Here is a 72,089-nt window from a genome sequence, read left to right as displayed (position 1 = left end):
CTCAGAATCTATCTATAAATCTACAATTTATAGCGCCAAGAAAAACAGTACCTTTACAGAATCAGATACCTAAAACAATTCGTTTCTATATTCCAACAGCTGTATTATGACTTCTACATGTCAAACCTTAAATTTCATAGAAATGGGATGAAGAATAGTTCACAGCACTCTAAAACTACCTGAAATCTGAGAATAAGACTATGGCTGCCCTCCTTCTCTTATTATTCACACTAAAGATATATGTGTACCCTCAGTTACTGGAAAATAATATAATTGATTGGTACAATTAACTTAGAACATGCTTAAAGTCAACGAAAAATTATCCCAAGGCTTGAAACTATTTTGACATTCTCCCAGTATATTTAATTGGTATAGAAAAGCCAATTATTTACTAAAAGCTACTGTTAAACTTTGAATTACTTTTCATTCCTATATATCTTTTCAGCATCATTTAGACTGTGTACTGTGGAACTTTCTTTCCTGTTTTATTTTAGCAATAGGCACAAGACCCAAGGCTATCTCTGGGGCTTGCCAAGACCCAGATGCGAAGCCTTGGAACACTCTAGTAGCAGTATCTGTCCTTTTGGTGAGCTCTGTGGGCACTTGTGCACTCAGCTTGGTACTGCCTCTGAGGATGTTATACGGTCAGTCTACTGGTATTTGGGCTGGGTGCTCTCTGAGGAAACATTTGCCTTTCTGCTCACTTTGAATATGTAGCAGATAACATTAGAGCTATTAATTATGTAGAAAAATAATGTTTTCTACACAAAAGCATTTGTTTTAAAATCTTAATTGTTTAATTGCTAGTGTCTCATTCCAACCTAGTTTCCAGCTGTTTGTGAATTTTTTCAGGAGTCAAGAGAGACACTGACTATTTCAGTCCTGGAAAAATTTTGAACAACTGCACCAAATTCATGGAAAGTGGCCAGATTTGCATTCAGGAGTGGCTCTTACAATTTATGATAGTTGAAAATAATTATTGATACCTCCAAGATGCTTCCTCAAAAGTGTTTCCTAATTTACTGTGTTCAGAGTATTTTCTAAATGAAAACCATACTCTGACCCACTATGATAATTGGTTTCCTGTCATTAGATGACCAAAGATCTGTTTTAATGTCTTTTTCAATCAAGAGATTGAAATCCGTGTTCAAATAATACCAGTGATTTATTTAAAGTTATTATCAATTTAGCATAAAGAGTAATCCCAACTGTTTTCCTTTTTGAGTATGCAAGATTAGTCAGAAACAAGAAAAAATGCAATTAAATTAACATATTGCCTCCAACAATTTTTAATTTTTCAAGTGAAAAGATAAAAATGCATTTATGAATATTTTGCCTAGTATATGGAAAATAAGATCTAATACCACATCAAAACACATGGACTTCTTCAGATAAATCTTTATCCTATTATTTTAGAAATTGCTAGATTTTAGCTCCTTAATAAACATTTTATCATGAGTTTATGAAAATGTTCATTTTCATTGATAATGAAGTATTCAAATTTTCACACTTCTTTAAAAGTATATTTTCCATAAAAGTTTAAAATCAGAAATTTGATCCATTTATTTTGGGTTTTTTTTTTAACATCTTTATTGGAGTATAATTGCTTTACAATGGTGTGTTGTTTCTGCTTTATAACAAAATGAATCGGTTATACATATACATATGTCCCCATATCTCTTCCCTCTTGCATCTCCCTCCCTCCCACCTTCCCTATCCCACCCCTCTACGTGGTCACAAAGCACTGAGCTGATCTCCCTGTGCTATGCGGCTGCTTCCCACTAGCTATCATTTTTAGTCTTTTTTAAAGAGAACATTATTTATATAATCTTTGAGTTAAAGTACTAAATGAGTGATTAACATTTTCTACCATAATTTGAAATTGTGCACATATAAATGTCTTTTTTCTGCAGTGAAATCAGAAGAACTTCCTATTAGATATCAGTTGAATATTTATCCACCTTTCAAAAGAAGTAGGAAAAATCCCTGCTACAAAGACCATTTAAATGTGGTTTCTCTAATATCTAAATGATTAATAAGATTGAGGATCAATTTGATAGAATGTGGATAGACAGTTCCCAGGTAAGCCCAGTGCAATGAAAATTGTTGATTGGGTAGCAAAATGGTAGCCATTGATCATTTGAAGGCATTAGGTTTTGGTATCTCTGTTTTATTATAAAGGGGATAATTTCTTTTTAACTGTGGACTTTGGAAACAACCCAGATTAGCCCAAGTGATTTGGGTTAATGTATCCTGTTTTGCAAAACTATCAATTTGAATAAAACTATAACTAATTACCGTATGAACCAGACAACTAAGAGAGGTCTTTTGGTTTGCATTTGGCACCAGGCTCAGACTCAACAATGATACAAAAACTACTGAACCACATTTAACTTTGCTCCTTTCTCTTCAAACCTATACTTTATTTCACTTCTTAAATATGTGCTCTCATCTGTTTCTTGTTCCTATGTACAGGGTCTAAAATCTTCCAGCCAAGGCATCTTTCCGTTAGAGAGAGGACCCAACACATAGTGATATCACTGGTCACAACTTTTGTCACTGGCTTCAGTGAGCAGTATGACACCGGGGCTAGATTAGCTTTGGTCTACTTGTTCTTTCTGACTGATGCTAATGGTCACTCTGTTCTCCATGTAGTCTGAACGAACTGGGAAAAACTTTTTTTCTGTTCCTATAGGGAACAAAACAGATTTTTCTATAGGGAAAAAAAAATCTTTGGGCTGGAAATCAGCAACCCAGATGTGGGCAGGACAGTAATCTGTCTCTGCTTTGGCTCTTTCACAGATAATCCCTTAGGTCAGGGGTCCCCAATCCCCGGGCCGTGGACCAGTACCAGTCCACAGCCTGTTAGGAACCAGGCTGCACAGCAGGAGGTGAGTGGGTGGTGGGCGAGCAAAGCTTCATCTGCCGCTCCCCATTGCTCCCCATCACTCGCATTACCGCCTGAACCATCCCCCAGCCCCAGTCCATGGAAAAATTGTCTTCCATGAAACTGGTCCCTGGTGCCAAAAAGGTTGGGGACTGCTGACTTAGGCCCATATTTTCCTCCTGCTTGAGAGCAGAGATGGCCCCAGCACAGCAGTCTCCAGCCAGAGCCTGAGACTGACGCAGTAAGCTGCAGCGTGGGTGGGTGTGAGTAGGAGGAAGGATCAGGGTGGTAGAGATGTGGACAGGAGGGTTGCCTAACTGGAACAGTGGCTACACTTTGAGAAACAGGGCACGGAAAAGTTGCAAGCTTTACATAGGGCGGAAATATTCAGGCCTTGAAATTCTGCAAGTAAGATTGGTATTAAGAAGCAATTATAATTTTGTGTACAGAGAAGTGACATTCATGCAACTTCAAGCTGCTTGGAAGTTTCCAGTTTTGTCTTCCTTATATTTTCCTTTTCCTGTACTCTTCTTTATCCCTTTTCTCTTTTTGTTCTTCTCTTAAAAAGCTCTCATCAGGTGACATAAGCAAAAGTGCCAGAGTGAGAACTTCTGAAAATTCTCTCCTTCATAAAAAGCAATGAGAAAACTGGCAAAAATGGTCAGAATCAATTTCTTGAAATTTTGAAAATTAACCAAAGAAGTTCAGCAATTCAGAAACTGTTCAGTTGAGAAAGATAGTTGAGCCATGCTAAGAACAGTAAGGTTTGTGGCATTTTAACTTGCCCTCTTCTCATCTGCACTTCCCAGCTCAGTGGTAGCCTTGAAAACTAACAGCACATAATCATAGTGAAAACCAGCAGTCTGGCAGCCATTGGAAGGAGCAGAATATAGTTGGAACTCCTTAAAAGTTCTGTTCCCAGAGAACCGGCATTATTTGACTTATCTAATGGTTCTCTAGAACACTCTACTTGCAAGGTTGTCTTTATCTGAACGTACTCAGAGCTCCTTCAGTGTGAAAAGTCTTTTCTTTGGGGCTTTTGTAGAAAACAATTACAGAAAATTGTTAACATTGTAGCTGCCTGAGTCATGGATAGCATTTGGAGCAAACAACAGACTAATCAAAAAGCTTAAAAGGAAAACTTGGGAAATAAGGTGTCCATAAGGGCTTTGGTAAACTCTGAGATATTCCTGGTAATCTAGAAAGCTGTCCAGGGCTGTGTGTCTTCTCAGGAAAGCCCTCCAAAGGCCTTAGGTTCTCACCCTTGGCTGGTGTTGAGGTTCTGCACAAGCTGGAAGGGAAGGCTAAGGCAGTGTTCTCAACTAACTGCCTGGCACAATGATGGAGGCATATCCTAACATGCACTCAGAGCCCTTTGTCAAAGATAAGGAGACTCATTGGTTCTAGGCATTGGAGGAAATCTCTTCCTAATTATAAGCTGACAACAAACCTAACTGAGCAGAGATTTCAATGGCCAGAAATGACAAAGAATACAGACTTTATGGAATTAGTGCAGAAAAGTCACCAAACAACAACAAACAGCAGTAGCAACAAACCCTGGGGAGGGGGAGATTCTGATTTCCATAGTTCCCACATTACATTATTTAAAAATGTCAATTTTTCAACAAGAATTTATTAAACATGCAAAGAAATAAGAAATTTGGCCTATAACATGAAAAAAAGCAATCAATAGAAAATGTCCCTTAGGAAGCTCAGATATTGGACAGATTAAACAAAGACTTCAAATCATCTATTTTAAATATATTCAAAGAAGAAAAATAAACCAAGTTTAAAGAACAAAAGGAAGGTATGGGAATGATGTCTTGTTTTGAAGGGTAGTTTTACTGGATAGAGGATTCTTTGCTGGCATTCTTTTGCTTTCAGCATTTTGAATATGTCATCCCTCAGCTTTCTGGCTTTCATGCTTTCTGATAGAAATCAGCTGTTAATCATATTGAGGATTCCTTGTCTGAGAGGAGTTGCATCTCTCTTGCTGTCTTAAAGAATCCCTATTTGTTTTTGTCTTTCCAAAAATGTGATGTGTTGAGGTGTGGTTGTCCTTGATTTTATCCTACTTGGGGTTTGTTGAGCTCCTGGGATGTATAGATTAATGTTTTTCATTAGATTTGGGTACATTTCCCATCATTAGCTCTTCAAATATTCTTTTTGCCTCTTTCTCTCCTCTTCTGCTGGAACTTTGTCTAGGCATATGTTATTTAATATGCTTGATGATATTTTACAGGTCTTTGGGATTATGTTCGTTTTTATTTGTTTTTCTTTTCTTCAGACTGGTTAATCTCAATTGACCTATCTTCAAGTTTACTTATTCTTCTGCCTGCTCAAACCTGTTATTGAGCCCTTTTAGTGAATTTTCCATTTAGTTATTGTGCGTTTTGATGCCTCTGTGTGTGTGTGTGTGTGTGTGTGTGTGTGTGTATATATATATATATATATACTTTTTAAATAATGTCTATCTCTATATTGGTATTCTCCACTGTACTTAGGGAAAAGATATAGAAAGTGTAAATATATCTGTAACGAGTGAAGATATTGAATTAGTAATAAAAAACATCTCACAAAGAAAAGCCTAAGACCAGATTACTTCACTGATGAAAGCTACCAAACTATTAAAGAAGAATTAACACCAATACATTGCAAGTTCTTCCAAAAAAATAAAGATGAAAGAATACATCAAAACTCATTGTATGAGACCAATAACTGCTATTATACCAAAATTAGACAAAGATAACACAAAGTAACTACAAGCCAATATTCTTTATAAATATAGATCCCAAAAATCATTAACAAAATACTATCAAACTGAATCCAGTAACATAGAAAGAGTATTAAACATCATGTCAAAGTAGAATTTATCCCAGAATGTAAGGTCAGTTTAACACATGAAAATCGATCAATGTAATGTACCATATAAATAGAATAAAAGGCAAAACCATGTGATCATCTCAGTAGACACAGAAAAGTCATTGACAAAATTCAGTACCCTTTACTGATAAAAATACCAAACAAACTAAACATAGGACTTCTTCAGCCTGATAAAGCACACACAGGTGTCCCCCACTTTTCAAAAATTTGCTTTATAACACTTCACTTTTACTAAGGACCTACATTAGTAACTGTTTTCACTAACCAAAAGAAATATGAAGAGGATTTTTCCAGATCCATGCTTTATCTCAGGTTACTTTGTGCATCCCTTAGCAAGATGTATCCTTTGCTAATTGCTTCTTTATTTTACACCATTTGAGCTTACAAAAGGTTTCATAGGAATGCTCTACTTTTGGATAGCAGGGAATCCTGTATACAAAAAAACCCACAACTAACATCATACTTAATGGTGAAAGACTGAAAACTTTCCTACTACGGTCAGAAACAAGATAAGGATGTATGTTCTTACCACTTCTCTTCAACATTGTACTGGAGGTTCTAGCCAGGGCAATTAGGCAAGAATGAGAAATAAAAAACATTCTTTATACTAAGTGAAATAAGTCAGACAGAGAAAGACAAATACCATATGATTTTATTCATATGTGGAATCTAAAAAACAGAAACAGACACATAGACTTATAGATAGAGAACAAACTGGTGGTTGCCAGAGGGGAGGGCGGTGTGGGGACAGACTAAATAAATGAAGGGAATTAAGAGGTACAAGCTTCCAGCTATAAAATAAGTAAGTCATAGGGATATAATGTATACATAGAGAATATAGTCAATAATATTGTAACAACTTTGTATGGCAATGGATGGTAACTGGACTTATTGTGGTGATTATTTTATAATGTATAGTAATGTTAAATCACTATGTCGTACACCTAAAACTAATGTAATATTGTACTTAATAACTTAATACAAACAAGTAAAAGATATCAAATATATATATATATTTTGAATATTTTATTTTTTTATACAGCAGGTTCTTATTAGTTATCCATTTTATACATATTAGTGTATATATGTCAATCCCAATCTCCCATTTCATCCTCCCCCCGCCACCCTGCGCTTTCCCCCTTGGCATCCATATGTTCGTTCTCTACATCTGTGTCTCTATTTCTGCCTCGTAAACTGCTTCATCTGTACCATTTTTCTAGGTTCCACATATACGTGGTAATATACGATACTTGTTTTTCTCTTTCTGACTTACTTCACTCTGTATGACAGTCTCTAGATCCATCCACATCTCTACGAATGACTCAATTTCATTCCTTTTTATGGCTGAGTAATATTCCATTGTATATATGTACCACATCTTCTTTATCCATTCGTCTGTCGATGGACATTTAGGTTGCTTCCATGTCCTGGCTATTGTAAATAGTGCTGCAATGAACATTGGGGTGCATGTGTCTTTTTAAATTATGGTTTCCTCTGGGTATAAGCCCAGTAGTGGGATTGCTGGGTCATATGGTAATTCTATTTTTAGTTTTTTAAGGAACCTCCATACTGTCCTCCATAGTGGCTGTATCAATTTACATTCCCACCAACAGTGCAAGAGGGTTCCCTTTACTCCACACCCTCTCCAGCATTTGTTGTTTGTAGATTTTCTGATGATGCCCATTCTGACTGGGCATATGAGGTGATACCTCATTGTAGTTTTGATTTGCATTTCTCTAATAATTAGTGATGTTGAGCATCCTTTCATATGTTTGTTGGCAATCTGCATGTCTTCTTTGGAGAAATGTCTATTTAGGTCTTCTGCCCATTTTTGGAATGGGTTGTTTGTTTTTTTAATATTGAGCTGCATGAGCTGTTTATATATTTTGGAGATTAATCCTTTGTCCGTTGATTCATTTGCAAATATATTCTCCCACTCTGAGGTCAAATATATTTTTAAAAAAAAATAAAACCCATCCAGATTGGAAAGGAAAAAGCAAAACTCTCTCATTTGCAGATAATATGATCTTGTACATATAAAATACCAAGAAGTCCACTAAAAAAAAAAACTATTAAACTTAATAAACAAGTTGAGCAAGCTTGCAGGATACAAAATCAATACATAAAAATTAATTATATGTCTCTATGCTTACAGTAAACAATCTGAAAATGAAATTGAAAAAAAACAATTCCTTTACAATAGCATCAAAAATAAAATACTTAGAAATAAATGTAACTAAAGAAGAAGTGCAGGGCTTCCCTGGTGGCGCAGTGGTTGAGAGTCCACCTGCTGATGCAGGGGACACGGGTTCGTGCCCCGGTCCGGGAAGATCCCTCATGCCGCGGAGCAGCTAAGCCCGTGAGCCATGGCTGCTGAACCTGCACGTCCGGAGCCTGTGCTCCGCAACAGGAGAGACCACAGCAGTGAGAGGCCTGTGTACTGCAAAAAAAAAAAAAAAAAAAAAAAAAAGAAGTGCAAGACCATCGTTAAGTGAAATTAAAGAAGACTTTCAATGGAAAGATTTCACATGTTCATGGATTGGAATACTCTCCAAATTGAGCTGCAGATTTAATGCAAACCCTGTTAGAATCCCAGCTGTCTTTTTTGCAGAACTTGGCAAGATATTTAGTACTAAAATTCATATCAAAGTACAAGGGATGGAGAATAGTTGAAACAATTTTTTAAAAGAACAACAGAAAGGGAAGTCTCACATGTTCCCCATTCTAAAATTTAGTATAAAATGAAATTAATCTACACTGTGTGGTACTGGAATGAGTTTATAGATAAAGGTATAGATATAGGTCAATGGGATAGAATTGAAAGTCCAGAAATAAAGCATATATTTATGGTCAGTTAATTTTTGAGGAGGATACCACGACAATTCAATGCAGAATAGTCTTTTAACAAAGTGTGCTGAACAACTAGATATCCAGTAGCAAAATAATTGGATTCCTTCTTCATATCATATACAAAAAGTAAGTCAAAATAAGTCATAAACCTAAATATAAAACTATCAGACTCTTAAAAGAAAACATAGGTGTATACTTCATGATGTTGGATAAGCTAATATTTTCTTAGATATGGCACCTAAACAATAAGCAACTACAGAATACATAGATAAATTGAAATTCAACATCGAAAATGTTTCTGCTTCAAAGGACACTATCAAGAAATTGAAAAGACAACACAGACACTGGATGTGGTAATGACTTTTTAAATATAACACCAAAGGCACAAACTGTGAAAAAATAATTGATAAGCTGAACTTCCTTAAAGTTAAAATTTTCTGGTCTGTGAAAGACAGGGTTAAGAGAATAAGAAGGCAAAACCACAGACTGGGAGAAACTATTTGCAAAAGATAAAATATTTGATAAATGTCTGTTATTCAAAATATACAAGGAACTCTTATGATTCAATAATAAGAAAACAAGCAATCCAATTAAAAAATGAGACCAAGACCTTAACAGACACCTCACCAGAGAAGATATAAAGATATCAAATAAGCATATGAAAAGATGTTCCACATTATATAGCATCAGGGAAATGCAAATTAAAACAACAGTGAGAGGGCTTTCCTGGTGGCGCAGCGGTTGAGAGTCCGCCTGCCGATGCAGGGGACGCGGGTTCGTGCCCCGGTCCGGGAAGATCCCACATGCCGCGGGGCGGCTGGGCCCGTGAGCCATGGTCGCTGAGCCTGTGCGTCCAGAGCCTGTGCTCCGCAACGGGAGAGGCCACAACAGTGAGAGGCCCGCATACCGCCAAAAAAAAAAAAAAAAAAAAGATAACCAACAAGGACCTATATATAACACAGGGAATGCTGCTCAATATTCTGTAATAACTTAAATGGGGAAAGAATATGAAAAGGAATAGATACATGTGTATTTATAACTGAATCACTTTGCTGTACACCTGAAACTAACACAACATTGTTAATCAAGTATGCTCCAATATAAAATAAAAATTTAAAAAACACAACTAAACATACTCTTATATAATCCAGCAATTATGCTCCTTGGTATTTACCCAAAGGAGCTGTAAACTTTATGCCCACACAAAAGGCTGCCTACAAATGTTTATATCAGCTTTATCCATGATTGTCATAACCTAGAAGCAACCAAGATGTCCTTCAGTAGGTGAATGGATAAATAAACTGTGGTACATCAGGCAATAGAATATTATTCAACACTAAAAAGAAATGTACCATCAAGCCATGAAAAGACATGGAGGAACCTCAAATGAGTATTGCTAAGTGCAAGAAGTCAAACTGAAAAGAAGTTAATCATACATATTGTATGAGTCCAACTATATGACATTCTGGAAAAGGTAAAACTATGGAGACTGGAAAAAGAGTAGCAGTTGCAGTGGACTGGGGAGAGGGAGGGATAAGCAGAGCATAGAGGATTCTTAGGACAGTGAAACATTTCTGCATGATGTTATAATAGTTGATGCATGGCATTATACCTGCCCCAAACCCATAGAATATACAACACCAGGAGTGAACCATAATAACCATAACTATAGGCCTCGGGTGATTATGATATGTCAGTGAGGTTCATTACTTGTAACTCTGGTGGGAGATGTTAATAGTAGGGGGAGTCTATGCATGTGTGAGGGCAGGGAGCATATGGGAAAAATCTCTACCTTCCTTTCAGTTTTGCTGTGAACTTAAAACTCCTCTTTAAAAAGTCATATATATGACTTTTAAAAAGGCAACACACAGAATGGGAGAAAATTTGCAAATCATCTATCTGATAAGAGTCTAGAATTCAGAATATAAAACTGTTACTACTCAAATATTTTTTAAAAACGAACAAAGGAGAAAGGGGGGCTTCCCTGGTGGCGCAGTGGTTGAGAGTCCGCCTGCTGATGCAGGGGACACGGGTTCGTGCTCCGGTCTGGGAGGATCCCACATGCCGCGGAGCGGCTGGACCCGTGAGCCATGGCCGCTGAGCCTGTGCATCCGGAGCCTGTGCTCTGCAACGGGAGAGGCCGCAACAGTGAGAGGCCCGCGTACCACAAAAAAAAAAAAAAAAGGAGAAAGGATTTTTACAGACATTTCTCCAAAGAAGATATACATGGCCAAGAAGCACATGAAAAGATGTCCAGTGTCATTTGGCATCAGGGAAATCTAAATCAAAACTAAAATAAGATAACCCTTAACACCGAACAGCATGGCAGTAATCAAAAATTGAACGAAAGGATGTGGAGCAATTAGAACACTCATACATCGCTGGTCCGAATGTAAAATGATGCAGCCACTTTGGAGAACAGTTAGGCAGTTAAGTTAAACATAGGGTTACCATTTGACCCAACGTTTCCATTCCTAGGGATATGCCCAAGAGAATGAAAATATATATCTACAGAAAAACCTGTACACAAACGTTCATAGCAACTTTATTTTATAACAGTAAGATAGTAGAAATAACCCAAATATTCATCACTGATGATTTCATAAACAAAATGTGATATGTCTACACAATGGAATATTTTTCAGCCATAAAAATGAACGACATACTGAGTCATGCTACAACAAGGATGAACCTTGAAAGCATTGTGCTAAGGGAAAGAAACCAGACACAAAAGGCCACATGTTATATGAATTGATTTATATGAAATATTTAGAATAGACAAATCTCTAGATACAGAAAATTAATTAGTTGCCAAGGGCTAGAGGGAAAAATGGGAAGTAACTACTGTTGGCTTTGGAATTTCTTAGGGGACTGATGAAAATATTTGGGGATTAGATAGTGACAGTGGGTACACAGTCTTGTTAACATTTGAAAAATATAACTGGTACATTTTAAAATGGTAAATTCTATCATATGTAAATTAGATATTAATAAAAAGAAATTTCTCACCACCTGCCCCCCACTGCCAATGATTATAGTCAAAGTTAACGGTAAAGGATGACTCACACTGTCACGTTCACACTGACAGGGAAGGAACATTTTTAACTTCCTCTTCACCCATATCAAGTCTCTAGTTAGCCTATGAGCAGCGATCCTATTTTACCCTCTCCCAGTCCTCCACACATCAACATTGTATACAACTAAAACCATGTTATTAACACTGCAGATAAGCTAGAAAGAAAATACATTTTAAAAGGGCAATAAAATATGTTGTATGTGAGAAGAAATTATCAGAACCTTCCTTAAAACTAGTCTGATGATATCACTCCTGCTTTGCAAACACCCAAAGGCTCCCTATTACCTTCAGAAAAGAGTCTACGTTCCTTATTCTGACCTGCAAGGCCTTTGCAGTTCTAGCCCAACTTCCTAGGATCAGACAAGCACTTTCTAAACTCTAGTCACATTGAATCTCTCACTGTTTTCTGAACATAATTTAAGAGTTTTCATGATTCAGAACCTTTAAACATAGTTTTACTTCAAACTGGAAAGTAGGATGTCTTTGGTTGATTTGCCCTAGAGTGGTTTTATAGCTTTCTTTTCTTAAAACACAAATTAATGGCTCAGTGGTTACTATTCATAACTCAACCAGTGAACTGTAGGTCTACTTCCTTTGATAAACATGATCTGTCAGACATAATACCATCATTCTAAATACTGTGTTAAGAAAAATTATCCAAAATTTAGGAATAAGACAAAGTAGAACTTCTTTCAATGTTATACTGGAGCACTGTTCATCTAGGGGAATGCATCTTTGTTTATGTGACTATTAACTGCTGATTAAGGCCCAGACTCTGTGTTTCATGTTAATTATAGATTTTTATTTGGTAGAGATACAAATGAATTCTTCCTCGTAGAAGAGTTAACCACAAATGTTATGGTTTTACTGACTATAGAATATTACGTTGTTTTGTAGCTGACTCAGCAATCTTATTCTGGTTTTCTTTCCTCATTTCCTATAGATACTCATGTCCTCAAATACTCTTTGAACCAGTGTTATCATCTTCCTGGTTTCCTTATTAGTGAGTTAAGTACACGCACTTATTCTACACTTGTAGAAGAAGTATGTTATTTCCTTTTATATTTCACAGTTTTACGTTAAGTTACTAATCTAAGTTGTCCGGTTTTCAGAAATCTTTCCAAGACTTGTGTCATAATCAAATTTTTTAAAATAAATTTATTAATTTTATTTATTTATTTTTGGCTGCATCGGGTCTTCGTGGCTGTGTGCAGGCTTTCTCTAGTTGCGGTGAGCCGGGGCTACTCTTCGTTGCGGTGCGTGGGCTTCTCATTGCGGTGGCTTCTCTTATTGCAGAGCATGGGCTCTAGAGCGCAGGCTCAGTAGTTGTGGCTCACGGGCTTAGTTGCTCTGCAGCATGTGGGATCTTCCTGGACCAGGGCTCGAACCCGTGTCCCCTGCATTGGCAGACGGATTCTTAACCACTGTGCCACCAGGGAAGCCGATAATTTTTTTTTAACTCCAAAAGATTTTTTTAAAGAAAAAGTCCATATTTAAAGAAGAAACATGAGCCTTTTACATTTCAAATCAACCTACTTTCTCGTAGCCCAATGCATTAAGTATGGGTGATGAGCAGAGAGCCTTGCAGGCATATACCCCTTCTGCATCTGTTTCTTCAGAGTAATATAAATCCTATGTCCTATTTTCACCCACAGGCAGGTCCTTGAAGAGATATTATTTATGAAGTGGAGAAATAAAGGACTCCAAATGATGTAATAGCAAATCTGATTAATGGAATCCATGTGAAATTCTTGACATTCATTTGCCTTAATTGAATGCCTAATCGTGACTCCCAGATGTTAGACTTTTTTTTCTTTAATGTGGGCATGTCATAGATAAACTTTTTTCTTTCTTTTTCTTTTAGAGATTTAAATTATTATTCATTTTGAGATTCCCATTAAATTGTGCTGTATCCTCAAACCACTGTTTACCCAACAGATGTTAACAGAAATGCTTTTGTATGAAGTTTATTCACTAATATTTAAAAATGCTAAAATAATAGAAGAATAAAAATGCAGCTTGAATTTTGGTATATCCATTTATAATTATTACCCACAAAAGTTTGAAAAAATTAATATGTAGCAAAAAAGAAAAAAACATGCTTAAAAATGGTATATGCAAACTGATGATAGATGACAGACAAGATGTATGTGGGTTTTAAGAAAAATGATAGGGCAGGGTAGACTTACGTTCTTGATATTCTTGTCCTTGGCTTATTACCTTTGGTGCAGTAACTATAGACTTATTCCTGATAACACATTTATTGCTTAAATTCTTCTGTTTTATGAATTACCTGGGTTTTCAACATTTTGCTTTATATCACACTTCTCTAAACACTAATAATATCATACTTTTTAAGTTTTCCTTTGAGTTTTTTAGCTTTGCTTGTTTTTTTTTTGTATTTAAGCATAAAAATCTGAATTGAATAAATACACTTCAGATGGAAAGTTAAAATTCTTTGTGGAAAGTAGTTGCTATTTTTATGCCACAATATAAATAATAAGACAAAGAATAATTCTATTTTAAGTGAATTTGCATGGTTTTGATAAGTTTCAGGGAAATGAATCTTTGGTTCCTGCTTTAATTCAGACAAGAAGCAAAGGATTTTATGAATAAAAGATTTTTCAATATGCTTCATTGCTACAAAGTTTCTTTTATTTCCCTAATGGATTACTTCCCTATTATGAAGAAATGACTCTCTAAAGGACAGTCATTTATTACACCTGAGCCTTCCTGGTCCCACTTGTACCACATGCTGCTTAATAATTTGCCATGATTTAGGAAGGTTGCCATGACCACTCAATTAAACAATGGCTTTGGATGCAGCCTATAGCATGAGGCACATCCTTAGCACACATTGAGAACCGTCTTGTTAATTTGACAGAATCCAGCAACAACCACAGTGTTATGAATATCCCACAGACAACAGACAACCTATCCCGGAAGACTAAAGTAGTCACTAGTTTTCTTTGATACAACTAGGCAGGTGTGGTGTTGCCATAGAGTAGAAATGGAGCCATGGAGAGAAGGAAGTAGACTACGATCTAGGAAACTGGATTTCTAATTCTGGCTCTAATACTCTTTATTTAGCTTTTGACCCTTGGGTAACGGTATTCTGAGCTTCGATTTCCTCCTCAATATAGAATGTGAGCTATAGCTGATAATTTCTTTGACATTTCCCTCATCAATGGCACACTTCTATGTAAGTTATGTTAAAGGTAGAAAATATTTTGCAAAATATTACCAGGATATTTATAAAAGTCTCACTGGCTTATTTGCATGCTGCATCCTGAAACAATGTGATTAAAAATCAAACATTATAAGGCAGGATAACTAATTTAAAACTGTAATTGTCAAAAAATTTTATTTACTTCTGGGCCAGTGATATAGAATTGCCAGACAATATACTTTAACAGTAGTTTTACGGCAAAGCTTCCCGTGGGGAAAACAGACACATGTCCTTATTTCTAGATAATGAAATCTGAAGGATAAAGGAAATATGAATGAGTTATGAAGATAAATTTTACTGAATTCACAATTATGCCTTGGACCCGTCCTGCATTATTAAGGTTTGGAATAATCTCCATCTGGTAAATTTTTTAAACTGTGGAAAATAGGTAGAATGTATTCAATAAGCAGTATAGTTATAGTCCTCGAAATAAATGAATTCACTTGGTACCTAATTAAAACAGATTTAAAACTAACACTTTAACTTTTAGCTTCTTTTTTTTTTTACTCTATCATTTCAGTAATAATCTATTTGTGAAATTCAACATGTAATTTTATTTTTTACCTTCATAGGTCTGCTTAAAGTAAATGAGTATTAATTTACATGGACTATAATGTCTAGGGCAATATGACTGTGTGGTTCTCTTTGCATGATACCTAGTATTAGTAGAGTAGAAATGTGAAACACTTTGCAGTGCTTCCTAGTACAGTGCAAAGGTCATAAATTTGGAGCTGGCATATCTAGTTTCTTTTCAAATCATTTCTGACTGATAACGGACAAGCCAGTTAGAGTTTCTGAGACATTTTCCCCATTTATAGAAATAGGCATAATAATATTATCCAGGATCTTTCCAATGTGTAAACAATAACATAAAACAATGACATTTATTTGCAGGGTAGTATCTGTGCACATTCACTCAAGTAAATTATTTTTCCCATCTTGCTAGATGTTAAGAGCAAGAGACGCACTTGGCGGTTTGATCAGGAATAGGAAAGGAGATGAAGGAGGAGTGGAAGGACAAGGACAGCATTTTACAGGTTTTCAAAATATGACATGTGCAGCTCGTGTCTTTAAAAAAAAGCACTAGTAACGCCTATCCCACATCACCTGTGAGCATTAATGGAGAAAAATGTCTTAAATGCTTTGAGGTTTTCTCTTTATAATTTCTAAAATAGAAATAGCTTGTTTTACTTGATATAAAGGATATCTGCCATTATAATTTTTTTTTTTTTTTGCTGTACGCGGGCCTCTCACCGCTGTGGCCTCTCCCGTTGCAGAGCATAGGCTCCGGACGCACAGGCTCAGCGGCCATGGCTCACGGGCCCAGCTGCTCCGCGGCATGTGGGATCTTCTCAGACCGGGGCACAAACCCGTGTCCCCTGCATCTGCAGGTGGACTCTCAACCACTGCGCCACCAGGGAAGCCCTGCCATTATAATTTTGATGCATATCTTTAAAGACTTTCTGTACCTAAATAAAGAGAAAAAATTCCCCAAAGAATGAGTTTCTATACGTACAATATTTTGAAATGTGATTTTTTCCTAATAATATCAATTGAAGAACTCCTATGTCAAATACAGATTTACCACATATTTTGAATGGTTGAATAGCATTCCATTTTATGGATATATTACAATTTATTTAAGCAATTCCAAATTGTTTGACATTATCTTGCTTATAGGAGTGAAAAATTGGAAGCTATAATCAACTTTGCTGTATGTAAATACTTGTGCACTTGTCTGAGTGCTTCCTCAAGATAAATTAGTCAACAGTTATGCCCTGTATTCAGACTTGACATATGGTGCTGAAAGCCAGTGTATTACTTACCTTTATTGCATTTATAAACTCACCCCCCAAACTTAGTGGCTTGAATAACAATAATCATTTATTATTACCTATGATTTCCATTGGTGAGAAATTCAGACACACTAGGGTTGGCTTGGCTGTACTTTGCGATATCTGGATCTCAGCTGGAAGACTAGAAGTGTAGGGGCTACGGTCATATGAAGATTTGGTCATTCACTCATATTTCTATGTGTCTGGTGGTTGATGTTAAGCACTGGCTGAGTGCCTACCTTCTTCACATGGTGGTGGCTGGGTTTCAGGAGAAATCATCTAGAGAAAGAGAGAGAGAACACTAGGTAAAACCATATTGTATTTTATGCCTTGGAAGTCACACAGTATCACTTCACCACATTCTGTTAGTTGAAGCAGTTACAAAGGTCACTGAGGTTGGGACTTCCCTGGTGGTGCAGTGGTTAAGAATCCACCTGCCAATGCAGGGGATGTGGGGTCGATCCCTGGTCCGGGAAGATCCCACATGTTGTGGAGCAACTAAGCCTGTGCGCCACAACTACTGAGCCTGTGCTCTAGAGCCCGCAAGCCACAGCTACTGAGCCTGCGTGCTGCAACTACTGAAGCCCATGTGCCTAGAGCTGGTGCTCTGCAGCAAGAGAAGCCACCACAATGAGAAGCCCGTGCACCACAATGAAAAGTAGCCCCTGCTCGCCACAACTAGAGAAAGCCCTTGCGCAGCAACGAAGACCCAATGCAGCCAAAAATAAATAAATTAATTTTAAAATAAAGAAAAGGTCACTGAGGTTCAAGGGGAGGGGACATAGACCCCACTGCTCAATGGAGGAGAGTTGATGTTGCATTTATAAGAAAAACGTGACATAGATTATATATTGCTACTGCTCTCTTTGGAAAACAGTATCTGCCCTAGCCAGTATTAGGACTTTTGATATATATTTTGAGTAGTATCTTTGCCTATCCAATAATATGAAAAATAGTATTTCACTATCATTTTAGTTTGTTTTTATGATTAAATATCCCAAACATTGTTTTACAAGTTATTTACCATTCATATTTTTCATGATTTTTTGTTGTTGTTGTTTGACATAACCTTTATGTTTCTATGGATGTATTTAGTTGTTTAATAGTGACTTATAAAACATCTTCATGAATTGGGAGATTCGGATTGACATGTATACACTGATGTGTATAAAATAGATGACTAATAAGAAAAAAAAATCTTCATATACTATATTGAGAAAATAATTCTTTGTCAGTTTCGTTGAAAACATTTTTTCTAGTGTGTCATTTTTTTTATTGCTTTATTGCATTATTCATTCTTTGTAAACTTTTAAATATATTTCTATCTTATATGCCATGCTTAGGTATACCTTCCTTACCCCAGAATTACAAAAACAACTTTTTTACTTGTATTTGTTTGTAAGTTACAACAAAATAAATTCCATATAGATTAATGACAGGATCTAACATTTTTCCAGGTTTTTAGCTATTCATTTTTGTTTGTTGAAATCATCAAAATAGCAACACATTTTTAAAAATAGTAATATCCAAAGAAAAATAGAGAAGAAATCCAATGCTGATTATGTTCTGTTGAATAATCTGTGCCTGTTCTACATATGGAAATGTTACATTTGTCATGTATTAACTCCCATATATGCTTGAGTCTCTGGACTTTTTATTATTGATCTCTATTGTAATTTAATATCACGTTGCTTTAATCATTACAGTTTAAAAAATACATTTTAATATCTGGAAAGCTCCCTTTATCTAATGTAATCCATGAAAAGCTGTTAAAATACTAGGTCTCTAACTCTGCTTCCTCCCTGGTGATACTATTCAGGCTCATGGCTTTAAGCACTTTCTATGATGACAGCTTCCCTTTTCATATCTCCAGTCCAGGCCTCTTCTGTGAATGCCAAAGCCAGTTACTCCCTAGGAAGTTGAACAGGCCCCTTTGTTTCAACAAGTCAGAACTAAACCCTTAAATTTTCTTCTTCTCTGTAGATCTTCCAGGTCTTCTCCATCCCAATAAATAGCATTATACCAGCTACTCAGGTAATGTGAAAGGCAGATTTAGGGTTGTGGTAGCCAATCGTCAGTCATTATATCAGCGTAGAAATGGTTGAATTCTTCTAACATATCCATTAAAATAGGAAATGTGACTTTAGGGGGACAAGTTAAATCTACACTGAATCTGGAGTGTCAAAATTTGTGCCTCATTTAGCAGGTGAACATGGGGTGCTAAAAAGGTGAGTCAAGGACCCTTGGTCCTGCAGAGTATGTTAGGAGTTTATTTTTGTGTTAATAGAAGGGGAGTTGGTGTCTTCAGCCTTTCAGGCCATTGTGGTTTCTTGCTAGTTTCTGAGGACTAAACAGTGTTAATAAGTTTGCCCATAAGCAAGGAATGTACTAATACACTTCTGCATTTCTCATAAAGAATATTTTTTAAATACTTGTATCCTCTTATATGCTTTAAATAATTAAAGTAAATATGTAGTTTGAAAAAGTGAAGGTCAAAATAATCCTGAAGAACATACCAAGTGAAGAATTATAGACTTCAATAGGAAGTAAAGGTTAACATTGAAAATCATACGTTAAAACAAGAGTAAGTTCCATTTTCACTATCATTAGATGAATAATTTAAAATATAGCAACTCTAATAAGAATATAAAATCAGTGGAACAATATAAGATGATTTTGAGGAAAATTAAAAAAACACACATGAAACAAATGATGAATGAATTGTATACATTATTATTTGGTGATAGATAATAATTTTGCATCTGGTGACCATCCTTTTATTATTTAGTAAAAATAGTCATATACAGCAACAAGTTTTATAAATAGTAATATCTACAGAAAACAAGAAGGAGTCTTGTGCTGTTTATCCTCCATTTGTCCTTTAGGTGTATTCTCTGCTCTTTTCCATGGTGATCTAGCCTCCAGTAGGCTGACTTCTACCGACTGCATCATCTTAACTCCCTCACCTTTTTAATTTCTCTTGGGTTCATCCAATGGGAGGGACCAGGTAGGTATCAGAGAGCAGAAGAGAAGGGGAAGGGAGGAGGGGAAGGAAATAGAAAGCCAAAGAGAGAGCCATAGGGAAAGAGCTAGAATGTGTTTTGGTTGTGAACATGTTCCTTTACTTGTAGTTGGTCCATTTCCCACGACTTAGTTCTCATCAGACTCAGTATTACCACCATGCTTTGGCCCCTTCAGGCTTTGAGGTGATAATGGCATTCCAAGGTTGCTGCCCTTGGAGTACTTTACCATTCTTTGTTGGTCCTTAACCCTGCCACACTTCTGAAAATACTCTCTTCACTAAAATCTCTCTAATCATCTCTTTGAGAGAGCCTTCTGTTTCCTCCCTGGACCTTGATTGATGAAAGTTCCAACTTTGGTTCTTCAGCCGTATTCACAAAAGGAAAAAGTGTAGCTTGTGAACCCTACAGTGATCATCCTTACAAAGCTATTATGATCACTTACTACTCTTATATCACTTCAGTCCAACTTAAACTTCTTTTGGGTGACTTTGCATAAGCCAAGTACCAAGCAATAGCAGGATGATAAAAAGAAAGATGAGACAGAATGCCTGTCCCTCAAGAAGCTTGGCTTACTCAGCAGACAATTTATAAACACTTGAAAAATTTTAACAAGATTATGTTATGACAGGATGTGAAAAAGAGACATTAACAGAAAGTAAATATAATTGAAAGCAGAGAAGAAAATGATGATTTGGTCTAGCAGGAAAGGCTTCACTGAGAAGGTGGGACTTTAACCAGACCTGGGAAGATGTAAATATGCTCCTGTATGACTCCACCAGTAAGTGTTTCCTGTCTGTTGCATCACACAGACAGTATTTTTTTTTTCATTTGGATTCCTCTTTCAATATCCTAGAGTCATTATGTACAACCCAAGGTAGTATCTACCCATGCCTACTAGATTGGTTTCTTGCCTGACCTACCCTGTGCCAGAATGTGCTTTGAGTGACATAATGATTCTTTGCTCATCTGTTTGATGCACACTATGCCAACACTGTGTCGGGCACTCAGGAAGGTTTACATGAGGAGAGAATTGCTAGACGATTACATAGGAAGGATTTGCTAAAAGTGACCCCAGAAGACTCCTTAGGGCAAGAAATGGCCCAGCTCTAGAGTCATCAGATCTGTTTTTAATCCAGCTCTTCCATCTGCTAGTCATATGATCTTAAACAAATAAATTTATGTTGTCCCAGTGCCCTTTTCTGTAGAACTGTGGCTTTCATATCTTCTCAAGGGGTTCATGTTGAGTTCTAAATGAAATAATATTTAAAGGGTTTATTACTCGCTCACCTCATCTTAAGTAATTTCTTATAAATGACATCTATTTGTATTCTACGACCTTCCTCTTCCTATTGTTCTTGCTATTCCTAATTATTAGATTATTATTATTTTACAGTGAGTAGTACACACATACCTTGCAAGAAATCTTAAGGTATAATAGCAAAATTACATCCACATTAGAATGTGGTAAAGAGCAAGATTGATGACACTCTCAAAATTGAATTCCTGATGTGGAGATCAAAAAATGTGAGGAAGGAGGTGAGATATACATGAAACAAATAAAGATTTAACCATAGAATCATGTGTTCCTTAGGAGAAAACATGAAATGTTAGAAAAGGAACATCTAAAGATGTAACTTAAAAACTTACTTTAGAGGAAAAAGAAAAATGACCTGACGGTGCTGGTCAAAAGGGGTCACCACATTCTAGGCAAAATCACTGAAAAAAGAGACTCACACCTGGACTAAGTGTGACACAAATTTTAGTCATAAAAGTAAAAAGAAAGCCCAGAAATTTAAAAAACAAGAGACCTACAATGTACTAAAAATGAAGCAGTCCTCAGATTTCTCCTCTACAGTGTATGTCAGAAGAAAATGAGAAAATGAAACATCTACAGATTTGAGGAGGAAATTGTAATCCCAAATATTTATACACAGCCAAATTGTCTTTCATGTATGAGGACAACAGAACTACATTCACAGATGTGTGAACCTTAATCAAAGTTTTACAGAATGTATTGCCCACATACCTGTAAAAAAAAAAATCCTAGAAATGGTATTCCAACCAAGCTAGAGATTGCTGAAAATTAATAGCTCAAGAATGAAAAGCATAGGATATAAAATCACTTACAAATCTTTCTACCCAAGTTTCACCACAAACTTCAGTTTCTATGGTCTGCTTTTCTTTACTTAAAATTTGTCCTGAGAGATCTTTAATTATGATTTTTCACTCATTTCTTTTCACAGAGATATTTTTCATTCTTTTGTACGGCTTTTTTTTTTAATATATAGCTCCATAGTATTCCATTTTATGGATACACCGTAACTTATTAAACCAGTCTGCCATTGATGGACATTGATATTATTTTCAATATTTTTCTATTTCAAAGAATGACAGAACTCTATTTGTAGGATAAATTTCCAGATTTGGTATTACTGGGTCCAAAAGTATATGCATTTGTGGTTTTGATATTCACTATCAAATTGTACCACATAGTATTTGTACAATTTTTTACTTCTATCTTTAATGTATGGGAGTATTCATTTCCCCAAAGTATCATTAATGCAGTGTATTATCATATTTGGATTTTTATCAGTTTTCTAGGTAAAAAATGATACCTCAGTGTAGTTTGAATTTATCTTATTATAAGTGAATTGGAGTACTTTTTCATGTGTGTTAAGAACCATTTTTTCCCTTTACATGGACTGATTGTTCATACCCTTTGTCTATTTTTTTTTTTTTCGGTATGTGGGCCTCTCACTGTTGTGCCCTCTCCCGTTGCGGAGCACAGGCTCCGGATGCGCAGGCTCAGTGGCCATGGCTCACGGGCCCAGCCGCTCCGCGGCATGTGGGATCTTGCCGGACCGGGGCACGAACCCGTGTTCCCTGCATCGGCAGGCGGACTCTCAACCACTGGGCCACCAGGGAAGCCCCCCTTTGTCTATTTTTAATTTCTAGCAGCTCTGTATATATTAGGGAGATTAGTTTTTTGTCTGTGATATGAGTTGCAAATGTTTTCTGGTTTGCCATTTTTCTTTTGACTTTTCCTAAGTTTTAGATATTTAGGTTTTAACATGCATGTGTTTTAATATATATGCAATATACATATTTTATAGCTCGATTATGAGTCATAGTTTAAGTCTTTCCTTCCCTAAGATTTTAAAGGAATTTTCCCATTTTTATTCTATGACTTTTTTTTACATTTATATCTTTCATTTAACCGAAATTTATCTTGGTGTACATGGTGAGGTATGAATCCCATATATTTCTTTTGGTTTATTCAACATTATTTATTAAATAGTTCTTCTTCTACCTACTGATTGCATTGCCATTTGTATCAATTATTAAATCCCAATGTGTATTTTGGTCCGACTAGTGTTCTCTAAGGAATGAGATTCTGTGTAGTTCTTATTTTTTCTTTTAATTTTTTTTATGTTTAAAATTTACTACAACAAACATATGACTTTTATAATTAGGAAAAAATAAATTTTAAGTTTTCTTCTCAAAGCTAGCATATAAAAATATGTGCATTCTATAGAATCTTAATTTTGTTTTTAAAAATAAAGAAACAGCACAAATAAAATACTCTAAAATATTAACAGTGATTCTCTCCTCATAGTTTCACTATGGCTTACTTTTTCCTTCTCTTTTTTCTGTTGCTTTTACAATTTTATGCACTAGTGTATGAAAAATCTCTAAGTTAAAAAATTAAGTTTTTGTGGTAAATGAAATATGTCTTGTGTCACAGAGGAATTTGAGGTTATCTTATGTATTTAAAGTATTATGTGGAAATTAAATGTTACTTTCTGTCACTGACTTTCATTAACATTACTTAGATTTTCAGATCACATTAATTCAACTCCAAATTCCTCTCACATTCATCAAAAAAGCATGTTGACTGCCAAATCCATTCAATCAAATATCTATAAACTTTTTTTTATAAAGTACTAGAAGAAACATTAAAATATATTCCTAAACTTCTGCTTGTAATAATTTCTGAACTAAAATTTTAGTTACAGAAATAGAAACACTAATAGTGCCACTGTACTGATAGCATTGTCATAATTTGTGACTTATATTTGCTTATTATGAGATAACGAACCTCAAAACATCCTCACTTTGACATAGCAGTTTTGTAAATTAGACACTTCAGAATAATTATTTTTCTTTTTATGGAAAAACAAAATTCTGTGACATAATTTTTCGGTGAGTCATATCTTTAAATTTTAGGTTTATATAAAAGGAATACAAATAATTGAGCTTTTATCAATCCTTTTAATCTTTTACATTTGTATCCCCTTGCATAACGGTCTCAAGGGACTTTTTAATTAATAAATAAGCAGTGAGGTTTCAAAACACCAGGCAAATACACAATTTATTACTGAACTTGGAAGAGTTCATTCTTTCTTTTAAACCAAATGACAAAGCAGAACAAGTCCTTAAGTCATGAATTTTAAGTTTTCAAAATTTCATTTATATGCCCTCCCTTTCATTTAATATTTCTTCTCAGAAACAGCACCTACTTAAAAAACGAAGTCAGCTTTAGATTCGTAAATTCTGTATTTATAGAACTCAAATTAATACGGGATTTCCGTAACCTTAGATGACACAGTTATGCAGAATAGCACCCCTACGATTTTTACCTTGTGTCTGACCACAGAAAGAGATGTAAAGTACAGTTATAGTCAGGATTCTCCAACCCAAATGTGCTTGTTAAGTTTGTTTATCCAGTCAAACCACATGCCACACAGCTGCAAACTATTTAGAGAAGGTTTACTAGACACTCCTCTGTCTAGGAATGTTTTCTTTCTTTTCGATTTTCTGCCTCATATCACACTGGGGACTACTTAACGTGACTACATTAAGTGTTTTCTGAACCACTGCTATTTCTAAATAGTTCTGATGTCTTTGGGGGCATACTTCCCTCAAAAGCCAGATTTCCTTGGAAGGGATTCTGGTTCAATTGATTAATTTAGCATATTGAGTATATAGGTTGATACAAACAACCACAATTATTGTTTTGTCTGACAATGGCCTAGGTGCTGGGGCTGAAGCAGGGAATAGGGCACACGGATGGCTATTTTTACGGAGAGTACATCCTGGTGGGGGAGACCTAAAATCAATAAACAACCAAATAATGAAAAGAGAACATTCCAGAAAGAGCTGATGTGCACATAAAGAATAACTGGGTGACAAGGCCTTTTTCAGGTCTATTTTCTAAAGAATCTAGAAGAGCATAATTCACATCAAGAGGCAGCAAATCTCTATCATGTTGCCTTTCCCTCATTGAGACTTTAGAGGGAGAAATAAAGATGGGGAATCCAAAACCAAATCCAAACCAACCCCCGCCCCCCCAAAAATATATATATATGGTTTGCAGGGACAGAGCAAAGAAAAGGTATAGGCAGAACTGCTGGCCCAGAGAGCATGAACACCAAGACCAAGTGGCTGGGGGAACATGTGCCCACAGTTAAGTGTGGGCATCTTGAGCTGCCGTCAGTGTTACAGAGGCTCTAGGCCTGTAGAACTGGAAGTGACCTTTGGTCATTTATTCCAACCTTCCTGTCTTACAAATGGCATGGCTGGCACCTGAAGTGTGATGAGACTCACCCATGTCATGGTTAGAAATTTAGAACCAGAACTAGAAGTTAGCCTTCCTGGTAAATTTAGTTTATATCACTAGCAGTATTTGCTTTCATCTGGATTGTTTGTGATGTGGGTACTAAAAAACATGGTTCCTGAGCTAGAATCAAGAAGTGATAGTGTGAGATTTAGGTAGGCACAAAAGTAGGTATTCAATGAGTTTATTATATGGTAAATAATGTCTCTGTGCATCAGAACATCCTGCAAATTATTAGTGAAACTGGCTCGTGGATCCTCTTCTGTTGGGGTTATGGAGAAACACAAGCCCTCTTCCTTTTCCCCAAAATGATGAACCAAAAGCAGCTTGAAAATTGAAAAGATAAAGGAACTTGTGTTCAAGAGAAGTACTTAAAAAGGCCCAGACTAGGGACCAAAAATAAATAAATTAATTAAAGAGTTAGGATGATTAGCTCTTTAGTTATTTGGAAGGAATTCTAGTGAAGATTAAAAAACACTGTGATCTGGTCTGTGGTTAAATCCCATGACATATAATTTTAGCAATCATCTGGGAGACAGCCAATGGTGGGGTGTAATTATGGAAATGCTGACATAGCAGAACACAGTGGAAACCAAATTAATTTTCAACATGCGTACCCAAGACCTAATAAGAAACTTCCGTGGGTGATGAGAAAATAATTGAGAAATTAAAAAGTGAGAATATGTGAGTAAATATAGAAAATGAACTGAATTCTCCCTCCCATCTCCATGATCTTTCCACTAGCCCTTTGTGCCCTAATCTGAGAGAATAGCAGCGTCTTGGAAATCTTCCCAACAAATCCTCTGAGTGAAGGTAAGAAGCTGGATTAATGTTTCAAGGCACTTTTTAATGCAACCTGCTTCTACTGACATGAGGAGAAAGTTAATTAAAAAGAAGAATACCTAAACTGTATTTTTGAAGTTGTTATTTTAAAAAAAGCATTAAATAACAACTATAACAATAACTATGAATTTACCATGGACTCAATTAGGGGCCCAGGAAAACTATAAAATCTCACATGAAGGTAGAGCTTAGAGGTGGCAGCTGCTTTGAGACCCTTTTAGAAACGGAAGGGGAACAGGAGAAACAGTAGTTCATTTAACATATGGAATTCAGAACTTCACATCACATCTTCTCAAACCAGCCTGCCGTTGGAAGGTACTATTTCTCTTGGCTACAGAGTCTGCTTTTGTTAAAAGCCTATAACTCTTTCATTGTCTGGAGTAAGTGACAGTAAACACTTTGTCAGATAGGAGGTACCATGGTTGGGCTCAGTAAAAAGCAGAAGCAAGAGGTATACGTTTTGTTAGATTTCAGTTCAGTTCCATGTAACAGAAGTTTCAGACAAGAGAAGAGAAAACATAGCTATATCTGAGCAATGGTAAATGGGATTCCCTATTAAGGATGGCTTGATCATGGTATTCTTTATCTTGTTAGTTATCTAATGCTGCATAACAAAGTGCCCCCAAATTTAGCATCTTAAAACAGCAATAAGCATGTATTGTCTCCCACAGTTTCTGTGGGTCAGCAATTCAAGAATGGCTTATATGAGGTGGTTCTGGCCCCAGGTGCCTTATGAGGTGATGGTCAAGGTGTTGGGGCATTCACTGGGCTGTAGGCAAGAGGACCCAGTTCCTTGCTGGCTGTTAGCAGGAGGCCTCAGTTATTCAGCACAGAGGACTCTCCACAGGGCTGCTTTTCATGGCATGGCAGTTGACTCCCCTCAGAATGAATAATCAAAGGTTAAAGTGAAGCCTTAATGACTTTTGCCCTAGCCTTGCAAGTTACACTCCTTCATTTCCACAATAGCCTGTTTTGTTTCATTAGACACCTTCACGTAGGCTAAATTCCCTAGAAGTCTAAGATAATAGTGCTCAGGGGTAGACTTCAACACTACCACGTAGTCCATTTGCTGCAGTGGTTAGAACTGTCACTTGGCCAGCTATTTTTTGAAATTACTTACATCAGGAACAGTTTAAAGAATTGAACAGTAAGGGTAAAGCAGATCGTTCTCAGGACATAAAACTAAACTCACCTTATTATGTATTGTTACACTGCTGTCCACTCCCATTACCAAAGGCCATAAAGCAATTTTAAGTGTTCCCTGGAATGTCACCAGCAATAAACGCTTTTGCTTTACTGTTCTGTTGAGTTGAATGTTAACCGTTATATTTTAGAACTCTTACAGCTGGGAAATCTAAAAATGCCTTCTGGTCTTTAAGAATTCATTAAAATATCTGCTTTGGGTAACCTTGGTATTACCTTAAGTATGGTTGGGGAAATAATGTCATAATCACTGAATTTTATTAGCTACCAACCCTTTTTATCATAAAATACAGTGTTATGAAACCTAGAGCCTGTTCTGTCCCATGCTAGTGACTTTACCTCTTCTCTTGACGGTATGTCCATGAACCCTGACTAAGCTTTCCTGAGAGCACTATATTTATTGCTGTCCTTCATGGCCAAAGGTGACAATACAGATGATGTTATAGTATGGCTGATGGGAAGAATCTCTATCCCGAGTACACAGAGCATCTCCCATACTTCAGCCTGAAAAGCCTACGACCATTTGCAGGGTTGAGATTCTGTGATTTTATCATATACCTGTCAGGTTTACATTTTTACTTCATTTGAGAAGAAAATAATCCCTTTTACTTTAGTTCTAAATTCACGTCTGAATTAATATAACTATTACATTTTTAATTAGGTTTTCTTCACCATTCTGTGTCATAAAATGAGGGAATTGTGGGGAGCTTGAAAGCAGTACGTGTCTCCACCATGCCGATGCCATTATTCCCAGAGTATTTCCTCTTCCTTCATCAGTTTCCTCTTATTAGAAAATATAACTTCTAAAATTTGCAACTTAAAACTATATTTGTGGGACTCCCCTGTTGGTCCGGTGGTTAAGACTCCACACTTCCACTGCAGGAGGTGCGGGTTCAATCCCTGGTCCAGGGAACTAAGATTCTGCATGCTGCATGGCGTGGCCAAAAAACAAACAAACAAACAAAAACCTGTATTTGCCCAGCCTCTGCTTCATTAAAACAAGGGAGAGAAAGATCAGCCTAGAGTATGCTTAACACAGTTAATACCCGGTCTCTTTTTTTCTTTTCTTTTTTCCCCCGGTACGTGGGCCTCTCACTGCTGTGGCCTCTCCCGTTGCCGAGCACAGGCTCCAGACGCGCAGGCTCAGCGGCCATGACTCACGGGCCCAGCCGCTCCGCGGCATGTGGGATCTTCCCGGACCGGGGCACGAACCCGTGTCCCCTGCATGGGCAGGCGGACTCTCCACCACTGTGCGCTACCAGGGAAGCCCTCGGTCTCTTTTATACTATGTGTGACTTGGACATTTTTTAAAGGTGATTGATGCAATTATTTTTCTCTTCCTTTACAATCAAGTAGGAAGTGTGGTGCATCTTCATAATAAAAAACTCACTGAGCTAAATTCAATTAAAAGAGATGTTCTGTAAGGCTATAAAGGACCACTGTATATGTATCTAAGGAAAAGAGTCCAAGTAGATCTGGAGCTAAAAGTGGATCTGAAGGTCATGTTCAGGGGTTATTCTTTCTGTCTGTCTCAAGCACCTTGTGTTTTCTGTCATCCTTGTTTTTCTCTCTGCTTCTTCACTCTGAAGCAGCTTCCTCTTCTTGCCACTGGTCCCCCAGCCCTTATACCACATGACGATTTCAGTGCCAACCACCATCTAATAAATATCTGTGTGTCTCCAATCAAGTTAGAGAAAAAGAAAGAGATCTGAATGTTATTTATATTTTCCCTGTATAGATTCTAAGGGAGATGATATTAATGATAGTCCCTCGTTTATGGAATGGGATGAGGACTATGGTAATACAAGATTACATAAGAAGAGAGACTTTTAATTGGTCTGAGAGAGAGAAGGAGAAGTTAAAAGAGAGATAAACTGTCTTGGTAGCCAGTAAGAAACTTGGTGAGTCATTGAAAAGGATGTAAATGTTTAATCAGGACTTCTGTTAAGTTTTGTTGTGTATTGTGTGATGTAATTCTCTTTTTTAAATTTCCCCATCATATCTTCTCTAATATCTATCCTTTGCTAACTTTTGTATGGTTAAGCTTGCCTTCTGGGGATGGTGATTAAGGCTTAAGTCAAAGTGAGTAGGGTTGAGAGCTGAGAGGCTCCACTCAGCAGTGCCCTCATACTTGTGGGAAGGAAAAGGGATCCAGACTCACTTTCCCATGATTTAGCATATACCTTCTTTCCCAGCTTTATTCCCCAAAGGCCATCCTCACATAACCAAAGTCAGAGCTAGGAAGAACAGGCTTCTAGATTCTCCATGTCTTTTCATAATTCTATCACTTTGTTCGTGTTATGCTACCTCCTCGTCAAAAATCCATTTCAGCAATTCCCACAACTACATCAAGACCAAACCCCAATGCTACTTTCTCCAGGCAAAACTGACCTCTCCTTCCTCTCCACTCTTAGGGCACTTGGTTTAGTACTTATATTACCTCTGTCACATTATGCCTTGCACTAAACTGACTGTATCATCTGCCCTCTTGGAGTGTAAGAAACATCTTATTCGCCTCTCAGATTACTCACATGAGGCCAAGCACAGTGCATGGCGCATTTGAGCACTCAGTAAATGTTTTTTGAAAAGATGAGTAACGCAGGGACCTGTGTGGTTTGAGTAGGGTGTGTTCTATCCAGATTTTTATAGTGTAGTACTAGAAAATAGTAGGCTAAAACATGTGCACCTAAGTGTGTGCATTTCCATGATGAAGATATGTTGGTCTCTTGCTGATAAAGTAATGAACTTTCACCTATCTGTCACGTGGTCTGCCTGAAGATAAATGGGAGTGTGAACATGTAAACACTTTGGGAAGTAAAAGCATGCTCGATAAATAAAAGCCATTGTTTATTTCTGTATACTATATAGAGTAGGATCTCTATAATTCGATGTCTCTCGGGACTATGGGTGACCATGATAGTTTTGGTTAATCTGAACCCTCCAGGTCAGTGCTACTCAAGTTGTGAACCATGGACCACTGCCAATCCAAGAACTGTTACTGGTGTATAATGAGATAAATGGAAACATTTGGAGTCAGCATTTAAAAACCTTTGAAGCAACTTGACACAACAATATAACTAAGTAATTTAATAATAAAAATGTGACTTATGTCTCTACACTTTTGTTGTATTAATTTCATTTTGCCAGTAATTCATTTCCGTTGTTGTGTGATAGGATTCACAATAGATTGAGAACGAAAACAAAACATCAAAAAAGCTGGTCCATGGGCTTCCCTGGTGGCGCAGTGGTTGGGAGTCCGCCTGCCAATGCAGGGGACACGGGTTCGTGCCCCGGTCCGGGAGGATCCCACATGCCGCAGAGCGCTGGGCCCGTGAGCCGTGGCTTCTGAGCCTGTGTGTCTGGAGGCTGTGCTCCGCAGCAGGAGGGGCCGCGGCAGTGGGAGGCCCGTGTACCGCAAAAGAAAAAAAAAAAGCTGGTCCTTCAGTGTAGATAGTTTGAGAAGCACTGTTTTAGGTAATTCTTTCCAGAATGGAAGATACCCACATTGTGTACATGGGAGTGTTGGGAAAAACGATAAAAATAAACCGGTAGACATTATGAAATACTAGTATCAACAAAACTCAGTGAAAGTTGATATAATTATCAACAAAAGTTGGTATAAAGGAACAATATAGTGAATGATAGTGAGAAGAAAGCATCTGAAATGTAACAGTTCTGATTCACAGTGTTCATTCTGAGCAGTCTTCCCAAAATGTTTTCTGCATCTTTAACAATCCTTTATGCAATCTCCTCTCTCTAGTAACTAAGCTTACATTCTGGCACTTTTAGAGAAAATAACATGCTCCCCTGTTGTTAAATGAGTTTGGGTGTTGTGCTTGCTTGAAGAAAACATCTATGCACCCTTTCAATTAACGTGAACAAGAATTCTCCAGTCATCTGTAAGTCTTCTCTATGAAAAATCCCTTCAGGAAGTCAATAATTCAGTGTCTTTAACATACAACTGAGCTTTGGTTATCCTTTGGTTTTTTTGCCAGTTTGACACTGAATTTTTATGGAAAGTCTTCTTAACCTGGGTCAGGATGATATTTTGAGTAAACAGTATGTGGTTCTTATTGTCGGAGCATCTTGTTTTTCCAGATGACCAAGATAATACATTTCACAGGGGTCTTAAAAATGTTCTACAGATTTCTGATACTGTAGAAAGTAATATTTGCCAGTGTCTTAAAATTTAGTATTCATGAATCATGTTACAGATTTTGATTTGAGGACTCAGGGATTTATTATGTAGATCACAAAATCAGAGGGTAGGGACTGAATTCCATGTCAGGTTTTGTGCTATGCCTGATGGGATGGGATTGCTCAGAAATGGTTCTTTTTTTTTTTTCTTTTTTTTTTTTTTTTTTTGCAGTACGCATGCCTCTCACTGTTGTGGCCTCTCCCGTTGCGGAGCACAGGCTCCGGACGCACAGGCTCAGCGGCCGTGGCTCACGGGCCCAGCTGCTCCGCGGCATGTGGGATCTTCCCGGACCGGGGCACGAACCCGCGTCCCCTGCATCGGCAGGCAGACTCTCAACCACTGCGCCACCAGGGAAGCCCTCAGAAATGGTTCTTAATGCTTAGGAGTCAGAGTCCTTGATATTGCATCAGGATTTGATATTACATTCTAAGCAAAACAGGAGGATTTTCTGATCCGTTTATAATGTAATTTTAACTTTCCTATGTTCCATTTCACTTTTCTTTCCTTCCCCTGGCAGGCAGATCTGGCCTCAGGCTGCCCAGGACCTGTTTGAACTGAACTTGGAAACCTGGACAAGCCTGGGGTTATGGTCCTCTAGGGTACACGCTCCATGTCTACCCCTTTCCTCATACTTTTCAGACTCAGATTATCTTGACTCAGTTTGCAAAGTAGCCTGTATTTCCTCCAGAGTCTTTTAAAAAGAAATTAGAATGTTTCATAAAGCTAAAGATGCTCCAATAAAGAGAAAGTCTGTTTCCCGCTCGCCAAATTGTTTCCTATAATACATTAATATTCAAGTCTGCTCTGAATGTGTATTTTAAATTACCCCTTATATAATTGTTTATGGGGAGGTAAAGAAAATCTAGATTACACCCACTAGAAGTTTTGAAAGCTTTGCTAACTTTTTAAATTCTTTGTAGTTCAGTAAGCATAAATTTAAATCCCAGGATATAATTCTTTTAAAAATGAGCTGGCTTCTTGATTTTTCATCTTATCTTTGCCTCTTGATCTTGCTGTCTTAGGAATTATTGATGGCTCTTTCCTGACTGTCTTTCCGGTCTGACTTTTCTCAAGACAAATCCCAAACCGTGATATACCCATAATGAACTTTCTTCAGCCATGGGTTTAGCTACAGCTGTTCCAGAACCCTCTCTCCACCTTCCCTTGGCCCTGAAGACGTTACTAGGCTCCCTAATCCGTCAGGCCATCCCTCACCAGCTCTCCCATCCTGCTGCCTATGCTCTTCCTCCCAATGACAGATCCATCACTTCTGATCCTAGATTTTTCTCTCCACCTGCAGCTTAGATATGATGTTTTGATCTTCCCTTATCTCTCTTCCTGTCCTTATTGAATATTCCGCCTCCCTAGACTCACAGTAGTTAGTTCCAGTTCCACTATCACCCAGTTCCCCCTTTTCTTTTAAATTCCTCTCCACTCCTAAACCCAGTTCTGGCTTCAAGTGCCTGGGTGGGGAATCCAGAGATCTTGAAATTATCAGCCATCTTGATAACAACTGAGAGCCTCACAGTGATAATTTCAACAGTGGCCAACCTTTCTCTGGCTCCTTCCTATAGTTCTCTCTTGTCCTTGGTTGCATTGCGAATCCTATTTTGCTAAATGTAGTTGTATTCATGACATTGCTTTACCTATACCCGACTACATACTAGAACTTAAATAATCCTGAAAACTCATGCCCAGTGGAAGCAAGCAGAGAGTCAGGCAAGCCTGATATGTCTTGTTACTTGTTGACAAAGTGCCTGACAGAATAATTCCATCACCTCTGCTTCTCTACTCTTGACTTTTAAAAAAGGTACCCATTCAACCTTGAGGGTATTATGCTAAGTGAAACAAGCCATAGAGAGAAAGACAAATACTGTATGATCTCTCTTATATATGGAATCTTAAACAAACAACAAACAAACAAAACCAAGCTCATAGATAGGTGAGAACAGATAGGTGGCTGCCAGAGGTAGGGGGTGGGTACAGGTGGTCAAAATGGGAGAAGGGAGTCGAAAGGCACAAACTTCCAGGTATAAAATCAATGTCCTGATGATGTAATGTGCAGCATGGTGACTATAGGTAATAATACTGTAGTGCATATTTGAAAGGTGCTAAGAGAGTAGGTCTTAAAAGTTCTCATCAGGGCTTCCCTGGTGGCGCAATGGTTGAGAGTCCGCCTGCCGATGCAGGGGATACGGGTTCGTGCCCCGGTCTGGGAAGATCCCACATGCCGCGGAGCAGCTGGGCCTGTGAGCCATGGCCGCTGAGCCTGCGCGTCCAGAGCCTGTGCTCCGCAACGGGAGAGGCCACAACAGTGAGAGGCCCGCGTACCGCAAAAAAAAAAAAAAAAAAAAAAAAAAGTTCTCATCAGAAGAAAAACAATTCTGTAGCTATATATAGTGACAGTGGTAACTAGACTTATTTTAATATCTATAAATATCGAATCATCATGTTGTACCCCTGAAACTAATATATATCACTTCTACCTCAATTTAAAAAATAACAAAATTAAAATAAATTAAGAAAGGCATCCATTCAGAAGCATGAAATACCATTTCCCACTGTGCTTACCAGTTTCTGCCCCCTGAGTCTGTACCCTGCCCTGAATCACACTCTGCCTGTTGGCATCCCATGTGAGTATTTCACGTGGCATTAACAGCAGCTGCTCCCCATAGCAAAGCAGCTGTGAAAGCTGATCAGCCAGGATTTCTCACTTGAATCAGTTTAAGCGGAGCCCACAAAGATGTGGCAGACACAACTCAGCTATTTCTTTCAAATTTACCATCTTAGCCTTATGCTTGGAGCAGCGTGTTTGGTCTGTGCCTCGGGTATTAGGAAGAGTACTGAAGCCTCCTGTCACTAATAACACCCTTTCCCACATTAACCCTTCAGATCCCAATGAATTCTTTGAGAACAGATAGAACTGACTTCCCCAGGGTCTGGTTTCTCTCTCAGTGGGTGACACTATAACACAGTTCATCTTTTTGAAGTGAGCAATCTGTCAGTTTCAACACATCGTTTCTCTTTTCCTCCCGTGTTTACATCTGTAGCCAAAACTGATTCATTTCACTTAGCAGCAGCTCCTAAAAGAATTAGATCTTTTATCTAGCCATCTACCCACTTATCTATTTACTTATTTAGTATGGTCACTGCCTTAGCATCTGCATTTTGAATGATTTCACACCCTTTCTCTTCTCCTTCTCCTGCCCATCTGACTCTTCTTTCAGCCTGTGGCTCCTCTCCTGCTTGCTTTCACCAGGCTATCTAAGACCATCTCGCTTTGCAGTTCCTTCTCTTTTCTGTGTGTCCCTGTGCTCCTAGGTTAACATAATCCTATTTGAGCCTTTCATTTTATCATCCATTACCGTGTGTGAGCCTCGCTTCTGATTGCATTCCATCTCAGAAACGCTAGTTCTATATAGATCACCTACACAGGTCACCTGTATAGATTGCCTATACTGATAACACCTGTCAAAGAAAACGGAACTGGATCCTGTCCACTAGTCTCGTTTTTGCAGGTTTACTTGGGGAAACCCCCTCGGTATGATCCCAAGAGTCCCTGATTACCTGTGTTTAATCCTGTTCCCGCAGTGCGGGCCATGTTCTAAATGCTCCATACACACGCACTCATTGAATGCTTACAACGCTAGGAAATCCAGAGCATTATCATTCCCGTTCATAGGTTAAGAAATTGAGGCACAGAGAGATGAATGACTTGCTGGGCACACAACTTCTCAGAGAGAAAATAGGCTTAACCCAGGCGATTTAGCTCTAGAGCCCATGCTGTTAACCACCCTGCCCCAAAAGAGTGTTTCAGCATCTAATATTTCTGCTTTCCATCTCTTCTCCAGGTCCCATGAACTTCCCAGATTCCTCCTTTGGCCACTTTCTGACAAACTAGGAGAAAATAAAGATTCTCTCTTGAACTCATGAAATCTTATGACTTCTTTACTCGTCACACTTTCATTTCTTAGTGCAAATTTAACTCAATTCCTTTATCTCCATGGCTTTCCTCCATAACCTTGCCTTCAGCTCACATTACTGAATATAGATAGACATTCATAATCCTCTTACTGACATTTCTTGTCAAGAGGTGCAGCTTTGGAGAAAGCATAGCTCCTCCGAGAATGCTCACAGCCCGCATCTGAGCTCCCAACTCTTGAGAGTCTAGAGTGAAATTCCTTACTTTCCTCTGAGTCATTTGTTGACTGTTACACAATTTTAGGTCATTTTAAAGCACAGAGGACTCTGTAACCCCTTACATTCTGAATCAAGGCTGAAATTCAAGCAGATAATAAGGCAGACTCTTACCCAGAACAGCTGTTATGGTGGCAAAGGAAGGAGCCCAGGAAATGGCATGAATTTAGACCCTTTAAATGACTGAATAATATGTTTAATTTTCAAAAAGTCAACATTTGGGACTTCCTTGGTGGCGCAGTGGTTAGGAATCCGCCTGCCAAGGCAGAGGACACGGGTTTGAGCCCTGGTCCAGGAGGATCCCACATGCCGCAGAGCAACTAAGCCCATGTGCCACAACTAGAGCCCCTGAGCCACAACTGCTGAAGCCCACATGCCTAGAGCCGGTGCTCCACAACAAGAGAAGCCACCGCAATGAGAAGTGCACGCACCGCAACAAAGAGTAGCCCCCGCTCGCCACAACTAGAGAAAGCCCACACACAGCAACGAAGACCCAATGCAGCCAAAAATAAATAAACTAATTAAAATAAAAAGAGAGCAGATTGCTCCATCTCCTATTTAAAAAAAAGAGGTGAGTTTAAAAAAAAAAAAAAAGGGAACATTTGAACCTGATAATCCGGTAGCCATATGTTGTGCAAAAGTTTACTAGCATGAACTGAAAAGTCTTGGCCTGATGTCAAGCCACATGACTCCTTCTCATAAAAGGGCAGGACCTTGCTTTTCTACTTTTCCTTTGTTTCTATGACTAGCCTGGACTCACTTGGTGATATTGAGGAGTTAGCTTTGATTCCTCTTTTTCTCCCCCTTCCAATCCATCAACGGAAAAACCTTCTTTCTCTGGTTTACGGAGCACGAAAGTCCTGGCCCCTGACCACTTCTCTGACTTTATCTCTCCCCCTCACCCACATGCTCCACCCGTGCTCGCCGGCTGTCTGTTCTGTGATCATTCTCAAGCCATTTTTTCCTCCCTTAGGATCTTCCTCACCAGCTCTTTTCTCTGTTCAAAATGCTATCTCTTCCCTGATACTTTCATGGCTCATCCTTTTCTGTCAGAAGCCTTCCTGAACCATCCACTCTGAAGGAGCTGTCCACTGATTCTGTCACATAACTTTATTTTAACTAAAATAATAATAAATATAATTTGAAATTTTAACTAAAATAATAATCAAGTTAACTTTATTAACTGTAAGTAGTGCAGTGCACTCATTATAGTTACAAGACCTTAAACTGGGACTCTTTACCTAAGTTTTAGCTGAGTTCAAAAAGGACAGGTGAAGAATACTTCAGTATTCTGAAGTGAGGTGCTAGGCTTCCTACACAGGACTTTTCAAGGGAGTTGATAGCTTGGTCTTGCAACTCTTGGTTAACCACCAACTTACAGTCTATAAAATTGTTTGGAAGAGGCAAAAGAGATATTGAAGATTAAAAATAATTTTTTCAGAGAGAATTGCTGGTGTGCTGCTCCCCCAAAATCTCTACAGTAAAGAGGAAAGGGGGGTATATCCCCCTCTTTTGTGCCTGCTGCAGAGACTTTGGTAAGACTACTCAGTGATCTTGACCTATGTCCCCTTAAACTGTGGGATACAGACTCACACCCAGAAATGTCTGAAGGAAGAAGACTGGATGCTCTGAGACAAGCAGGAAGAAGACGCGGAGTTGAAAACAGCCTAGACTCCCAGAATTTACCATGACAAAGGACACACGAGTGCTACCTCTTGACCAGATGATGGGCACAAGAGAAAGCCCCAGCCAAGAGCCCTTTTAAATCCTACCAGAGAGGGCTATGCATAGGGGAAAAGTGATCCTAAGAGGAGTTGAGCTTCTAGATTCTTAGTAACTGAGAGAGAACATTTAAGTGGCCAACTAGAGGAATATAGATCACCCACATTATGACTAGAGCAACAGAATTCATTCATTCATTCAACATAATGGTTACATCACTGTTGGATTTTCACCTAGTTTATTTCCTTACTTCTATAGTGCCCATCTCCTTTGACTAGAATATACATTTAACAAGAGTAAGGACCTTTTCTATCTTTTCATGGTTGGCTAGAGCAGTACTTGGCATATAGTTGGTATATTTGTGGATGAATATTTAATAAATGTTGATTGATTGACTGAAATAGGTGAAGACTAGGAAAATGTAACTTCCACTCCCTTCCCACAGTGATATGCAGATTCTAGTACTGTGAATGTCCACTAAGCTAACATAGTTGGAACTATAATCATTAACAAGTAGAAGCCTCAGAAGCAAAGGCTGATTAAAAAAAAATAGTTGATTAAAAATCTAACAACTACTTCATCACTTTCTCCTAAATTATTTTTTGTTTGGTTTTGCTTTTTTAAACAGAGCACCTCATGATAAATCATATTCTGTTATCAATATAACCCTTGTCGTACTATGCTGTAAGTTTCAACCTATTTATACAAGTTAAATAATCTTATTTTATTAGTCTATTATATTCTTCTTATTTTAAAATGTTTTTTTATATATACAAAATAATATATGTAATGTAAATTGAGGCATAATAATATCGGTAAATAACATTTTATCACAGTATAAGTAACTGTAGAAAATTATCCAAAGTGGTGTGACATTTTAGAGAAAAAATAGTGTTAATTTTTAGCCCTAAAATAAATTTCAATTTTAATATATGTGTAAATTGAGGCATAATAATATCAGTAAATAACATTTTATCACATTATAAGTAATTGTAGAAAATTATCCAGAGTTGTGTGACATTTTAGAGAGAAAATAAAATGTTAATTCTTAGCCCTAAAATGAAAATCAATTTTAATGAACTTGATGCAACTATCTACTTTTCCAAAATACACACATATACAGAGCTGTCTAGGGCTACAGACAGACTCATTTTTAAACAAACTTCATATATAGGTATACATACATTATAATTGTAATATATAAAGCTAGTATGCATGTGTGTTTATATTCAACTTACGTGATATGGAATATATACTGCCTTCCCAAAATGAAGGTGGAGAATTCATAGAATTTTAAACTAATTTAAATAATGGCACCAATTTCCTGAGCCCTTTTCTATACCAGGCCCCTCCTGAGCAGTTTAATAAACACTATCTAATTAAATTTTCAGAAAATCCTCAGGAATTAAGTCGTATCCCCATTTTACAGATTAGGAAACTGAGGCGTAAGAAAACTAAGCTTCTTCCCAAGATGACGGCAGAAAATCAGTAGTGAGTGATAAAACAGAAAACTTTCTGACTCCAAAATCTACCTTCTCAGACCTTTTAGTCATTCACCGTGTTCCTCCCTAATCGATAGGTGCTACTAAATCTGTGTAGGGCCAAGATTATTTTCAGTGTAATCTTTTGAAATCATATACTAATATTTTGTGTGTCTGTTTATTAATTTATGTTACTGTTTCCTCTCTCACATTTAACAAATAAGCCTCAAATCGCTATAGAGATTTCTAAAAAGAAGCTAGATCTGAAGTGTCTAGGAGGGCTTTAAGATTCAACTTAATAGGGATGTTATATTGGGCCACAATTTTGATGAGTAAGTAATATCTTTCAAACTAACATCAACATCTCTTCTGAGAAAAGAGAGAAAACAAACTGAAAATCATGAATTTTAACAAAATAGCTGAGCTGTTTGAATTCTTTGTGTGTGTTTGTGTTTAGTTTTGCTTTTGTTTGTTTGTTTACTTCTTTTGCCTTAATCAGGTTCTATAGGAGATTTGAAAGCATTATCAAGTGTCATCTTATGCTTATTAGTAATATTAAGCTAGGGAGTAAAGATAGTAGAAAAATGTTTTTTACTTAACTTAATGAAAACACTTTGTTCAATCAGTTAAGACTGTTTCATTAACTAACAAATAATTATTGAACTTCTTCACTATGATTAACCAGAGGGAATTCAGAAGTTATAGTCCCTTTGGGAGTTGAGAGATTCTTCTGAGTGTTCATTAAGGATATCAAATATTTGACCAAGATAGCGAGCAAAACAACATGTGTTTTGCACTGTAGTTCGGGTGCACCAACTATCACAAATAGTTGCCTGTTCCCCTCTCCCTCTCTCAGGTGTGCTCATGTTGTTACAACAATGAAGGGCGCATATGCAGTGCAAGTTCACACTGAGAAAAACTTGTCTGTTCCACTGATAATCTTCTTTGTCTGAGAGGAGCTGGTCTTTGGGGCCTTATGGGTATGAGTCATAAACAACCAGATGAAAGGTTTAAAGGGGTTACTTGGCTATAGTAGACAAAAACATCCTGTTATGGAAATCTTCTAAACCAGTATCTGTATGCGTAGATTTCTTTTTCTTTGCAACTAACTGTATTCTAGCTATCATATATTTCTCATTTTTTTAACCTCTATAATTCAGCCTAAAAATATAACTACTTAGGTATTCTGACACTTCAGTTGGATGTCAGTGATCACTTCGTTTTGAACAACCATCAAATCTAAGACTGAGTTTCCTTGGAGGTCACTCGAGGATCAGCATAGCCATTGGAAGAACAATAAAAATTTCAGATTTTTATTTTGGTGTCAAACTACAGATACTTTTGTGGCTCAAGGAAGGTTGAAATCACTTGACATCAACCTTTAAAAATTAAACTCCATCTTTAACAACAATAGCTAAACCCTAAAAATAGTGCCGATTATTTCCATGTAAACACCAGATGGGGAGATTCCCCTAGACCTGTGTTTCATCCATTCAGTCAAGAAACAGTTATTAAGCCATTTCTACAAGGTGCCCAGACCATGTACAAGTCCTGGGAGCAGAGAATGGAATAACCTAAAGTTCCTGCTCTCACCCAGACAAAGCTCCTTTCTGACAGTGATAGCGTCTGTGAAAATGATAATTAGAACATTTGATAGTGCAGTTTTCCAGATTTGCTTGATAATAAGACTCACCTACGTGCCTTGTCAAAAATGCAGATTCCTGGGCTTGGAGATTGATGACATGTGGAGTGAGTCCTATAAATCCATTATTTTACACGTTGCTCAGATGTGTCGTATCAGGCAATTGCAGGAAGCATTTGGTAGAGAATCCCAGGGTAAGAGTGGACTAGAAAAGCCAATGAGGAGGTGGTGTTTGAGTCAAGGTCTGAATGATGAGAAAATATAGAGGAAGTGGATTCCAAGCAGAGGGAATAGTAAAGGCAGAGGCCCTGAGCACAGTATGAGGTTGCTGGCTTTCAGGAACAGAGCAAGCCAGTAAAATCGGTTTCACCAATTAGGAAAAGCTTGGCCAAAGGAGGTTAAAGAAGAAGGCAGGGGCTGTGCTAAGCAGTTTGGAAATTTTTAAACTCAACAGGCAGCTGTTGGATGGTTTTAAGTAGAAGAATGATGATCTGATAAACATTTCAAAAGATCTACTCTCAAAGACTAGCCATCAAAAGGAGACTTGAGAATGTGCTTCAAAATCTCCTGGGATGATTTTTTTAAAAATGCAGTTTCCTAGTCCAAATCCCATATCTTCTGAACAAAGGCCCAGACATCTGTACTTCTAACAAGCACCCAAGGCTGAATAATACAGCCTCAGACTAGAAGCTCCGTGAGTGTCTGGACTCTATTTACTTACCACTGTACACTCAGTGGCTAGCATTGAAGTAGTAGGGATATTACTTAATTTTTGAGGATGTTGTAAAATGTTTTTAATGAATATGTAAATGAATGACCAAATCTTTGGTATTTAAAATCAATGTGATTAGCAATTAAAAAATTAGGTATTTAACTAGCTAGCATAATAAATAAGATTATTGGTAGTCTTTACATATTTCAAATATTTCCTAAACAAATTATAATTTAAGTTAGTGCTTTAATCATTGTCATTAATATAGAAATATTATATTCTGGCTCCTCAAATGCACCTGGAAATGGTCAGAAAATCTGTCATTGCAGAAGATTATTGATGAGTAGAGGATTGTTACAGGTTTTGAAAGGTAACAAAGCAGGAATCATGCTTGAACAGTTTTAGTTGCTTAACGCTCAGTGTTTGGTCACATCTGTAGCATCTGTAGTTTGTAATGGTTGAGGGGAAAACAATTTATGAATCAAAGCAAAACCCCATAGTTGGAATATCCACATTTTTCTTCTAATTCTTCTAAAATTCAGCTTATATACATAGACATGGAGAGTTTTTACATTTAAATCTTAGTATTTGTTGGTAATTACAAATATTTTTTTCCTAGGATCAAAAGAAATGCTATGAAATACAATAATAATCTGTAAGACTTTGAAGAAAATATAAATAATCAACAAAATATGCTGTGGGTCATAGAAAGGACAACATAGAAAGACACAGTTTTCATAAAGTAAATAGGAGTGATGTATGAGAATCAGTGTAATTTATAACTAAAAACTACTAAAATTTTAAAAAATTCTTGGCATACATTGGTTTATAAAAAACATTTCCAGGATGAATATATATCTTTTCCACAAATAAAACACAAGACATTAAATAAAATCGATCAGTTACAAACCCAATCCGTATTAGGCAAATCCCATATCTTACTTACTTTATCTTCAGGGATTAACACAGAGTGGACCTCCAATAAATGTTTCATGAATGACTGAATGGTTGTCACAGTGATTTATATCATGAAGTTAATGAGACCAAGTTCATGTTTGTTCAATTGAACATATCTGTTTTCTTGGCACCAAGACACACTGTATCTTTATTTCCAGCCAGAAACCCACTGTATCCTTATTCCATCACCTAAGTTACTCTTTGGTCACATAATAAACTGAGTAAGAGGATGCTTCCAGTTTAAAATGACCATCACAACTTTTTATCCAATGTAATAGTGTCACCTTCTTATACCAAGATCAGAATAAGTATATAATAAGTATATATCTATATCTAGATATATATCTAGATCTAAAGCTAAATTGAAAGATAGACACACACATATGTATATAGACAAACTTATACACAGGTCCATATACATAAATATGTGCACATGTCTATGAATTTCAAAGATGTGAATCTTTATTATCATTATTATATAATAACTTACTATTTCAAAGGGAAAAAAGTTAAGGCCCACTATCATAGGCTTGACGCACAGTATTGGATTTTGAGTGTGTATTCCAAAGAGATCCCACTGAAGAGCTAAATATATTTCAAGCTAACAAAAAGAAAAGGTTTTTTGAAAAAAATTATGTTGAAGCTCTTTGTACAACCACTTTATTCCACTTTCTGTCAGAGCTTATGTGTTTCCAAGGGAGTACAGTAATTTGTGCATTTTCTATTTTTAAATCATTCATTGTTCTAGTTAAATATTATGAGTGTATGGCAATTCCTAAAAGAGTCATGCAGAGATAGTAGGTGCAATTGTGTTGTACTCAAAATAAATTCATGGTTAAAGCAAATATTTAACAACTGTCAAATACTGGATTGCATGTAGAAAAACTAATCCGGTATAGCTCTGGTAAATTAAAACTTCAAACCAAACCTTCCTTCTGTGCTTTTGTAATTAGAAAACCAAATGAGGAACTTTTCTGGGCAGCCTGGTTTAAGAAACCCACCTGTTTTCTCTTTTTAAAAAGATATTTTTGAAGTTAATATGTTTAAGTAAAGGATTTAAATGACTCAAAACTGGAATTGTGAAGAATAACCCTCTCACATTTAAATATTACTATGTATATTTGTGATTTACAGCAATTTGATAAATGGCATATGAGGCATTAATTATAAATAATATGCTTGAAAGAGAAAGTCAGGTTATGCAAAGAAGACATTACCTGAGGAATGGCAACCATCTATCCCATGGATCACCCATCAAGGCTAATGTCCAAGGACCTTTATATTTTCTCCACATCAGCCATTATCCAGGACCTTGTCCGTATTCAGAAGGGCTCTACTGAAATATTAAGTTCAAGCATCAGCTCTCTGATCACCAGTCCCACTCTATTAGCCCCACCATGTCTGTCTTCAGTCTCTCTGGGACATCTAGTCTCTTGACTAGACCCTTCTCTCTTTCACTACCTTCTCTATCCAAATTAAATTCTATGCTCCATTATTTCAAATGCTTGCTTCCTAATCCCTCTACCCTCTTCTCCGATTGTCCTTCAGTTTAAGTATGTGGAAAAACCCAGCCTTGGCCCAGTCTAATTCTTCACCTTTTCTGAAAGAACCCACACTGCTCAGTGCCTCCGGGGAAATTTCAAACAAACTTACACATTGGTGCGAGCCTAAATGCATGATTTTCAGACTCAACTGACTTCTCAAAGAGTTCTGATAATCCTATTTTTTCAAAATACTTAGAACTTCTCTTTTCTTTTAAAGTCTGCAACCTCATCACTCTCACTTTCATCAGGTACCTTACTTTCAACTTCACAAGGAAAAGAGAAGCCATCAAGGTAGAATAGCCTCAGTCTCCCATTCATAGTACAGACTCCCCTGTGTGCCAGCCATATGTGCCTCCCTCCCTTCTGCCTCAGATTCACCCTTCTATTGGTGGGGGTCATATTACTTCTTAGGGGACCATGCTCCAGTGCTTCTTTCTTTCACTGTATCCTCAACGTCTCTTCCTATACTGACTTATTCTCACAAATAATTTGGTGATCACGTCAAGAAAAAATCCATAAAACCTCTCTGGATGTTTCTCTATGGTCCCTATCCCTTCTATCTGAACCCTTTAATAGCCAATCTTTTAGAAAAACTGCTCTCCTTACCATTTCCTTTTCCTCGCCTCCCACTTACACTCTGGTCCATCTGTAATTTGGCCTCTGCCTCCACCACACCCCAGAAAGGCCTCCCAGCAAAGTCTCAAATGACCATTGTGTCAATCAAGTTTCCGAAAGAAAAGAGGTGGGACATTCAAGCTGGGATAATTCGAAGAGAATGTAATTTAAAAAAAAAAAGACAGAGACTTCCCTGGTGGCTCAGTGGTTAAGAATCCGCCTGCCAATGCAGGGGACATGGGTTCGAGCCCTGGTCTGGGAAGATCCTACATGCCGTGGGGCAACTAAGCCCGTGCGCCACAACTACTGAGCCTGCGCTCTAGAGCTCGCGTGCCACAGCTCCTGAAGCCTGCGAGCCACAACTACTGAGCCCACGGGCCTAGAGCCCATGCTCCACGACAAGAAAAGCCACCGCGATGAGAAGCCCACACACTGCAACGAAGAGTAGCCCCCTCTCGCCACAACTAGAGAAAAGCCTTCATGCAGCAAGGAAGACCCAGTACAGCCACAAATAAATAAATTAATTAATTAATTATTTTAAAAAGATAATAAAAATCCATTGGTAGAGTACAGTGAACCCTCAAGGGATAGCCTGATACTCCAGAGCTAATAAATGCAGGAAGCTCTTTCCCAACCTACCCCAAGAGGGGTGAGCAGAGAACTACCTGACAGGAACTGTGACCTTAGGTCAAGGAAGCAAATCCACAAAGAAGAAGCCGAGGGGAAAATATCCTCTCCTCCCTTCTTCCCTCCTTCTTATCTTCTACCAGTGCCCACCATTGGTCTAACTCCAACAGAAGATAGGATAGAGTTAACGGGGGCCATCCACACTGGGCAAACTCCTGGGCATGGAGCAAGATGAAGAAGGCTGGGGACACAGGTGACAGCCAGCACAACCGCAGTGCCAAACCTACTGTGCAGCTTTGCAGCTTTATCTTAGGCTCTTAATGGCACTGAAAAATGTTGGCCTCTTCTGAAAGCTCTCCTTTTTGTGGCCCTTTGATGCCACTGCAATCTGTTTGTCTTCTTCCTCAACTTCTTTTGCACCTTCTATGCCTTTTTATTTATTTTTATTTTTTTACTTTTATTTATTTATTTATTTTGCGGTACGCGGGCCTCTCACTGTTGTGGCCTCTCCCATTGCAGAGCACAGGCTCGGGACGTGCAGGTTCAGCGGCCATGGCTCCCGGGCGCAGCCGCTCCGCGGCATGTGGGATCTTCCCGGACCGGGGCACGAACCCGTGTCCCCTGCATCGGCAGGCGGACTCTCAACCACTGCGCCACTAGGGAAGCCCTTCTATGCCTTTTTAAAATGCTGGTGCTCTTCAGGGCTATGGCTCTTCAAAGGCTGCTTTTCCTCTCAGTGCCCTTGGGTGGCCTCATCTATTCCTGTTGCTTTCACCACCACCTTCACAATTCCTAAGACTATATTTTGGCCCCAGCCCTTTCTCCTGAGCTTCATGCCCGCTTCCTTGTCTGTCTATAGTGCTGCTTCACTTAGAAGTCTCATAGACACCTCCAGATCAACTTGTCAAAAATTAAACCAGCCTCTCTAATCTCAAATCCATTCCATTTATGTTTCCTATTTTAGTAAATGAGACTGTCATTCTTGCAATTGCCCAAAAAAGAAATCTGGTTTTCAACCTCACTTACCATTTTCACAGCTAATGAGAACCCCTATCATTTTTATCTCAAGCACTTTCTAATTTCAGTGGTTTACATCTATCCTCACTCCCACTACTCAAGTCTAGGCTACCATAAACTTACATTTAGGTCTAGAAGTGGCTTTTTCCCTGGTCCTCTGCATCCCTTCTTGGCCCATTCTGCACCTTCAGCCAGAGTGTAATTTCTTGGATAAATCTTCTCATTATATTTTCCTTCTTTAAAAATGTCCAGTAGCTCCACATTTTTCTTAGAATGTAGTCTACATGTTTTGTCTTGGCTTTCCAAATTTGTTCTCTTCTTTCTTAGGCACCACTATATTAAATTCCAACAGAGCAGAGTTTCTTTCAGTTACTTGAACAGACCATGCTCAGTGTCACCTCTGGACCTTCACACAGTCTTTGCCTTCTTCTTGGGGCACTGCTTGTCCACTCTCTACCTGGGTAATTGCTGCTTTGCCTTCAAGCCACAGTGTAAATGTCACTTCCTTTGAGAAGCCTTCTCTTGATAATCCACGCCTGGATATTATGCGCCTCTCTTATCCAATAGTATATTGTACTTCCCAGAGTGAAACTTGTTTTCTTGTGCGCATGTCCCTCTAGACTCCAGTGATGTGTGCTCCAGGACTGGGGCTTTCGTTTTCATTGATGCATCCCCAGCACCTAGCAGAATTGCAAGCATTTTTTAGTGAATGAATGAAATTGCCTTTGAGGACATGAAGGCATTTTACAGAGTGGGAGTGAAGTATATAATTGACGAGGTGAAGAGAAGCGGCATCATAGATGATGTTATAGTTTTGCTCCGAATTTTATGTTTATTCCGAGGGCAGTGGTAAGCCACAGAATGTTCTTAAGCAACAGAGGGACAGACAGAAGTTGTGTTTTAGCGAGAGTAATTTTCCTGCTGTGAGTGGGATAAACCAGAAGAGGGGAGAACTGGAAGTTGAAAAAACAATTTTGAAGACCGAACAAATTGAGGCAACAGGTGACACTTTATAAGACTGCAGAGAAAGGTATAGCTGTGGGAGGTGTTTGGAAAATATAAAGAGGGATGCTTGGACATTAAGGGCAAAGTAGAAGAAGAAGTAAAACATGACTATGATTTTGATACTGGTCACTAGGGAAAATAGTTCTGTCATTTACCAGAATAGGGAAGTTGGAAAGGGGAATTTGAGGGAGACATATGAAAGGACTTAGAGGCTACAGTGAGGTCATAACACTTGAAGAGAAATGTTTTAAGAAGAGGGTTTATAGGATGGGGCTGAAATGTGTCTTCTCGAGGGAGAACACCCTTTTCTGACCCCAAAGAATGTGTTCTGGCACAAAGAGAAGCACTCTAAGGCCTGAGGTTGTTTTTGTTTTTGTGTGTTTGTGTGTGTGTGAGCTGTTGCCTAAATTCTGAGTCTTAGAAAAGACTATAAGGACAGAGGACAGAGAGGTAGAAACTGCATTATGTATGTGTGACCCTTCTCTGATGAGAGGCATATATTTGAAGAGCAGTCAAGAAAATTCCAAGTCCTTGTTTATTGTAAATCACCACCTAGCTGAAACACAGATTTCCAATTATTGCACTAGTTTTCTGCACACTGCCTGTAACAAATTCTTGTTAATTAATAGAAAGGATGCTTGAAATCCATAGAGAAGTGTTCTGTAGCGTTCAGATGTTGGGAGTCTGTGTACGTGTGTGTGATGCGTAGGACACAGCATTTTGTAAAGGACCTCCATAGGCTCTCTCCACCTGACAAAGAATGCCCACTACATGTAAGGAGATTTGAGTCATTTTTTTTTTTTTAAACAAAGTAAAACATATTTACAAATCACAGAAGAACTTTATTCTTTTTCTTCTCCCAGCCATTCACAGCTGTTTTGTGGGCCTAGCTCTTTCCCTCCCCGCTGAAACTTCCATGACTTTTCACTTCTCTGCATTTGGCAGGTGTTTAAAGTCACTCTTTTCTCTTATGGATATTTTCTTGGGCTCTTCTGAGATCCCACATCACTAGAGGTGTCTCATTTACATTCCGCAACTTCTTAGTCTCTGGAAGTCACATCCGGGCTCTTTGTGACGAGGCCTCCTTGACCCTCCAAAGCCTTGTTGGGAAGAACCCCCCAAACCACTCAGACAGCACTTGTACGTGGCTCCCCGTGTGGGCCTCTGTCTGTGGGCCGTGCAGTTACTTCCAAGAGCAGTGCTTTCCTCCGTCACTGTGGGCCACTTCAGCTAGACACCTGTCCTCATGAGGCTTTCAGGCATGACTGCAGTCTACCGTACTTTCATAGTTCCATGGCGTACCTATGAAAGTCTCTGTGTGGCCTTAAAACCCCTCTCACTTGAGGAAACAAAGATGTACCTCTCGACCCTCTCTCACCAGAAAGAACCACAAGTATTCTGATGCCTCTCTCTCTCTAAAGAATCCTCTCGGAAACCCCTTCTTCTCTCTTGAGCTTTCCAAGCTTTATACGCTGGAATCAGATGGTTAGCTGATGGAAGCAAGAGCCCCTCCTGTACAAGTCCCGCTAGTCAGCACCTCAACTGTGAGGTGGCAGCACGCTTGTCACCTCTGGTTTGGGTCTCAGCTAAAACCCAAACAGGAAGAGCCCTGCTTAACATCCTGTTACCACTGAGATGTAGATATGGATTAGACACTTACCAAAACCATAAAATTAGTATTTGGCTGTAAGACAAATCTGGGTAAATAAAGCCTTACCCAGAGAAAGTGAATGAGGGAAACTATGACCAGGAGGGTGACAGAGCTCAAGAGCACAGGATGTGTAGAACGCATGTAACCCCTCAGGCAAGTACTCATTTCCAGAGAAACTGCACTTTCAACCCTGTATCACACTTCAAAGGGGAAAATAAACTATTTTCTACATCTATGGAGCGTAATTACAAGAGAAAGAGATGAGTCATAGGATTTCATTTCCAAATATTTGCATATGTGTTTTATATGAAAAACTAGAGAACAAACGAGGGACTTTTTTTTCCAATAAACATGAAGTATGTGCCACAAAATCATTCAGATATTGAAAGAATAGAGAAAGACGACAAACTTCTCTTTTAGTTTTTTTTTTTTTTTTTAGTTTCTTTATGTGCAGGAGAAACTACGTGACCTAAGAAGAGACCTGACCTCTAAAAAAACCTCATTTCAACCTCGACCTATGACCTCAGAGGGACTCATTTGCCCTTTGGAAAGTTTTTAAGCTTTGTAACAGAGACACAGGCACGGAGAAGATTAGAGAGCTCAGGGGAAGGAAGTTGGGGATTTTCTTCCATAGCAGATGGTGGGCTGTCAGCAGCTTGGTTTCTCAATTGGGAAAAGCCTCCAATGGTGTAGCTCTTCATCAGCTGGAGCTCCCTCTTTCTCCGGGTCCCAGTAACTGCTTTCCTCACCTTGCCTTTCAGGTCTAGTGGTGATACTGGCGCTCTGCCACTTTTTACCTACCTGTAACCCTGACCTCACACTGTTAGGTAGTCCCTTGATTAAATATTCTTCATTTACCCTATTGGTGTGCCATCCCTTTCCTGATACACTGAGGCCAGTCTTTCCATAGAAAATTTCTGTTTGCCAAATTCCTCCTTGGGCTGGTCATTGGAGTTGCTTGAGTCCTTGAATACTTGGGACTCAGTCCAGTGTCAAATTGTTAAAGATAGCATTTTCTAGAGGGTAAATTGACTTTACCTGTACCTATTTATTTGGGAGGCCACAGAATATTTTCCACAAAATTATTACATACCACTAAGCTTACAGCTCATGGATATAGCATGGCCACTGTTCACACCTTGCAAATAACAAGAAAACGATAATCCAAAAATTATCTTTCAAAGTTCAAAGGCAGCTTAAGGGATTTTTTTTTTAAGGGATGGAAATAAAATCTCCAGTTTTGGAAATCCCTTCATGTACCCACCCATCTGACCCCCACCTGTTTTAATGATTCACTGGGCTGGGAGGCCAGTGCACTAAAGCTGCTTGGTGGCTTGCAAAGGAGCCGCAAGGCAAAGCAGTAAAACCACCTGTGATCCAAATTTACTAGGAGGAAAATGTCCTCTGAAAAAGGAGAAAGGTGTTAACTCCCAAACCAGCAGGACCCAAATGTTGCTCTCTAGAGATGCTGCTTTATTAAAGGAAGAAGCGATCTGTAGTCTTCATATCAAAGGTCGAGCTGAGTAGGGGTGGCCTTTGTGTTGCAATTACAGTGTTTGCAAACTTCTCAAGTGCTTCAAAACAGCGCCAAGCAGGGCATTCTTCATTTGCTTACCAAGCCACTCCCCTTCCTCCCTGCCTTTCCCTCTCCTCAGATGATCATGCAAAAAAGATAAACTGCACCGTAGGCCAAAACTGAATAATCGCACATTATATTTTATAGAAGCCTGAAAAATACTCGTTTTCTTTGCCCTTTTTATTTTTTGCATATTTTTAGATATTTCTCTGCTCACAGAAACTGTGTCTTAGCCCCAAATGATTTATTTTATGGTGAAATTTTAGTGGATACATGAAGCCTATAACTTATTTGAATACCATTTTCAATAGTATTATATAGGAAAAAGGTAAAGCAGTTTCATAAAGCTTTCAAATATACAATAATGAGCTCTTGACTGAAGTATTAAGAGCACCATATTAGAATAAAATTATTATAAGCTATTCTTAAGACATGAGCTTTGATATTTTACCTTTTTTTCTTTTTTTTTTTTTTTTGCGATACGCGGGCCTCTCACTGCCGTGGCCTCTCCCATTGCGGAGCACAGGCTCCGGACGCGCAGGCTCAGTGGCCATGGCTCACGGGCCCAGCCGCTCCGCGGCATGTGGGATCTTCCCGGACCGGGGCACGAACCTGTGTCCCCTGCATCGGCAGGCGGACTCTCAACCACTGCACCGCCAGGGAAGCCCTTTTTTTCATTTTTAAAGTTGGTACTTTTGAGCAAATTAATGAGTTTACAGGTTATTCTTAGAAGACTGATTTCTGAAAAGCAGAATATTTAGAGTTGAAAAGAAACCATTTTTTAGAACAATGTAAACATTTTCATCTGCTCATTGTTCAGTCATGTTTGTGCTCAAATTTTCTTTTCACTGTAGAATAGACAATGGTGCAGGTTATTAGTTAAGCTACTGGATATGATCATTCGTAAGATAAACTAGTGTGTCAGTATTTCTAACTAAGGCAATCAGGAATTTCTCCTTTCCCTTGATTTATGTTTTTGAGTGTATTGGCAAATATTTTATACATTTTAATATGTACAATAATTAAACAAATGCATCTAGCTCTAAGTATTTCATCTGGAATATAAATAATTCTATACATAAAAATCTAAAATCTAAATGTAGTCCACAATTTACTTTAAGGTATTTGAGTTCTACCAAGTAATACTTTTTTGTAATTAGAATGAAAATGTTTCCCTAACATTATTACCTCAAAGGATAATCTGTAGCAGAATCTACAAATGAATTTGTGCATAAAGCTGACCAAATTCCTTTTACTGCAGTAAATAATCCATCATCTACATTGTTCAGCTGTACATTGCAGCTTTCTTGGTAAGAAACTGCATGGTACTGTGAGAAAGTACAACATAAGATTGTCTATGATTAAGGAAATTTAAAATTAGAGGCCACGTGTTTATTCCATGTGTTTAATTCAGTTAGTAACCATAAATATATATTGTGGGGTCATTTTCTTTTCTTTTCTGACATTATTCTTAGTAAACCAGAGCACTGTTGGGATTTGGAGATTGATTTTTATAGAATCAGAAAGAATTAAATAATTTTGCAAAAGGATGGCCTTGGAGCTGACTCTCTGGTACGTAAATATGTAGTTTACAATTCCGTGGCACTGAAGCACTTTCAAGACCAAGTCAAGAGACTCCATTCAGTGACACCAAGGCCATAGACAGTGCCCATGAAGAGCAGCCTTCCTGTGTCCAAAATGAGCCGATGCCCTGAATTAAGCCTTTGAGAAGGCTTTGTTTTTAAGAGTAAGAAATACAGTTTTGAATCATGACACAGTATACTAACACACACACACACACACACCCCTCACATTTATATATAATTGAAACTAAATTTCACAAAACAGTACTTATTGGAATTATAGCTAAAGCACTATTTTACTATTCTATTCTTTTCATCCTATTTTTTGTATGTTGACCATAACCCAGTAAGTTATGTCGTGTCCCGCTGAAGAGTAGCACCCAGCTTTTGAAAAGCACTGTAAAGTGTGTTATAAAGACTGTCGTGAGATGAGCACCTGTTATTCTCCAATTTCCGGTAAAGGTGCCCAAGGGAACATGAACTTCCTTTGATCAGTGCTGTCTACAAATTCTTTCACTTTTTGCCTCACAAAGACTGATAAAGTTGGAGAATCTAAGAAACTTTGAATGTCTAATACATTGAGACAAGTAAATGGAAACCTCTAAAACCTAAATTGAGTCACACAATCTCATTGGTTAAGTCTGCTTAGAAATAGCAGGTAGTCATTGATGTTTATGCAGTTCATGACCATGTGATATTATTAATTAAGCCTGTTTTCTCAGATTAAAAATTGGGATCATCTCTTACTTCTAGCCACCTAGAGAAACAGTGGAGAAGAGATGAGATGAAGGGTCTGGCCTCCCATTCGGCTCTCTTTCTGTCTTGAGAGGGGAGCCTGAGCTTGGCTGTAGCCTGAGAATCTGAGAGGCAAAGGTTCTTTCCTTTTCATACACGAGGGGAGGTCTAGAATTATAGAATTTAACTGGACAGACTCTGGAATGGTCTGTGGGCTTCTGCTTGAACTTCTGCCAAGAGAAAAAAAATCCTTCAATTTATATTAAGTCACAACTCTTAGGAAAAATAAGTACCTTTCAGAGAAGTAATGGCCTATAAGCTTCTAAAAACTGACTGAGTTTATCAGAGTTTTTTGAAAGTGTCAGATGGCTAAAAATAAATGCAACAGGACTCAGGTCTTACATGCCAAACAAGCCGAGAGCATGAAGGAAGGATCCCGCAACAGAGCGCACGTACACGTAGCTTCTGAGAGTCCGGGTGAATGAAAAGGCATCATGAAGACAGAGCAGAACCTGAAAGAGGAGGAGGCACCAAAGATGGCTTTGACCCCTGTATTATGTAGTGTAAAAGACTAAGCTGCTCTAATGCTATCCCGGGGAGTCTTAACGATAGAAAGTCTTCAAAATGACTTTTATTTCCTCTTCACATATCAATCTGGGCCAAGTAAGCAGGCTGCTATCCTGCTATCCTGCATATGCTTCCGATATCCAGGCTTCTTCCGTCTTCTTCTCCAATTATCATCTGGGGTGTTTCCCCTACCCCATAAGGAATATTTTCTAAGGAAGGTTGGAGTTTTTTCCAGCTTTTTGAGGGAGAAAGTGCCTGAAGGATCATATGCACAATGTTTGAAGTCCCAGGACTGGAAGAGGCATGCAGCACTTCCAGTGACTTTCTCCTGGTGAGAATGAAGTCACAGAGCCATATTTAGAGGAGAGACTTGGGGGACGAGTGACAGTGCTAGAAAAGATAGCCCCTGCTTTGTGGTCACATCCCTAGCTTAGCTGTATTACTTTAAGGGGAGAATGAACTGTGATGAACAGCCAGCAGTCCCTGCCATAGCTATGTCTTAGTCAGCCTTGGCTCATGCTACATTTCTGTGTCTACTGTCCAAAAGCAGACTGTGGTGTGCCCAGGCTGCTGTGAATATGTAGAAAGCCTTCTTCACGGTGCAGATTTTACTTGAACATTTATCATCAGGTCATTGACATAACTACAAAGCCTTTTGAAAAATAACCTCATATTCATTTTAATCCAATTTTTCTCTTAGCTTGGAATGCTTTACATTGCTCATATAAAATTTCTGGGACTAAGGCCATAAGTTAAAAATGAATGTCTTTAATCAATTCCAGATTTCCAATCTAACTTCTAGTATAAATCTTGCTCCTTGAATTTAATATGTACTGTAAGAAACAAGGTATGATAGATAAGCCATAAGCTTTAAAAATTCTGGTTTGAACAGAAATCAGGCCAAGTATTAAGGTCTGACAACATCATCTATCTAACTCAAAATGTTCTTGCATATAAGGAAAATTAATCTGGTTTCTGTGTATGTGAAACAATGCACAGCCCAGATAAAATTATCTGTTAAATTTATGAATAATCTAGACTTGAATTTTAAGGTCTGAGAAGATTTTTTTAAGGAAGAGTCTTTTTTTAAAAATTATAGTTTTATTTCCTTTTTTATAATTTCCAGGTTTCTGCTGAAATTCTGATTCTATAAAGTGTAATTCTTGAAAGTCTAATTTCATTTAGGTACTAATCATGATTATTTTAAGATTCATGTCTAATAACCCTAGTATCTGTACACTCTATCACCTGTTTATTCAGCCGTGTGGCTTTTTTTTTTTTAACCTACCTATTATTTTTTTTTAACATCTTTATTGGAGTATAATTGCTTTACAATGGTGTGTTAGTTTGTGCTTTATAACAAAGTGAATCAGCTATACATATACATATATCCCCATATCTCCTCCCTCTTGCGTCTCCCTCCCACCCTCTGTATGCCACTGCTCTAGGTGGTCACAAAGCACCGAGCTGATCTTCCTGTGCTATGCGGCTGCTTCCCACTAGCTAGCTATTTTACATTTGGTAGTGTATGTATGTTAAGGAAGAGTCTTGCAAATAGAATTTGAATGTAAGGGAAGGATTAGTTTGGGCTAAGTGGGAAATGAATTCAAAACCTAATATGTAGAAGACAGCTTAGATCCTGTCTAATTCAGAGGTGGGTTTTTGAGGTGGGGCGTTGTTCTTTGGGGTTTTTTTGGTCCATTTCAATCTGTGGTATTCTCTAAGAATCAGTGCTCCAATCTGAAATCTTTATAGGCAGCCCTCTCTTATCAACATGATAGTGTTGTAGATGCAAGAGGTGTCAGCAGAAGGCCCAGATGGGGGTTCAAATGGAGTCAAAGACACAACTTCAAAATCAAGTTTTGCAAGTGCAATTTTTTAAATTTTATTGAAATATAGCTGATTTACAGTGTTGTGTTAATTTCTGCTGTACAGCAAAGTGATTCAGTTATACATATATATTATTTTTCTTATTCTTTTCTTTTATAGTTTATCACAGGATACTGAATACAGTTCCCTGTTCTATACAATAGGACCTTGTTGTTTATCCATCCTATAAATACTAAAAATGCAATTTTTTTAGCCTTGCTAACACTCAGTGAATTTAGCCTCATCCCTGGGTTTAAAGAGATCAAAGATGTCAGCAAGAACTTTGCTATTCAGAGTTCTCATTGTGATTTCCAAATGATTTCTATTACTCTGTAATGTTCTTTACAAACAACCAACCTCTTTCTCTTTTAAATGGCCATGATGGTTTTCTCTTTTAACTTTATGGATTTTGTTCATGCATTCCACACATATTTTCAAGACACTATGTGATGCACTGTTCTAAGTGCTGAGCACACAGAGGTAGACAAGAGCAGCTCATGTTTTCATATCCTAATGGAGGCAGCAGAAAATAGACAAGTGTAAAAGTATATGACAAAAAATATATATCAAAACAATAAAGCAGGTGTCTTAGAGAGCCTGATCAAGGAGGTTCTCCCTGAGGAGGTACCATAGCAGGGAATAAGGGAACAAGTCATGTGAAAATCTGAAGAAAGAAATGTATGGGCAGATGATAGAAAGTACCAAGGACACAAGATTTAAAAAATAGTCTAGGGCTTCCCTGGTGGTGCAGTGGTTAAGAATCCGCCTGCCAATGCAGGAGACATGTGTTCAAACCCTGGTCCAGGAAGATCCCACATGCCGTGGAGCAACTAAGCCCGTGAGCCACAACTACTGAGCCTGCACTCTAGAGCCCGCAAGCCACAACTACTGAGCCCAGGCACCACAACTACTGAAGCCCACGTGCCTAGAGCCCGTGCTCCGCAACAAGAGAAGCCACCGCAATGAGAAGCCCACACGCCGCAATGAAGAGTAGCCCCCACTCACCGCAACTAGAGAAAGCCCGCGTGCAGCAACAAAGACCCAATGCAGCCAAAAATAAATAAATTTTTAAAATTAAAAAAAAAAAAGTCTAGCATTTCTGTGTAACTTGCAGCAAAAAGGCCAGGACTAGAATGAACTGAACAAAGCATGAGGTGAGGTTACAGAAATTCACAAGGCCTGTTAGCCGTGACCAAGGAGCTGTATTTCATTGTGCTAAATGAAATGGAAACCCACTGGAAGGGCTTGAGCAGGGAAGTTACATGACTTGATTTATGTTTTTAAATGATCACTCCAACAGCTATGTGGAGAATTGATGGTAAGGAGACAAGAGTGGAAGCACCAGTAAAAAGGCTTTTAAAGAAATGAGAAAAGTTGGTGACTTGAACCAGAATGAAAAGGGTGGAGGTGGTAAAAACATTTTTTAAGAAAAATCTCCTCTAGGCTTTGCTAGTTGCCTTCCCAGAAGCCATCCTCACTTTCATTCCTTGCTCACAGCTCTCTGACATTCATCTGGTGTGCCAGCCAGGTGACGAATCGGGACAGGTCTAATTGTATCCTGACCACTCCATCCTCCCTTGGTAGACATCCCCTTGGCCAACAGAGCTCAGAATGTCCTGGTTTTCCAAAAAGACTTCAGAGAAAGTCATGTGACTTTCTCTGAAGGCTTTCTTTTTTATTGATGAGAGAAGGAATGACATCCTGTCCAGGTCTTCCTCAAGCCAAAAATTTAATCAATATGGAAAAAGATTGAAAATCGAAAGGGGAAACGTTTTCCAAAGTGTACTCTGTGGACAAACAAATTTGAGAAAATACTGTGATAGAGTACAACAGGTTGATTTTCAGAATTTTTCTAATTTGTGGATGTCTAAGAGAGGGTTAAAGAATCCAAACTTATATAACCACAGAATTCCCCTTTGGGGAATAATAATCTGGTTCACAGAATTAGTCTTCTTCAGAACATCACTTATGGTAATATTGGACAAAGGGGTGAATTTTTAGAATCAACTGTTCTTCAGAATCATGGTACATCATTGATATACTCAGCCCACAGCAGGCTGCAAACAACTAAATATTTAAGTGTTGAAGTCTTTCGAGATAAAAATAGATCAACTACTTGGTAGAATCTATCAATATAGATGTTTGATGTTAAGATTTGGATTCTCAGAAATCATATTCATTCTCCAGAATTAGAAGACTCATTCAAATTAAAATTTCAATAAGGATCCAGTTAGAAAATTGCTTTCTGGATTTTCCCCCTTATTAATAGACTCATTGTGAACTTAAGTTATTATGGAAGCTACTACTGTCCTTTTAGGAAGGGAGGGAGGGAGAGAGGGAGAGAAGAAGGCAGGAAGGAAGGGAGGAAGGAAGGAAGGAAGGAAAGAAACAGCTAACAGTCTTCTGTACAAATTATTCTGTTAGTGTGAAAAAAGTATTTAAATAAAGAATCTGAACTACACTAGAAATTTTACCATGACAATTTACAGACAGTTATATAGAATGAGATGGGGTTTCTACCTGTAGTTCATTGACTCTGTTAGTAAAAGATAACAGGCTTCAAAATCTTATCTCATCATAAAGAAAGGATTAATATGGCTTATAACTAAATGTCAAAATAGATTTTCGTTACATGGTCTAATTTTTCAACCACAAGATGTTGACAGAAAAGAACGATTCACACTTAGCTGCTCAGTTCAGATTTTCTTTGCTGGCATTACTGACAGTAGATTTTATACTTTACTGGTCTAACTGTGTAATGAAACTCAACCAAGAATATTCTCTTAAAACCTTACAGAGCCTAGCAGCTATGGCATCACCTGGGAACCTGTTAGAAGTGCAGAATCTTAGGCCCTCACCCCAGACCTGCTGAATCAAAATTTGCATTTTAACAAGATTTCCAAGTGATTCATAGGCACATTAAGTTTTGAGAAGCTCTGTCTTAGAAGACATTCTCCAGGTGTTTTGCTATCATTGAGGATTGTTCTGCCACCACCTGGGGTGATCAGCAGGTTTCCCTAAGAACATGACACTGCGATTACAGCCCAGCCCCTTCCCTGTGCACCCACTTAAAATGTGTGAGTGGCAATAGACTGAGAATAATGTTTAGAGTGCAATATACCTGCCACACTTTGTGCACGTCTGATGTACAAATGTTGAATAGATAATTAATTCACATCTATCTAGTCTTCCTTTAGTAGGGCACAAGGTTACAAACCTTTATGTGTGTGCGTGCGTGCATGTGTTTGTGTGTGTGTGTGAGAGAGAGAGAGAGAGAGAGAGAGGAGAAATAGAGACAGAAAGAGAGCAGGGGATGCCTGAGTTCCAAGTTCATCCATTAGCAAATATTCAAACAGCCAAGTCTTTAGCCACTGAGTTTCCAGAACAAAACCCCGACTTTATTGGAAGTCTATGGCCTCATTGAAATCCTTCCATCCTAGATTCTGAACCATGTTTCTCTAAAATCCCCAAGTTTATTCAAAACTCAGCCCACTCTCAAACACTTGGCCAAACTACCTGGGTGGCTGAGCTCCCTTAAAATGTCAAGAACCTCTGACAGTCTCAGAGTCTGACCTCTGTGACCCAACAACAGAATTCCATGCCGATCCCTCAGCCCAGTACAGGGGCAGTGCTACTGGGAAGATTTGGCATCTGACAACAGGGCCTGGTGTATTATGTTGAAGAACAACCATGTCCTTAGCTGCCTTCATTCTTCCCCTGCTGAGCCCAAGACTTGGCCTTCCTGTGTATACCCTCTTGCTTCCCCTCCTGTTCCAATACAGCTGTATTCTCCATGTGAGGTTTGCAAGCACTAAGGTTTATATGTCCATCATCTCCTTCAAAGAACCAACTCCTTCTAAATTTGAAGAGGCTGAGGTAGCCAGAACTGGGGGCAGTGAAGTTGTTTGTAGGCAGTGGTCATCGTCAGTTGCCATCCATAGAGGAGCAGAAAGGGAACTAAAAGTTAGAACTAAGGCTGGTAGAGTCGAGACTTGAGAGAGGGCTTGCTGTCTGGTATTGGGTTGGCCCAAAAGTTTGTTCGGGTTTTGCCGTAAGATGTTACGAAACCCAACCCAATAGTAACCAGGGAGAAAGAAAATGAGGCCTATGCTGGTGGAAAAAGTGGGTAGGGAATTGAGGAAACCAGCCATATGGAAAAAGCAACATTCAGAGGGAGCCGTCCTCTTGGTCATCTGAGACATGACATGTCCCTGGTTCTCTCACCTCTCTGATGATTCCTTCATAGACCGATTGTGGCTTGCTTTTCATCTGCGTGACCCCAAACTTTGGTATCCTTCAAGATTCTTTCAAAGCTCTGTTTTATTCTCTTCACACATGCTCTCCATTGTCCATCTTTATATTAATGATGCTACCGAAATAATATCTGTAGCATAAGTGTCTCTCCTGAGTCCCAAAATTGTCTATCTAGTTGTCTCTAGAACACATTCACTTGGATGTCTCTCAGAAAATTCAGATTCAGCACAACCACCCCTGCTGTGATTATCTTCCCATCTGAAAGGCTCCCCTCCTTCACACTTTATCACAATGAATGGCAGCACCCAGTCACCCCAGAACTGTGACACCATGCTCAATTCCTCCCTTGCCCTCGCCTCCATTCCTTCCTCTTTAGCCTTTTAAGATTTAATTCAGGCTCTTGGCATTTCTCTCCTATTTTAATACATCAGTCATTTGATTAAACTATCTGCATCTGATTTCCTATCACTCCAATCTCTCTAGGCATATTATGGTATTGCATAAAATATTTTTCTGAATGTAGCAAAAATTCATCCTACTTAACATGACAATGAGGTTTCCATGATCTAAACCCTGACTACCTCTTCTGCATCTTTTCCTACCATTCCCTGTTCTATGCCACATGCCTAACGTTCCCTAACTGTACCACGTAACTTCATGCAGTCCTGTTGTGCCACCAACCCATCCAGGAAGCACCTAATCATATTGAAAGAGTCAATGGAGATGTCCCCCTTGAGATAAAGCTTTTTCTGAGTCTCAGAACTGACTACTCCTTTCTTTGTTCCTACATGGAGTATTGCACTTTAAAAAAATGTAGTTCTTTATTTGTTTCATGGTAATCTCATGTGTATCTACTGTAATTTCCTGGAGTGTGGCAACCTGTCTTAATTATGTTTATTTTTGTAGCTCTGAGCACAGTGCCTGACAGAGAGTAGGTGTCAGTAAATATTCACTGAGAGAGAGAATGAATATACAGGCATGCGATGAGTTCAAGGAAAACAGGGAACTTGTCTGTAGTTTACTTGTTGATGCCTCAAGTTTATCGTGACCAATCCAGGTTTAAAATGAGACTGGACGGCATTCCAGCATGGACTGCTGAAGGAAGGATATCAGAGTCATTCTTGTGATGGGGGAACCTGAGAGGAAGCAGATCTCCTAAGATATGGGCACTGACAAGTGGTCAGGGAGGTTCCAAAAGAAGAAGGCAGATTTTATCTGTGAACAGACATCTGAGTTACAAATACAGAGGAACATAAAAGAAGAAGAAGGCTTACCCTCAGACAGATGTTTCTCTTTTCACTTCAATTCCCATTTAGGAGACCTTTTGATGTTGTTTACTAGCCACACTACCATCTCACTTCAAACAATATCCCTAGCCCGTGTACATCTCGTCTCTTTTTGCTGAGTTCTCTCTTGTGAAAAACAAGGAATTCCCCTAAATTCAATTGAAAAGCTGTTCGGAAGTCCTTTTAGTGAAGGACTATCTAATGAAGTTATGAAATCTGGGATTTTTTTTTTTAAGACAGTTCTCCTGGCTTAAAAAAAACAGACATGCAGGGCTTTGCCTGTGGCTTCCCATGTATTCAGGGGTCACTGGTGTGAAATAAAGTTCCTATTTTGTGGCAAGACAAGAAAAATTTAAACATGAAGGTTCTTCTCTGCCGTTTGGCTGCCTGTCTACCCCCATCCATCGTGCATTGTGCATTGACCAGGCCTCTCCCATTGGCGGGAATGCATACTCAGCCATAAAGAGCAACATTCTCCCGGAAGCAACAGGACAACTCCTTGGAATATAGCATTCCTTCTTGATCTTGTAGGGGGTCACATGACCCACCACAATGGTACTTAGATATGGATCATGTAAACTGTCAATAATACCTCGTCGATATACAGCCCCCCGTCTCAAAAAACTTATATAGGGGCTTCCCTGGTGGCACAGTGGTTAAGAATCCGCCTGCCAATGCAGGGGACACGGGTTCAAGCCCTGGTCCGGGAAGATCCCACATGCCGCGGAACAATGAAGTCTGTGTGCCACAGCTACTGAGCCTGCGCTCTAGAGCCCACAAGCCACAACTACTGAGCCTGCGAGCCACAGCTACTGAAGCCCGTGCGCCTAGAGCCCGTGCACCGCAACGAAGAGTAGCCCCTGCTCGCCACAACTAGAGAAAAGTGCATGCGCAGCATCGAAGACCCAATGCAGCCAAAACTAAACGAATAAAATAAATAAATTTATAAAAAAAAAAAACTTATATAAACTGTGTCTTGACTTCTAGCCGGCGGAACAGTCCTCAGAGCTTTCTGAGATGCGCTTCCCGGGTTATAATCCTCATATTTGGCTCGAATAAAAATTTCCAGTTCTTTCTTAAAAAAAAAATAGTCTGATGCTATTGACAGTGTGGTTTAGAATGAGAGTCTGTTATGAGGGCAGTGGAAAAGGTTTATCCTGCCCCACCCTCGTTCTGCTCTATTGTTTTTATTTTATAAACTGCCTGAAGGAGTCCAAGTTGCTAAAATGTCCATTGGCAGCAACTGCTGTCAATATGGACATTGATCCCAAAGCAAGGATTCTTTGCAGTCAAGCCGCTAAAATTTCATTTGACTCAATGAAGATTTTTCGGTGGAGCTATGAAAGTGTTTCTGCCCATTTCCTAAACCGTTCCTAGTTGGAAACTGAATTGGATTTCATAAAGATTTATGAACACTTCCAAAATCACTTAACGGCTGAAAGCCATATAGTAACTTTTTCCATGTCTGAATAGAAGGTGAGGCCTGTAGAAGTGACAGCTGTAGAAGAGCAATGTGATAAGATTTGGATCGTTCCCACCCAGACCTTGCTCTGTCTACTGCAGGGCCCATGTCCACTGCCCCTAATGAGTTATGCAAGCTTGCTGAAGCCTTGGAGTGCAGTCCTTATACTATTAACTTATTGGAGTTCAATTAAATGTTAGTATAGCCCACCCCTAATTATTGGCAGTAACGATTACCCCGTTGTTACAAGGGATAATTATGTCTTAAGTGCCAATAACCTGAAAATTATTCTGAACGAAGGTTGAAATAGATTCAGTTTTACATTTATACCTGAACGTAGGTAGGTCAGGTACTCCAGAAATTATTTTTAATAAAGTTTCATTATTAAGATCTGACTTCCATGGATCTAGAAAATCATTCTCTTCAATTTCATTCCTTCAGCCTCATTTCCGATTCCTGACCCTTATTGTACATGAAGAGCACTAGGCTAGGCAGAGTCGCTTCTCAAAACTGCCTTGACAGAGAGAGTGGTTCAGAGTCTGCTTTCCTAAGGCTTCCTTAGTTTACAAGGAAAACAAGGGGAAAGTTGTGAATCTGAAATCAACTAAGCTAGCAATTAAACAAGTAGGTACTGCCAACATTTAAAGGCATGGTTTCTTGGTGGAATCAGGGATGATTACTCAGAGTAGACTCTTTTTCAGATGTCTTCAGATACTGAGCTTCTCCTCTGTATACACAGATAGCATAGGCACTGGGGTATGTTGGAAAGAAATACTTTAAAAAAAATAGTACATTTGAATTGCAGACCCGTCCTTGAATTCTATCTCAGTCACTTAATACTGTAACATCCTCCCTGGGCAATCTCCGTATCTTTAAGATGTTAAAGCCAGTCGAGACAAGCCATACATGCTTCCGCTCTGTTCACAGCAATGGCCCAGGACCATTTGGACCTGCTCCTGTTTTGTCAGTCTGCCTGTTTCCTGAACCTTAGCTCTGCTTTCTTCTTTCCCCACTTCTGTTCTTTGGTTAAATGGATTCATCTTGGTTTCTCTAACTCAGACTTTAAGAAGGTCTTCCTATTTTTTGCCCAGTTCTGTTCGCAGAGACCCAAGCCCTGGCAACCATTCTGATAGCAGTCTTTCTAGATAAGCCAATCCAGTTTCCTTGTAAGGGAATATGAAAGGGTCAGGAATGTAGTCCCTCACCTTGAGCAAGCCCTTAACACTTTGGAAGCCATTGCCTCACCTCTAAATGAAATAAATCATCCTACCTAACAGTATTTTAAATGAAATAAATTATTCTAAAATGAAATAAAGCATTCTACCTAACAGTATTTTCTTCTAAGGATCAATAAACTTAGAGTATGTAAACCTATAATATAAAGTATTTAAGTAGTCAGGAATGAGCCTTGGTAAAATAACATTACCTCCTACTTAACTGGTATGTATTCTAGGCAGCAGAGTAGTGACTGCAATTTTTAGTCAAGATGCTTTAGGTATAATTAAAGCTGGCATCTCAGTACTTTGCACTAGTAATAAAACATCAGCTGGGATTGACTAAACTCACAGAGTAATGTGAACTACATGTGACTTACGGTACTACTAAGTTTTAAAAATCAGCTAGGTTAGACTTCAGATAGTAATTTTCAATCTGTCCTCCCTGAAGAATCAGTAATAATCTTTACCCAGTCGTGGCCAAGAAAATTCTTACTGGCATGGTCAATGCTGTTTCTTATCTGTTCTTTGACCTGCTTCCTGTACATCCTTTACCTCCATGCCCTGGTTTGTACTTGTATCACATTAATAGGACCTGAGGTGCACTTCCTTTTAGAAGACAGTTCATTCTAGAACCTATTTACAAAACAGAAATTGAGTCACACATGTAGAAAACAAACTTATGGTTACCAAGGGGGAAAAGGGGGGAAGGGATAAATTGGGAGACTGGGATTGACATATACACACTGCTATATATAAAATAGATAACTAATAAGAACCTACTGTATAGCACAGGGACCTCTATTCAGTACTCTGTAATAACCTTTATGGGAATAGAATCTAAAAAAGAGTGGATATATGTATATGTATAACTGACTCACTTTGCTGTACAGCAGAAACTAACACAATGTTGTAAATCAACTATACTCTAATAAAAAAAATTAATTGAAAAAAAGACAGTTCATTCTAAATACAGAGACTTCTCAGTTTTTCACTCAAAGCCCAATCTCTAATAACAGAGGTTCCAGTGTTTTCCAATTACACTGCAAAATCATTTTAATCAGGTCTGTACTACTCCAGGAATGCTCTGTCTTTGCGGTTCTCCCTGTCCCTGAGGTCTGTCTGTGATCTGTCTAGACTTTTGACATTTCATCTCTGAGTTTTGCAGTACTGCTCTTACTTGCTCACTTATAGATGAGATGAAGGAATTCCAGATTAAGCCTCTGATGAAAATCATGTCCCCATGGGGTTTTATTTTTGGTTTTGGTTTTTAATTAAAAAATGTAGCCTTGGCTACCATGTTGCATTTTGTATTATTTCCTTTTGCACCATACAAGCTTTATTGATAATTACTTCACATCTACTTTAGCACAGCTTGGAAAATGTACTTTGTAAATTATAAAGACCCACACAAGCACAATTTACTTTTTGCTCATTTATCAGAAAACACATATATGAGTTAAACTTCTCTATTTGCATATACTTAACTAAGCTAGCATATGATAAGATAAATGATAGATAGATAAGATATCCAATTATAGACATTGACATATAGACATGTAGAGTTGACATTTATTCAAGATTCATATTTTTCTCCTTGCAGTTGCTCATCTCACCTTCTCGAAAAGAATTAGCAACTGAATTGAATGCCCTTCACCTGCCTATTTGTCTGTGTGTGCTTTTTGATTCCTACTGCAGGCTCTGTAAGAACAGTATTCTCTGGTTGTGAATGGTAACTTAAAACAATAACATTTGGAGAGTGGAAAACTTTAGAGACAATCTAAGTGAACCCTTTCAGTTTAATAAAATAGCTAGCTCTAGTGGGAAGGAGCCGCATAGCACAGGGAGATCAGCTCAGTGCTTTGTGACCACCTAGAGGGGTGGGATAGGGAGGGTAGGAGGGAGGGAGACACAAGAGGGAGGGGGTATGGGGATATATGTATGCATATGGCTGATTCACTTTGTTGTACAACAGAAACTGACACGGCATTGTGAAGCAATTATACTCCAATAAAGATGGATTAAAAAAAAGCTGTAAAAATATAAGGGCAGTTCCATTATCAGTTTCATGTCTCCTAAATCCCTGTATGGTTTCTAAAACTGGTTTTTAAAAAGCTTACTGATTTTTACGTGAAGCAATGAAAAGAGTAAGAAGTAGTTCTACAATCCACCATATATATATTATATATATATATATAATATATATATATAATTGTATTGAATTAGTATTACCATCCTTTGGCCAGAATAAAAAATATGGGTCTGAGATTTTTTTTTTTCACTTTCATCTACAATTCTGATGAGTTCCTTATGAACAGCATGTGGTTTTAAAACCAAAATAGTTTTTTAAGTTTCTGTAAACAGAGGGAATTTACTTTATTGGGTCAATATACTGTGCAACTGTTATAAACAAAGCTTTTCAGTGTGCTCCAAAAATAGAATATCCAAGCTGTCTGCTGACTTCCAACGCATAGATGTGAGATAGAGCTGAAATTATTTTCGTATTTGTAGTATTATTCATTACGTTTTACTAATCCAAATTATAATTATTTTCCCAAAGTTTCTTTGGGATTTTAAGTAATTCAGGGAACTTTGGTGCATTAAATTATTTCTCTTATTTTGCACTATTGTCCTTACAAAGTGGTGTAGCCTCTTTCCACTGTTTACATTCCTCCTATTTACTGATGATATTTTAGTTTCTGATGTTTTCTTATCTCTTTTATCTAGTCTACAAAGACTAATCTCTGTGTTCCCCCAGTTTGCTCTGATTTTTTTTAAAAAAGAAAACAAAACAAAAGAAACATAAGTGTAAGATTAAATTTATTTCTTTTAGTCCCCCAACAAAACCTTTTGCTATTCTGAAAGCATCACAATTGCATTATATAGCTTTTGCTATATTCACAACATATTTTGTAAGTTGCTTTGAAATTGTTTTCTGGTTTGAGGTCTGCATGTGTTGTCTATCTAAATTAAATTGGCAGATTTATCTATCTATCTAGATTGCCAGCTATTCAAGAATAAGAGCACATCTTTAACTTCTTGTATCCTCAGAGTACTCGGGATATGTGTACATAAATGTTTGTTGTGTGATAAAACTTTACCCATGATTAATCAATTTTACACTGTTTATTTACCATGTCTTTTTCTAAAGTGCCTAGGAACTCGGTTTTTCAAGATGAGGTCATGCGTATGAAAGGCTTCAGATAAGACGCTGTTGTATAGCCCTTTTACATGGACTCTAACCTCTGATAATAGGAGAGAGTGATGCTGTAAACTGTGTGTCTTGTGAACCTTTGAGATCTTGCATGGACCAGTTGTTAAATCATTCCAGTGCACAAATCCAATCTTCCAGATCAGATTACTTATGAGATAGAATGTTGTCACATAATAACTATGTGCTCTGAGGGGAGAATGGTTTTATACCAGGTCCTTTATACACTGTAACAAGAGAAGCAGTTGTTTCTTCTTCTGAACTGAAGCATGAAATAGACTTAGTTTAAGAAGTTATAAAGTATCAGTAGTTTCAGGAGTTGTAAAAAAGACTGATAAAAAGTGAAATTTCTCAAAATTGTCCTTCTATTCCAGAAAAATTGCCCCGAATAATCCAGCCAGAAGAAACTTGTCTGTTGAATTTCTCTGTTAGGCACCATTTTGTATGGTATTTGGTACCTACTGGCTCAAATAGTTATTTCTTGGTCTGTTCATTTCCCAAACTAAAGGGAACATTTCCAGAGGGAAGGAAAAATAGGCTGTGTTTGGGATGGGTTGAAAGAAAGTTTGAGGCCCAGCATGGAGGGTATTAGGCCCCAGGCAAGAAATTCTAACTTAATTGGGTTGAATTGGGGGAGGAGCCATTAAGGGTCTCTGAAAGGGAAATGATGTATTCATAGTTGTAGAAAAAAGCATCTGCTTATGTATGTCAATGTACTGAAAAGTGACAAGGGGATAAGAGTATCAAGAGGAAAAGAATCCCAAATCTGTCTGCCATGTTATGCATAACATCTCTCAGTTATACGTAATAGGTGTTCAATAAATATTTGTTGAATGAGTGAATAAATAAACAGAAGCAAATAGAGACAGAAAATGCCTTTTATTAACTTAAACAACCTTCCACATGAGTCATTGGCACCGAACTCAGATTTCTATACAGAGTTTATTTCCGTTGGTAGTTTATTTCTGTACAGATTGCATCATTAATGATGATGATACGAGAAGAAAAGAAGGATGAAGGAGAAAGGGCTACTATTATTTTCAGTATCGATTATGTTCTAAGTACTGCATTAAAGTGCATTATCCACATTGACTCGTTTTCCCAGCCAACCAGAGAAAACTTAAGAAATTAAAAACCAAGCTTGAGTAACACTCACAAACCGTGTATGGTTTTGATTGGCAGTTGTGGCCAATGCTGTCGATGCCCCCCGCCCCTTGGGCCACCTGAGCTCCCAGAGCTCCCCTGCCCAGTACAGTTTCCGAAGGTTGGCAGCTTCCCTGCTCAGGTGCCTTTGTCCCTCATCTCTCACTGAGGACTCCTCTGGCATTTGGGAACATGCTTGCCTGTGAACAGGTGCAACCTGTAAGTGTGGCAAGGTTAGCTCTCCACCAGTAGAGGGTGAGTCCTTGGATAAATGCCCCAGTCTCCAGGTCTTCCAGGGTTGGGGATTCTGAGGTATGTTTTACACAGTTTCTCAGCAGATTTCAGAACTCTTATAACGAGGAGAAGCATTATTTCATGTTTCTTTAAAAAGGAACCTGGTTGTTTATATTTATATTCAAGCATCAGGAAATTTGGACTAATATTACCAATCAGGGTAAAAGAGCTTTTTGTTTCATGTTGGGAACCTTACTACTGTGAAAAAAATTATCTCCTATGTCATAGCTCAGATCCCCCAAGAGCAGACCTTGAGACAAGCACTTGGAAGCAGTTGTTTTACTTGGGGAAAGGGAACACTTCAGAAGGTTGGGTTAGAGGGAGGCAGGAAGAGATCGCAAATATATTCTTTATGCATCACTACTTGTTTTACATGTTACATGCTTTACTTTGGTAATTTAAAAATATCTATTAAAGAAAACATAAAAAAGCTTTTTTAAAAAATCTTAAAAACTACTTGCTAGACATGTCTATGGATGTTCCACCAATATCTCAGACTCATCTCTAGAACCCAGCCAGCATTATCCAAACACATTCTCCTCTCCCTCCCTATTCCAACTCTTCTTTTCTGGTTGCTTTTTCTTTTCTTTTTCTCAAGGCATATCATATCTCTCCTTATAAATTATAAGCTGATTAAGAGTAAGACCCATGTTTTGTATACTTGCAAAGTATATCTTTGAATCTGCCAAAGGACACATCCATAATGCATGAACATAGACTTACAAGTATCCAGATTTCTTTCAGTTTATGACATTAGTGATGTTAAAAGTCCAAATCATGCAAGGGCCATTCATAAATACTGACTGCACACATGCTGTTGGTCAGGCAGCGTATCAGGTGCTGGAGATAGAGTGGTGAATAACGTAACAACACAACATGTGTTCTGCCCTTGTGCTCTAGAGAGGAAGACAAAATGAAAAGGTAAAGACACCTGTGATTATAAATTAAAGAGCTATGAAGAGAATGAACAGGATGGTCTGCAATATGGTGACCTATTTTAAGTGGATGGGCAGGAAAATCATCTGTGAGAAGAAGATCTTTCAACTGAGACTGAAGAAAGAGAGGAATCATGTGAGAAGTCAGAGGTTGTGTGTTCAGGCAGAGGGAACAATGTGGGCAAGGGCACAGAGAGTGAAAAAAACCTTGATGCACTTAAGGAAAGCCAGTGTGAGCTGGCAATGTACTCAGAGGCCAGATCAAAGAGGCCAGTCCTTGGAGGCCATGTTAAGTGTGGTTTGTACTAGAAGAGCATGGGAAACTATTTAAAGGGTTTAAGCAGAGACTTCCCTGGTGGTCCAGTAGTAAAGAATCCACCTTTAATGCAGGGGATGCGGGTTCGATCCCTGGTCAGGGAATTAAGATCCCACATACCACAGGGCAACTAAGCCTGCGAGCCACAACTACTGAGCTCATGCGCCTCAACTAGAGCTCATGTAAAACTACAGAGGCCATGGGCCCTGGAGCCTGAGCACCACAACTAGAGAGAAGCCCACGCACCACAATGAAGAGCCTGCGTGCTGCAATGAAAGATCCCCCGTGCCGCAACTAAGACGCGACACGGCCAAAATAAATAAATAAGTCTTAAAAAAAAAAAGGATTTAAGCAAGGGAGTGGCCTGCATGATTTGATTTACAATTCTAAAAACTCACTTTAGCTTCTATGTAGAAAATCGATGATGTGGGGATGGGATGAATAGGGAGATCAGGTCTTGGATTCCTGAACAGCTCAGATGAGATTACCGTACTTGAAAGAGGGTAGTAGCAGGGCAGAAGAAGCTCATCAAACCGATGAGCTGGAGATATATTCTGAAGGTCGATCAATAGAACTTAATTACTGATGGATTAGATGTGGGGAATAGAGAGAGAGAGGGGACTCAGAATTACTTTCCAAGTTTCTGGTCTGAACAACCGGGCAGATGGAGTGCTGTTTTGGGGAAAGAAAGATTGAGTGGAGGAATAATTGAGATACGGGTCAGAATTCAGTGTTAGACGTGTTACGTGCGCCATGCCCAGTAGACATCCAAGTAGAGATGTCAGGTAGGCAGTAAAACATATGGGTCTGGAGCTGAGAAGAGAGGTCCAGGCCGGAGACACGAACTGGGGAATCATGGTGGTATTTAGCGGGATTATTTAGTTGGTACTTAAAGATACAGGAAATCGGTTAGAGCTCTTAAGAAGGAGAGAAAGAGAAGGAAAGAGGGCTCAGAATGGAGCCGTAGGCCTTTCCGACACTTAGGGTGGAGGGAAAGAAGCCAGCAAAGGAAACTCGGAGTGGCCAGATAGAAAGGAGGGAAGGGCTCAAAAAGTGTCATGAAAAGAGAGCCTTTCAAGGAGAAATGCTCATTCTTGATAACAGCTGAGAAATTGGGTGAGCCCATATTAGAATCCTCTCTACTGGGGAGGACTTCTTACCAAGGATAGAAATCACTTGTATTTTGTCTTTTATTTGAGACCTTAACGCATCTCCTAGCACACAGTGGGCACTTGAAACATATTAATCAAATGACACATTAATTGAATGACTGAATATTTTGGTTCAGTTGAGAGTGAGTGATAGGCATGAGAAGTCTGAAAAAGTCTTTCTGTTCTCCTGCCTACATGCTCTCCACCCCCCACCTGATTCTCACCCTTGCCTGCAAAAGTAATTGATTGGGGTTAGAGCAGTATCTTCAGGCTCTGTAATAGCAATGTTAAATACCCTTTATTTCTCCCAATTTAGGAAACATGGACTGTTCTCTAAGCCTTGGAGGAAGAAAACTCGGGGCTACCATAGTGTATGAGATCATAAAGGGTGGCTGTTTCTGCAAATGTAGTGAAATCATAACCATAATGACCATCACAGAAATTAGGTCCTGCCCTATGAAGTGCTCTACTGGCCACTCTCCTCTTAGTTATCCTGTGAAAGAATTGTGTTGAGTGGATTTCATTGTGTAAGATTCTGGTGAAAGGAGGGAAAGAAAGAGGTAGGGGTTCAGATCAGTGGCTCTGACGCCGCCAGTGCCTGAGGGTGTGTGAGGGCTTCTGAAACCCGCAGCTGATCCAGACCAGTTCTCCAACAGCCTCCTTTTAGCTCCAGCATAAACACTCCTAGCCTGGCTTAGGAGGTTCACAGCGTGTCCCTGCCTCCCTACTCAGCCTCATATTGTACGGTCCTGTGTGGGAGCCGCTAACTGCTCTAGCCAAGACCGCCTCTTCTGGTTCCTCTGCCTGGCCCTGCTCGCCCTGTCCCGCATCCCTCCTCTCAAAGTGCTTAGCCTAACAACCCTCCTTGTCCTTCAACTCTAACTGTCCCTAAAGCATCCAGAACTTTCTCTAGTTAAGTAAATGTTTGTCTACCACTTGGCTGAAAATTTTCCTGAAAGCTTCTCCTGCCTTGTTCACCGTGGCATCCTGTGGACCTAGCAAAGTGCCTGCGCAATGAATATGCTGAGTGAGTGAACAAGTAATTTAATTACGTGTCTGCCTTTACAACGTCAGAGGTGCTATTTCAGTATGGTTTTAATGCACATGCGCACACACACACCATTTGATGAATGCTGTTTCTTTCTCTCTTTTTTTCCAAACAGTAATAATTAATAACCGTACCTGCATCTCCTGCAAATACCGGCCTAATTATCTATGGCTGTCTCTGGTTGCTCTAGAAAGAAACCTGAGGCACACCTGGATTAATTAGGACGAGAATCAAACCCAGTTCAGGTGTGTTGTGCTGTGGGTCCCCAGCGCATTTTCAGAGGCTCATTATGATGCCTGACTCTTGACCTCAGCTGGGTCTAAGCTCTGATGGCAGGTGTATCCGGGGGAACTGAGTGGATGCGTGGGAAGGGGGAGCATCAAGAACCGGAGGGAGGAATCCGTTGAAGTGAGGCAAGTCACAGTGCTTCCTGAACCCAGACTCGCCCTTGGACTCGGCCACAACCTAAACTGCCCGCCTGTGCCTTTCAGCTCGAGCCACTGCTCCTCAAGCAAGCAGCCCGGACTTAAGAGGAAGTATGGGGAGGAAGGAAGTGGGCATAGAAGAGTGCAGGGTTCTGAGTCTTGAAGTGATATACCATAACGTCTTTATCGGGCGCCTTCAGGGAGTG

The 72,089-nt window shown here is 38.6% G+C and overlaps 1 long non-coding RNA gene across 2 annotated transcripts; it reads right to left on the bottom strand.

Moving 5' to 3' along the window:
* Positions 1-16,805: 16,805 nt before the first annotated feature.
* On the bottom strand, positions 16,806-46,599 carry LOC132428091 (uncharacterized). 2 transcript variants are annotated; one of them, XR_009520068.1, is made up of 3 exons: positions 46,282-46,599; positions 43,573-43,691; positions 16,806-17,039 (listed from the first exon to the last, which is right to left on the bottom strand). It is a non-coding gene; the product is annotated as an uncharacterized lncRNA (long non-coding RNA). The 2 variants fall into 2 exon arrangements; XR_009520069.1 differs by having other exon boundaries at positions 43,573-43,688.
* Between the last annotated feature and the right edge of the window lie 25,490 nt (positions 46,600-72,089).

This window comes from Delphinus delphis, chromosome 7 (assembly GCF_949987515.2).
Source record: "Delphinus delphis chromosome 7, mDelDel1.2, whole genome shotgun sequence".
NCBI lineage: Eukaryota > Metazoa > Chordata > Mammalia > Artiodactyla > Delphinidae > Delphinus > Delphinus delphis.
Note: the sequence above shows the minus strand (reverse complement) of the source record. Positions and strands in the feature narration are given on the sequence as shown.